This window comes from Nycticebus coucang, chromosome 7, assembly GCF_027406575.1.
Source record: "Nycticebus coucang isolate mNycCou1 chromosome 7, mNycCou1.pri, whole genome shotgun sequence".
NCBI lineage: Eukaryota > Metazoa > Chordata > Mammalia > Primates > Lorisidae > Nycticebus > Nycticebus coucang.
In genome coordinates, this window is record NC_069786.1 from 105,765,316 (window position 1) to 105,837,404 (window position 72,089).

Below are 72,089 nucleotides of genomic sequence, written 5' to 3' on the forward strand. Positions count from 1 at the left end.
TGTCTCATCTTCTGGTTTCAAAGTCACGGGGATGTCTGGGCCTCGAATGAGAGGCTTGTACTCAAGAGCTCTCAGTTGTATATTCAGCTTGTAATGTTGGAACATCCAGCATCTGAGCTAAGGGTGGGGCGGAGGGAGTGATGATCAGGACCTGCACTCTTGCTTGGTGGAGGAATCAGCACTTGCAAACGACATTGCCCTTTCAATCCACCCCTCCTATCCCCTGGCCCGGCATTTACACTGCTTTCTCTGGAGTGTTTTCATCACAGTACTAACAACTCCTGTGAAATTGTTGACGAGGCACTGTTTGTGGAGAACACATTCAGGGGAGCAACGGCTATATACACCACATGTGCCTCTGCAGTTTCTGTTAGTGCTTGTGGAAAGTCACGTAACTTCCCTAAGTCTCAGTCTCCCCATGTATTAAATTGGAATGACAATGAACATAAATGAGATAATGGATTTTAAAGTACATGGTAAGTTGTAAAGTAATACTAATGATTAAACAATCCTATCATATATATTTCTGAAGAAAAAATTATGCTGGGCACAGTGGCAGGTACCTGTAGTCCCAACTACTTGGGAGAATGAGGCAGGAGATGGCTGGAATCCAAGAGTTCTGGGCTATAGTATGCTAAGCTGACTGGGTGTCTGCACTAATTCTGGTATCAATCTGATGACCTCCCAGGAGTGGGGAGTAGGGGAGCAAGCAGGTAATCGAAGGAGGGGTGAACCCAGGTAGGAAACAGAGCAGGCCAAAACTTCCGTGCTGATCAGCAATGGGATCATGCCTGTGACTAGCCACTGAACTCCAGCCTGGGCAGCACAGTAAGACCCCAACTCTAAAAAAAAAAAAAGAAAAGAATACCATTTGTTAGAGATGGCAACACAGACTTTGTTCAAAGGGTGCTGTGTAGGGACCACAGCAAGGGGGTCTTGCAGTGAAAAGATATGGGACTCAACTCTTGACTCCAGCAAAGAAAAGTGGGGATTAATAACCACAGAGCAGAGTGGGGTCAGTGGATGAAAAATTAATGAGAGGAGGCATGAAGGATAAGTATTTTCTGGCAAAAGTGACTGGATAGGTTTATTGTTGAAGGCACTCCAGTATGGTCAGATACTGCGGGTGAGTGATACTCACTAAACTGACTTAGGAGCATTCTTGCTCAAACTGGATTTCACTGGAAAGGGAAGCCCAAGATTTGACATAGTCAAGCAAAGGACTCAGAGGAGCCTATCTGAAGTTTTGGTCATAGGAGAGCGTCTTTGAAAATATTTTAATAAATGCAAAGATTATACAACAATATTAACATTTGATAGATCAATCAATAAGTTTTTCTGGGCTCTGATGTGACAGTGTCTATACTTTTGCTTACAGTACAGAGCAGTGATTTTAACCAATGTTCTGTGAGAGGATCTTACATGTGCCACAAATATTTTTAAAGATCAGTAATTAAATTATTTTCAAAAGAAGTTCAAAGCTCAGTAAGTTGTCGCGACCACAGTAAGTTTATTCTTTTCTTTTCTTTTTTTTTTTTTGATCAACATAATTTAAATGTGCCTTGGAAGTTTAACTGTAGGTTCAAGTGTGCTGTGGGATAAAAAAGGTTGAAAAACACTGGTACAGAGACTAAATATGATCACAGGATACTTTCATATATTGGAACACTTTGGTTCAATTTTGCAAAGATCTTCTGTTTGGTGATTTTGGTATCACAGTCAAATGACGACTAAGGGGAGGATTGACCTAGGTGAAGACTGTGCAGTCAGAGCTGAGGTCCTCCCAAGCTGGTGGTCGATGCACCTGCCCCAGAATGGAACATCCAGCTCTTAACATCTACCTGTACTCACCAAATTGCTGTGGCTGGAGCAGGACTGAAGGTTGGAGTGGTTGCTGCTGCCCTTAAAGGAGGAAATCTGCAATGCAACATGCCAATAGAGAAATGTTCCTGAGAACATGCCATCATGAGCTCTTCTAAACCCACCTCCCTGTGGCCAGTGGATTGTGGATGCAGAATCCAGGGCTGTTCATCAGCTGTGATAGAGGCTTGGGTGTGTGTGTAGGGGTGTGTGTGTGTGTGTGTGTGTGTGTGTGTTTGCATCAGTTCTGTTAGGAGATTATTGCCTGATGTGGCTAACAGTGGAATTTCTCACTGCTTTTCCATATCATTAATCCAATTTCTTTGTATGTTTTAGATTTTGTTCTCTATTATATTATGGCTGTGTATCCTTTCCACAAAAGTGTTTTGGAGGTCTTTGAAGCAGTTGAGAAAGAAAAGCTGATATATTATCTAAAGAACAAGTCAGAAAAAATATCCTCATCATCACTGTTTTCTTGAACTCTTGTGGTTAAGAGAATTAGTGACAGAGGACAAAATTCACCCTGAAAACTGGGAGTACATTTGTTTTAAATTTTGGCAGCCAAGAAGGGCTAAGTAGGGAGATTTTTTTTTTTCTCATTTTGCTTTCTAAACTCAAGGTGTCTGTGATAATCTGTGCCTATGGGAGGGAGGCATTTCCTAAATTTAGAATGCCTTCCCTTCCCCTAATGCTTGCCCAAACCCCCTGAGTCTTCCAGGCTCTTTCTGGGAAGTCTGCTCCCAGCACCAGCCCTCACTCGTCTCTTCCTTCTCCAAACTGTATTTCTTCCTTACTGCTGAGCTTTGCACTTAAGCACTGTCTTTCTTATGTAGACAAATAGAGCTTAAATTTTGTTAGTCACCTATCAGATTTCATTTGGAAGACATATAACTGGTTACCAGAGAACCAGGAAAAGGAGACTTGCTCAAAGTCATGAGCTAAGCCTGCAGCAAAACCAGTCTTGTATATTGAGTATTGATGAGTTACAACTTTTTGATAATAAATTCTTCCTATTTATAATTTATCTCGTGTGCTCCTTCAGTAGGAAGAGAACTTGTTTAAAAAAGAATTTATTAAAGGGTGGAGCCTGTGGCTCAACGGAGTAGGGTGCCAGCCCCGTATGCCAGAGGTGGTGGGTTCAAACCCAGCCCTGGCCAAAAACTGCAAAAAAAAAAAAAAAAAAAAGAATTTATTATTTAGAATACGGTTGATGCATTTAAAAAATAGCTTTACTGAGATATAATTCTCATACCACCATCTATTTAAAATGTATATAAGGGAGGTTTTGGTGGAGGGAGGGTGATGGGTGGGGCCACACCTACGGTGCATCTTAGAATGGGTACAGGCGAAGCTTACTAAATGCAGAATACAAATGCCTACATACAGTAACTAAGAAAAGGCCATGAAGTCTACGTTGAACAGTTTGATGAGAATATTTCAGATTGTATATGAAACCCACACATTGTACCCCTTGATTGCACTAATGTACACAGCTATGATTTAACAATAAATATAAATAAATTAAAAAAATAAAATAAAATGTATATCAATGGCTTTAATATATTCACAGATATGTGCAACCATCACCACAGTTAATTTTAGAACATGTTCATCACCACAGTGGGAAACCCCTGATTCTTTAGCTATCTACTCTCTTATCTGCCTGTCCCTCCAGCCTTGAGCAACCCCTAAGCTACTTACTGTCTCTATAGACTTCCCTCTTCTAGAAATGAATAAAATCACATCACGTATAGTCTTACATGACTGGCTTTTTTCATTTAGCATAAGGTTATCAAGGTTCATTTATGTAGTAGCATGGACCAAAGCATCATTCCTTCTATGGCCAAAGGATATCCCGTTACATGGATATATTATATTTTGTTTATCTATATCGTTTATCTGATAATGTATTGACATTTGGATATTTAGATTGTTTCTACCTTCTGGCTGTTGTGAGTAGTGCTGTTATGTATATTTGTGTATAAGTTTTTGTTTGAAACCTATTTTCAATTCCTTTGATATATACCCAGGAAAGGAATCCCTGAGTCATTAGGTAACTCTATGGTTAACTTTTTTAAGAACTGCCAAACTGTTTTCCACTGAAGCTGCAACATTTTACATTCCCACCAGCAATTTATGAAGGTTCCAATTTCTTCACATCCTCACCAACATTTGTTATTTTCTGTTTGGGGTTTTTAAAGAATATAGCCATCCTACTGGATATTAAGTACTATCCCACTGTGGTTTTGATTTGAATTTCTCTAGTAACTAATGACGGTAAGCATCTTTTCATCTGACTTTTGATCATTTGTATATTTGTTTTTGGAAAAATGTATATTCAAGTTCTTTGCTCATTTTAAAATAAGGTTATTTGTGTTTTTGTTGTTGAGTTGTAAAGGTCCTTTATATATTCTGAATACCAGAACTTTATCATATATATGATTTATAAATATTTTCTCCCATTCTATGTGCTGTCTTCTTATTTTCTTTGTAGTGTCCTTTGATACATAAAAGTTTTAAATTTTGATGAATTTGGCTATTATTTTCTTTTGTTGATTGTGCTTTTTGTATCATATTTAAGAAATTACTGCCTCATAAAAGCTCACAAAGATGTGTATGTATCTTTCTAGGGGTTTTATAGATTGAGTTCTTATATTTAGGTGTTATTCCATTTTGAGCTAATTTTTATACATGGATGAGATAGGGATCCAGCTTTATTTTATTTATTTATTTATTGCATGAAGACATCCTGCAAATGGTCCTAGCATCATTTTTTTTCTGAGACAGAGTCTCACTCTGTCACCCTGTGTAGAGTATCTGTGTGTCATTGTAGCTTATAGCAACCTCAAACTCTTGGGATCATGTGATCCTCCTGCCTCAGCCTCCCAAGTAGCTAGGACTATAGACATGCACCACAACTCCTGGCTGGTTTTTCTATTTGTAGTAGACATAGGGTCTTGCTTTTGCTCAGGCTGGTCTTGAACTCCTGAGCTCAAGCAATCCACCTGTCTCAGCCTCCCAGAGTGCTAGGATTACAGGTATAAGCTAACATGCCCAGCTACTCCTACCATTTATTGAAAAGACTATTTATTCCTATGAGTGGTCATAGCACCTTTGCCAGAAATTAGTTGAATGTAGACTATGGGTTTACATCTGGACTTTCAGTCCTATTCCATTCATCTATATGTCTTTCCTTATTATAGTACCTTACTCTCTTGATTACCACTATTTTGTGATAAGTTTTGATATAGGGAAGTATGAATATTCCTATTTTTTTATTCTTTTTCAAGATTGTTTTGGCTATTTGGGAGTCCCTTGCAGCTCCATATGGATTTTGGAATCATCAATTTTTTTATAAAAAAGTCGACTGAGACAAAGTATTATTTTTGTTTATTTAAATTTATAAAAGAAACTAATATTCTGGGAGATCAGCTCTATGATAGTGGGAAAAATTACAGAGATATACAGGATAGCAAATATTAATACCTTACTTTGCATCATTGAGTCTTAATAAAAATTCATATTGGAAACCACAATAAAGACCATATTGTGATGTTGAATTTGAGAAGAAAATGAGGACTTATTAAGTTCTTACATTTATGTTTATATAATAATTTAAAGGTAACAAAATGTACTTACAATATTTGCCCATCTCTTTATCATGATTATTCTGGGATTTAGTTAGGAGGATATATATCTTTACTTTTAGATTTCAATGAAGCAATTAAGGCACAAAGAAGTGACTTGCTCAAAGAGAACAGCTGGTAAGTAGGCTAACAAACCATCCATATTTTCCTGGAGTGGAAGGGCTTTCTGGTGGAAAACTTTAAGGGCTAATGGAAAGAGGGGCTAAGTTGCTTGCTCTACTTATAAATAGCAAGACAGGAAAGGGAGTTAGACTCCTTAACTGTTAGTTCAACACTTTTCTTTCTTTTTTTTTTTTTATTGTTGGGGATTCATTGAGGGTACAATAATCCAGGTTACACTGGTTGCAATTGTTAGGTAAAGTCCCTCTTGCAATCATGTCTTGCCCCCATAAAGAGTTCAACACTTTTCTTAATATCTGACATAACCAAGCAGGCTTGACCCTCTCTACTTTGGAAATTCTCTTTAAAACTCCTCTTTTGGGTGGCGCCTGTGGCTCAAGGAGTAGGGTACCCACCCCATATACCGGGGGTGGCGGGTTCAAGTCTGGCCCCGGCTAAAAACTGCAAAAAATAAATAAATAAAAAATAAAACTCCTCTCTTCATAATCTTTTATTATTTATTTATTTACTTTTTTGAGTCAGAGTCTCACTCTGTCACCCAGTCTAGAGTGTCATGGCATTAGTCCAGCTCACAGCAACCTCATACCCAGCTAATTTTTCTATTTCTAGTAGAGAGGGGTGTCTTGCTCTTGCTCTGGCTGGGTCTTGAACTCCTGAGCGCAGGGGAGCCTCCTACCTCAGCCTCCCAGAGTGCTAGGATTACAAGGGTGAGCCTTTGTACCAGGTCCACGTATCTTTTCTTGACTAATCTTGTCTGAGACCTCACCTATCCCACCCCCTCTAGCGAGCCCTTGTCCTTGGTGTCCCAGCCATGAGCCATAACAGGTGCTTATTTTCTACTTTTTGTGGGTTCTGATTGTTTTTTTGTTATGTTCATCTTTTCTCTGTCCTTCAGACTGTAGGTCATGGAAGGCAGAAACAGCTGCTTCTTTCTCCTTCCCATGACAAGAATGGACATTTCATAAATACCGTTGCCTGACCAACAGAAAATAAGTGGACTTTTAAAATATCTTTCAGGATCAGGCCTGGGGATGACCTTTTATTAGAATTCAGTTATTATTTAAAGATAAGCAAGAGACACTTGGTGCCAGGAACGCAATTTGTGTGTTTATTGTGTTTCTATGGGGATCATAAAAAGAAAAGCACAGCCTAGTATGAATCAATGACCCTCCTCAAGGAGCCAACTTTGGCATCCATGGCTCCCCAGTCATGGTGCCGCCTGTAGTCCCCGGGCCTCAGCAGGTACTGCCGTCCACGGTAATTGGGCAGCTCATAGAGGACCCAGCAGCCTTCCAGCACTTGGAGGGAGTAGATCTCATGGACACGGAAGCGATCATGGATAGAGGAACAGTCATCAGTGAGCTCAGACACTAGGCCTCGGTAGTTTTCTCTCTCGTACAGCCTTAACCTGTGAGAGCTGGTCTGTTATGACAATAAACGAAAGAAGAGAAATAAACTATGTGCATCCTTGCTGTCAACAAAAGTGACACAATCAGCCCGCATCTTGAAAAAACGTGGTTTCCAAACTATCCTGTAAACTATGTTTTTTCTCTAATCCCACTTTTTATGGTGTTCTATCAAATTAGGAAGAGTATTAAAATAAAGCTGAGCTGATCAGTGAAGTAGAGATCTCATGGAAGAAACAAACAGTGAAGGAAGGGAATAAATGTCATCCTTTGTACCATCTCAACTGTATTAGTGAATCTGCAGAGGATTTCAACTCCCGTTTCCATTGTGAATCCATCTAACTCTTATGAAATGTATTTTCAAGTTACTTTTTGTATTCATACTATACAATGATTTATATTTACACTGAGCCCACATGTCTTTTCAACGACATTTTGTCAAGTCGTTTGTACCAATTTGAATGTCTTGCCCCAAAGAAATGTCTATTTTATTTAAATCTCTTTGTGCATCTGAAAATTTTTCTAGCCTAACCTTGATTTCAATTCAAGAATCTTGCCACAATCACATAATCTGGTGTCATCAGAAAGCATAAACATATTGCACATAATTAATTGAAATTAATTAATTAAAAAACATTCAGCAGTACTTTGGTTAGATCATATTCTATGGAATCCTAATCAATTATCTCTGTTTTGGGAAGAAACTAGTTGATAATGACTCCCAGAAAGTGCAGAGCCATCCAAGCTGAACATACAACACTGCCTGTGTGTGTGTGTTTGTTTTTTTTTTCAGAGACAGAGTCTCACTTTGTTGCCCTTGGTAGAGTTCTGTGGCATCTCAGCTCACAGCAACCTCCAACTCCTAGACTTAGGTGATTCTCTTGCTTCAGCCTCCTGAGTAGCTGGGAATACAGGCGCCTGCCACAAGGCCCAGCTATTTTTTGGTTGCAGTTTGGCTGGGGCAGATTCCAAACAGCCACCCTCAGTATATGGGGCCAGTGCCCTACTCCCTGAGCCACAGGTGCCACCCACTACTCTAGGTTCTGGATTAATATGCTATAGAATGTAGTAAAAAAAGTTACCAATACAGTCAGGATACATTAACCTATATTGTTTTCCACAGTCTTATCTAGACAGACTTTTTTTTTTTTTTACTGAACAATGTGATTTTTACTTAGAAATTAGGGATCACCTAGATGCTACCAAGTTTAAAGACTATGCTGTGATTTCTTGTGCCCTAAAACAATATTGATATTCCTAAGTAAGAAAAGAGATGACTATCACATTTCTTTTTTTAATGTTTGACTGTCACATTTCTTTTTTTAAGGCTTAGGAGTCAGACTTGGTATCTTTAATGCAAACACTGAGTTAGAACAAACTGACTTTTGGAAACAGGAGTTGATGGCCACTGATCGCTGACGCTTTCCCTTCAGGCAGGTTGAAGACGACTCACGTGAGGAATCGTGCGGCAGGAGCGGACCGAGTCGCTGAGGCCCATCCACTGCTGGTAGTCGGGGTACTCGCCACGCCGCACGAAGTACTGGTGGCCCTGGTAGTTGGGGCGCTCGTAGAGCATCCAGCAGCCGCTGTCCACGCGCACCGAGTTGCAGCCGCTCAAGTAGGGCTGTAGGTTGGGACAGTCGCTGGTGCATTCGTGATGGCGGCCCTGGAAGCCCCGGTCCTCGTAGAAGGTGATCTGCAGTGGAAAACAAGGTGACAGCAGACAGTCAGCTGGAAGCTACGTCCCAGTACTCGGAGACACCTGATAGATGTGGTTCGGCACCTCGACCGGCTCACCTTCCTCATGGCTGTTGACCGCGGATGGTCAGCGTCCAAAACGACAGGCACAAAGCGGCAGCTAGTATATATAGCAGGGTGGCTGCTGTGTTGGCAAGAACAACACAAAAGGGACCCACGGGTAGTGCGAAAGGGGATTTTTGTATTCTCTTTTTTTTTTATCTGGGATCATGGGGCAGGGGGCTCTCTCTGGCATTTTCGAGTTGTCCTCATTAGCTCCAGTGAAAGGTATTAAAGTCAGCAGAGCCATTATGACTTTGGAGACAAAGGGCCCACTTCTCATCCTACGCAGCTCTCTAGAAATACATTCCCTGCCCAGCATTCTGCAGTGTTTGCCCTTGGAAACTGCTGAGATGGAGGTTGGTGGCTCCATCTAAGGTAACTTACAAGAAGCATGTGAGTTCCAGAATTCTGGAAGGACTTGAAGTGTGAAGAGGCAATGAGAAAAGTCCCAAAGAAAAAGTCCTCTGACTGAAAGACAATGACATTTCTTAAATTACTTCATCGATGTGATAGGGCTTTGATTTAAAAAATTGCCTATGTTTATGTAGGAAGAAAAAGATCAGAACTGAGTATGCACCAACATGTCAATCACACGGTTATCAATGAAGGGCAAGATAGATCTTAGTTTTCTGTTTTTATCTCTTCTTGATACTTTCTATTTCCTTAATATTTTATTATAGATATACATTTCATATTATGAGATGAAAAGATAATAAAATCAATTTTTATACATATGATTTTGAGTTGCTGGGGAAAAGCAGAAAATTTTGAAAATAAGTATTTTTGTCTTGAGATTAAACCTGTCTTGAGCTAAAAATAGACTTCCCAATAGTCTGTGAGAGGTTCAAAAAAGCAGGAAAATACACCAGATCCTTTCACTTTCTGACCTCCTCTATTGCTGTTCTATTGGTGCATTATGTTTTTAAACTGAGCATGATTTGACTGTGCATTCCCTCCTAAGAGTGCCACTGTTGCCCTGAACCCAGGTGACTGCCTGAAGACCTTTCTCCATTGCTGCCAACCTATTGATCAATATCTATTAATTCATAAGGTCAGCTCAAGACTTGGCGCCTGTGGCTCAAGCTGCTAAGGCGCCAGCCACATACACCTGAGCTGGAGGGTTCGAATCCAGCCCAGGCCCGCCAAACAACAATGACAACTACAACCAAAAAATAGCCCGGTGTTGTGGCGGGCACCTGTAGTCCCAGCTACTTGGGAGGTGGAGGCAGGAGAATCCCTTGAGCCCAGGAGTTGGAGGTTGCTGTGAGCTGTGATGCCCAGGGCAACAGCTTGAGGATCTGTCTCAAAAAAAAAAACAAAAACAGAAGGTCGGCTCAAATGTGCAGAAGCAGAGGATGACTCCAAACCTCAGATCAGCCTTTGTCATTCCCCCAGTATGTAGGAAGAGGAGAGCAAGTTCTTTGCACCTGTGAAGGGACTGTGAAAGGGCATCTGATCACAGCCTGGTAATATGTTCACAGTGTCAGTTGTGAATATCTTTGTACAACATGTACGGCGAATGTGTGGATAATAAAAGGAGAGACAGAAATAACCATGAAGAAGAAAATGTTCCTTATAACCAGCAGAGCTAGCGAGAAGAAAACGGGGCACAGTCCCAGGAAACCAGACACCTGGCAGTGCACGCAGGGACCACAGGCCACTGATCCTCTTCGCTGCCTCCCTCCTACTGATGCAAACCTGGTGGTAAATCTTAGTTTCAACCATAGTCAAATCCAATGTGGAAAATGTAGCACTGGGCTCCCCAGCCACACTCCATAATGGGAATACCCTGCTGTTTTCAGCAGATGTCCACATTTTCCACTGTAGTCTTGTACATGCTGATAAAAAATGTTCTGCAAACAGATGGCACGCCAAACCCTTAAGAAGGGTATAATCCGTACTGACAGTCATCTGATCAAATTGTTATTATGTACATTGACAGGCTACTGAAAGGTTAGAACATTTTTCTCTTCCTTGTGGTCATTATATTCTACTGAAAGAAAGCCACCACCCATTTTTCTTTCAATGCTTTATTAAAATCAGTTACATTTTTTATATGAGCACATTGTAAAGGCAATCAGTGACAGATTCATTTTATTTCAGAATGAATCTTCAGAAAACTGCCTCCTTCTTTGTCACTATATAAACTGGCCTGTTTTGACATAGAAAGACTGTACACTCTGAATTCTCCCAACGATCTTCCAGTCACAATAAAATAGTAGTATATAATCTTTTTTGTTTTTCAACCAAAATGTAGCTGTGCAATATGCTTCTAAGAGAAGAAAGCCAACATCAAAAATAACACTTCAATGCAGTTTGCATCAAAAGCTAGGAGTGAAGAAATAGTGTGCTGGCAGGAGCTGCAGTTTTAAGATGGTGTTTCCTGTCTGCTCCCAGAGACTCTATTACGAAGTTTCGTGGTACACTTCCAAGTTTCTAAGTGACCTACAAAATAAAAGATGGTTTTGGTATCAAGCACATCAATTAAACATGGACACGGGATTAGTTTTCTATCTATAGGAAGTGAAGGTTAAATATTAGACAAAGATTTACTGACAAAGATGGATTAGATAAATGCAGGTACAAAAGAATTTCCATGGAATTCTTTTCATAGACTCGGAAATTGAGTTATCTGAAGTTGATAAGTGTATGTGGTTATTTAGGAGAACAAATTTATTTTTAAGAAATACACACTGAATCCACAATAATTAAAAATAAAAATTTAAAAAGAAATACCTACTGAAGTATATAGGGGTAAAGTGATAGAGTATATAACTTCCAGTGGCTCAGAAAAAAATTACATACAGTAGAACCTCTATAGTTGACCACCTGCCTACATTGACTACCTCCTTATGTTGACCAATTTTTCATAGACTGGACATGGACCACAACTATTCAACGGATATTCCTTATGTTGACCAACTCTGCATGTTAACTGTTTGTTACAGTCCCTCGGGTGGTTAGCTTACAAAGGTTCTACTGTACTTTAATCTATATTCAGAAAAAGAGACAGCGAGAGATATATAATAAAGCTAATAAAAGAAAACTTTGGCAATTTGGTGACTAACTAAAAGAAATATGTGAGTTCTTTGCACTATTTTTGTAACTTTTCTCTAAGCTTGAAATTATTTTTCAAAAATATAAAAAATAAAAGTTATAAATCTTTTGACCAACGCTACCCAAAGCAAATCAGTTTTTGGCCCCTTAGCAGTTAAATATTTAGCTTTAGCATATTATTTTGAATTTCTAATATATTGCTTTGAATTTAAACTTAAATTTACCTCGCTTAATATCTTGTTGCCTTCCACGATATTGTAAATTCTTTAGGAGTTCTGATAAAGGGAGCAATTTTATTTTTGCTTGTTATGGCCCTGGCACTTTTCTAAGGCTTTACACATATATTAACTCATTTAGTCCTTATAACTACTATGGGAAGTAGGTACTATTAGGATTTTCTTTTTCTTTTCTTTTCTTTTTTTTTGGCTATCAGTCATTTAATATTTCATACAAAAGTTAGAGACCAAGGTCACAGTGCTGTTAAACACCCCCTCCAAAACCACCCCAACTCTGCTACAAAAACAAGAGAATACACATAAAAAATACCACAGTTCAGGCTGAACCGGGAACAAAAAGTGGCTCTAAATAAAAATAAGACAGAAACACAAGACATAACATCTTCACATGTTTATATAAAAATGGCCATGACTTATCTATGGTAAAAGTGGTCACAGCCGTGTCAACAAGGTTACTGTGAAACCAGGGCATTTAGAGGTTCAGCCCAGCTGCCACTTCTGGCCTCATCTTCTGGGCTCTGCTGCAGAAACTGAGGATGCTGAGGACCAGGGCTGGGCCCCAAATTCCACTCTGAAGTTTAAGCCAGTGGCTGGATGTGCTTTGGGCTGGGAAGATGCCACGGGCTCCTTCCACCTTTCCAGAAAGAGGGACACAGCAAGAGTACTGGTGGTGGGAGGAGGGCCAAAGCTTCCCAGGCCCAAGATAAGGAAGCCAGCCAAGAGATTCCCTCTCCATTGAATAAAGTTCATGGCCCCTGGGAGCCAGCACATGAGCATTCACATGGCAAAGCCCCACCACAACCATGCCACCAGAAAGCTGAGAGTAATGACCCATCAGAGGAGTGGAGCCTGGGAAAGCACATTGGGCTGGGGCGTCCCTCTGGGAGTCTCCAAGGGGGTGACATCTCGTACCTGCTCACAAAGCCCCTCTGCCTTTAAGGGGGCTCTGGTTCCTGGTGTCCTGAGCCAGCAGCTCCTGCAACCCTTCAAAGAGCTGAACGTTGAGCAGGAACACAGTCTTGGCCTCCTTACCATACTTATTTGAATCAATAGAATAACAGCCAATTAACTTGTGAATAATATATTTCAAATGGTGAAAAGATAATAATGGCTAGGTTTTTTTGTTTTTTTGAGACAGAGTCTCAAGCTGTCACTCTGAGTAGAGTGCCTTGGTGATAGCTCACAGCAACCTCCAACTTGGGCTCAATTGCTCTTGCCTCCGTTTTTCTATTTTTAGTAGAGATGAGGTCTTCCTCTTGCTCAGGCTGGTCTCAAACTCATGAGCTCAAGCAATCCACCTGCCTTGGCCTCCAGGAGGACTAGGATTACAGGCATGAGCCACCATGCCAGACTGCTAGTATTTATTTAGAGCAGCGGTTTTCAACCTTTGGGGGTCGAACAACCCTTTCACAGGGGTCACTTAAAACCATCACATACAACCCATACAAATACAGGTATACGAAAATAATTTTATGGTTGGGGGGTCACCAAAGGGTTGCAGCATTAGGAAGGTTGAGAACCACTGATTTAGAGTTTACTCTGTGTCCAAGCACTGTCCTAACCTTTTTCTTGAGACAGAGTCTCACTTTGTCGCCCTTGGTAGAGTGCTGTGGCATCACAGCTCACAGCAACCTCCAGCTCTTGGGCTTAGACGATTCTCTTGCCTCAGCCTCCCGAGTAGCTGTGACTACAGGCGCCCACCAAAACATCCAGCTATTTTTTGTTGCAGTTTGGCTGGGGCCAGGTTTGAACCTGCCACCCTTAGTATATGGGGCCGGCACCCTACTCACTGAGCCACAGACACCACCCCTGTCCTAACCCTTTAACATGCATAATCTCAGTTAATCATTTCAACAACCTTAGAAGGTAGGTATCATTATTTTTCCCATTTTGCAGAGGGGGAAACTAAGGCATAGAGAGTTTAAGTAGCTTGCCTGAAGTCACACAGCTGGTAAATAGTGGGCTGTAGATTTAAACCTGGAACCTCTGTTTCTGCAGGCTGGCCTTTTAACAATATGAGTAAAGTATTCCCCAAACATCTGATATCAATTTGGTTCAATTTATGTTTTTAGACCTACTTTGTTCCTTGGTTGGGTGTCTGAAAAACTTTTCGATGATTTCCATTCCGTGGCATTTGCTCCCTTGGTCGAGCGGCTGGTGGCATTTTTACTTGTTGCTCCCTTTCTTGACTTGACACCTACAGACACATGTAGTAACCATATCTGTATGTATAATGTTTTTTTGAATGTATCCACCCAGTTTTAAATCCTTCCCTTCTAGAGTGCTTTGCTCCCATCCCTGAGGGGCCTGAGATATAAGCCTTGTTTGATTTCCACAGTGGAAGAAAGTAAGTCATGAAACTGCCTCGTTCTTTTAAATGCACCAGAGAAATCTAATTACCATTACAACTTTGACCTTGGGAGTCCACCTTGTGACTTTACTTACATTTCTCTGAGCAGGTGAAAGGAAACAGACTTACTCTGTCTGCGGGCATACTCTGCTGCCTTGGGTGCTGTTAACATGGCAAAAGGGTGCAAGGAGAGGTGGAGAGAGGACACTCGGGGAACCTGAAAGGCAAACGGTCCCACTTTACAAAGCTGTGCACTGTTGGTGGTAGGAACATCTGCTTGTTTCAGCACTTGGCCTGTTTAGTCAATCCAGAGTTGAGTCTTGCGATATTAACAATGGCCCGTTGATGAGGCAGGTGAAACTGTGTACATATGAACTTTCACACACTGCCTTTTGCTCCTGTCCACAGTCCTGCTGCCTACAGTGATCTTTCCCACACTGACTCTTCACCTGGTTTCCTTTCCCTGGAATAGCCCTTTCCTCCTTATCTGCCCAGAGGCTCCTATTTTTCCATTAAGACATAGCTCAAATATCATCTTTACGAGAAACTTTCCTCCATGTCACCCCACCCCACTCTCCCATGCTGCTCTGCCCCCCTCCCAACCCAGAAGTATTGACCCACTTATCTGTGAACTCAAAGCACAGATTCTCACAGAGCAATGCCAGAATGTTGTAGGTAAGAATAATGGGCTGTTCCTGCATAGCACTGGAAACATCTTCAAGCCTGAGACTGTCCCTTCATTCATTCCCTCAACAAATATTCAAAGAGCACCTTTCTTCAGCCCATGCCCTGTTTTAGGAACTCTAGTGAGTTAGACAGACAAGATTTCTGCCCTCTGGAACTCTGGGAGTGGAGACAAACAATTAGACAAGCAGGATAATTACATGTTGGGATAAGTTTAATAAATAAACTAAAAGTTATGTGCTTAAAGAGTTACTGGGTGCCATTTCTCTTTTTCACTATTACTATGGGTTTTCTGTTATATCACATAGGAAACAAGAATTAAACAATAAATGAGGTTGTGTTCTATTTATTGATAGAACAGTTTAAAGCAATTTTTCTAAAGGCACGACTAAATTTTGACAGTCTTTTATTCAAATGGAAAAAAAAACTTTTCAGAGTTTACTTCATGTCTAGTGTTGTAAAGACTTAAACATAAACATAAATGTGTCCTCTAACCTCAAAAACTACATGGCCGGCTGGGCATAGTGGCTCACGCCTAGCACTCTGGGAGGCCAAGGCGGGTGGATTGCTTGAGCTCAGATTATCCTGAGACCAGCTTGAGCAAGCTCAGATTATTAGAGACCAGCCTGAGCAAGAGCAAGACCCTGTGTCTACTAAAAATAGACAAACTAGCTGGGTGTCATGGCAGGAGCCTGTAGTCCCAGTTACTTAGGAGGCTGAGGCAGCAGGAACCCAAGAGTCTGAGGTTGTTGTGAGCTATGATGCCATCTACCCAAGGCGATGGAATGAGACTCTGTCTTCAAAAAAATACATAAGTAAATATTTTTAAAAAGTAAATGGTCTATTCAAAAAGATAATCCTAAAACGCAGAAAGTAATTAAAACAGAGGCTGTATTTTAGTATGGCCCAATCATAGCTATGATAACGTTCCTTCAGGATAATACATGCCCAGTGTAAGGAAAAGGGAACCAGCTCATGCATTGGTTGTTCTTAATGCAGTTCTGCATTTCATAGTTGTTAGACTGAGCTTTTCCTGCTTGAGCCTCCCTCTCTACTGGAGAAGGCAGAACTCAGAGATTTCAATGTCACTTTTCCAGCCTGACTAGTCTATAAACCTTCCTGAGTCCTAATAATATGATGACTCATGCAAGCAGTCAATTTAGTTTTCTAAACTAACAGTTCATATGAAAGACTTTTAAAAGTAGGATGAAATTTAACTCCTCAGCCTAGAATTAATTACATTCTCTTTTTAACTTTAAAGCTACTGACTACTATCTTCACTTTCTTCACTATACAAGTATTATTCTGATTATTTCTCAATCTGAGCATTCACTGAATGCCAAATTGTGTCTAAAGGACATTCAACAAAAATTTCTTCTATCTGGAAAGCTGAGGAGGTCAAGGAAGTGGGAAGTATAAAGGATAACTTGTCCAAGCAAAGACCTACAAAGGGATAGCTATATCTCATTAAGAGATGAAGGGCATGGACAGAAACCTTGAACCTGCATGAAAGGGCCTGACTTTCAGCCTGAAGCCGTCACTTACTGAAACGTTATGATATCTCTGAGCTAGAAGGTGAAAATTTTTTCCCAGGTGTCAAAGCAATTGAATGAACATACACTTGCAGCAATCAGATGGTTCAAAGTAAGAGCTGGGCATGTCCTCTGGAAAGGCAGTCTCTATCTGTCTAAGACATTTTGCAGCCCTTTGGCTCTGCTTCCAGCTTGGAGGATGCCTGCTTGGCATTTTCCTTGGGAGGAGACTACTGTGCCTTAGAGACACTTCAGTGTCTCGGGTTCCTCCTACAAAGACTCTCTCTCTCTCACATTCTCTCTCATTTCCTCCCACTCTCACTCGCTCTCCCTGGCTAAGACAGCAGCACAGCGGTCTGCGTCTGGACAGTAGATGAGCCGGGCCAGAGACAGGCCAGTCCTGGTGTTTGTGGCTCTGGCAAGTGGTGGCCCAGATGGGACTGTAGACAGCCACCGGCACAACTTCTTTTTTAAAGGAAACTCTGAGTACCTTGGAATATGCTCACAGAGCAAAGAACATAATGAATAAGCCTGAAGTTAACCAGAAACTCACCAAAAAGGCTCTTATTAAGATACTTTACTGAGAAGAATATGTTCCAGCTCAATCCACATAAACATAAAAGAGAATATGTGGAAGAAATAGAGCGCCTGAAGAGAGATCTTACTGCAGCCTATGAGTAAAATGGAGTGTACATTTCTGAAGAAAATTTTAGAGCCATGAATGGAAAATTAACTGTTCAAAAAGAATAGATTGTGGAACTGATTGAAAAACTTGGTGAGGTTGAGGAGGAACTAAGTAGGGTTACAGAGTTGTTTATGACTAATAAAAATGAACTTGACCAGGGATTGGATTAAAGATGGCAACTGAGTAACAGCTTCCCTGTAACTGGGCACGGTGAGTCTGGGGAGATAAGACTCCAGACACCTCTGGCTGGTGATATCTGCCTATAATCATCCCTTTGAGGATACAGGGAGTCAGCAAGGGACTTCTGGACCCCAAGAGGAGGACAAAAGCAGTGGGAAACTGGCAAGAGGTTGTGTGTGTTCGATCGTCCTAACCACGCCAGCAACCGTGAGTACAAGCAGCAGTGAGACTGCAATCTGGAAAGGCCTTACCTGTGAACTGTTTCGGTGTTTTTGGACTTGGCACTCAGGTGAACTGCCTTGGGGAGAGTTAGGCAGGAGTGCGGAGAACTTTGGGCATTATCTGGGGCCCCAGACAGAGCCACTGAGCTGGGCTGCAGGGAGCCATTGGGTGAGAGAACTGCCCCGGCAGGATCGGCCCTCAGGGTCCCAGAGCAAGGAGAGGGGGGGACCTAGTAACCTAGCAACCGAGCAGCCTAAAGGCAGGGACTGAGCTGCCTTATAGCCTTAACCCTTAGGGGCAGAGTGAAATGGTTTTGGCACACTGGAGGCTCGGGCTGTTGCCCTGGGTAGAGTGCCGTGGTGTCACAGCCCATAGCAACCTCCAATTCCTGGGCTGGGTGCTGCCTGGACCTCTGTAAGATCTGTGCCATGACCCCGCACCAACCGGGCCTCCGCATGCCCTGACCAGGAACTGCAGGAGTGTCCTCCCAGCCTCTACACTGGCCCACTCATCTGGTAGCTGCGTGCCCTCTGGAGCCCTCCCTGCCTCTACACAGAGCCCTTCTCCTGGCCAGAGACTGCTGGAGCCTTGGGCCCTTTGTGCCAAAGTCACGGGGTGCCAGGCACTCCCAGAACTGTGTGCACCACCTCCCGCCCTGTTCTGGATCTGAGTGTGTCACACGCTGGAGCTGCTTCCACAACCAGAACTCCCTAGCTGGACCAGCCCCAGAGGAACTGCACAGGGTCACTCTTTACAAAGATAAAGCAACAATAGAGTGATCCCGCTGGGATCTAATCCTGGAGAGACACCCCCCAACTCTGAGGACAGCCAGAGGCAACGGTGAAAAACAATCAGGAGGCGAAATTAACAGAAAAACTCTGGCAATATGAATAATCAGAGTAGATCAACTCCCTCAAGGATCAATGGGGCAGACACAGCACAAGATCCCATGCAGAAACAAATAGCTGAGATGTCAGAAATCAAATTCAGAATCAGGATAGCAAATAAGATTGAATTAGAACTCCAAGCAGTAACCCAAAAGATATCTCAAGAATTCAACAAATTCAAGGACCAAATGACCAAAAATTTTGACACATTGAGACAAGAAGTTGCATCCCTCAAAGATCTGAGAAACACAGTAGAATCCCTCAGTAACAGAATGGAGCAACCAGAAGAAAGGATTTCTGACATTGAAGACAAAGTTTTCGAACGCCCCCAAACTCTCAAAGAGGAAGAGAAATGGAGGGCAAAAACAGATCACTCTCTCAGAGAGCTCTGGGATAATTCGAAGAAAACCAATATTCGTCTTATAGGGATCCCCGAAAGCGATTAAGTGGCTTCATAAGGCACAGAGTCTCTTCTCCATGAGATTATGAAGTAGAAATTTCCAGACATGCCAAGAGATTCTGGAATTCAGATAGCAGACAGTTTCAGAACTCCAGCATGACTCAACCTGAATAAGACATCCCCCAGACACATCATAATCAATTTCACTAAAGTTAATATGAAGGAGAAAATTCTGAAAGCTGCCAGACGAAAGAAAACAATCACCTACAAGGGCAAGAATATTAGAATAACTGCAGATCTCTCTGCTGAGACCTTTCATGCTAGAAGAGGATGGTCATTGACTTTTAATCTCTTAAAACAAAATAACTTTCAACCCAGGATCCTATACCCAGCTAAACTGAGTTTCATTTATGACGGAGAAATTAAATACTTCAGTGACATTCACATGTTGAAGAAATTTGCGATAACTAAACCAGTTCTCCAGGATATTCTCAGACCTATCCTCCATAAAGACCAGCGTAATCCTCCACCACAAAAGTAAACTCACCCAAAAAATTTTGATCAAATTCCAACTTCCACAGTCACAAAAGGATTAAAAATGTCCACTGGACTCTCAAAAGGCTTATCAATATTCTCAATTAATGTGAATGGTTTAAACTGTCCTCTAAAGAGGCACAGGTTGGTTGACTGGATACAAAAACTCAAGCCAGATATCTGTCGCATACAAGAATCACATCTTACATTAAAAGGCAAATATAGACTCAAGGTGAAGGGATGGTCATCTATATTCCAGGCAAATGGAAAGCAGAAAAAAGCAGGCGTTGCAATCCTGTTTGCAGATGCAATAGGCTTTAAACCAACCAAAATAATTAAGGATAAGGATGGACACTTCATATTTGTTAAAGGTAATACTCAATATGATGAGATCTCTATTATTAATATTTATGCACCCAACCACAACACACCTCAATTTATAAGAGAAACTCTAACAGACATGACCAACTCAATTTCCTCCACTTCCATAGTAGTTGGAGATTTTAACACCCCTTTAGCAGTGCTGGATAGATTCTCCAAAAAGAAGCTAAGCAAAGAAATTTCAGATTTAAACTCAACCATTCAACAACTGGACTTAATGGACATTTACAGAACATTTCATCCCAACAAAACTGAATACACATTCTTCTCACCAGCCCATGGAACATACTCCAAAATCGACCACATCCTAGGCACAAAGCTAACCTCAGCAAATTTAAAAAAATAGAAATTATTCCTTACATCTTCTCAGACCATCATGGAATAAAAGTTGAACTCAATAACAACAGGAACCTGCATACCCATATGAGAACATGGAAGCTAAACAACCTTATGATGAAGGATACATGGGTTATAGACGAGATTAAGAAGGAAATTACCAAACTAAACAACAATCAAGACACAATTACCAGAACATCTGGGATACTGCAAAAGCAGTCCAAAGAGGGAAATTTATAACACTGCAAGCCTTCCTCAAGAAAACAGAAAGAGAGGAAGTTAATAACTTAATGGGACATCTCAAGCAACTGGAGAAGGAAGAACACTCCAACCCCAAACCCAGCAGAAGAAAAGAAATAACCAAAATCAGAGCAGAATTAAATGAAATTGAAAACAAAAGAATTATACAACAGATCAATAAATCCAAAAGTTGGTTTTTTGAAAAGATCAATGAAATAGATAAACCTTTGGCTAACTTAACCAGGAAAAAAAAGAGTAAAATCTCTAATTTCATCAATTAGAAATGGTAATGATGAAATAACAACAGACCCCTCAGAAATTAAAAAAATCCTTAATGAATACTACAAGAAACTCTACTCTCAGAAATATGAAAATCTGAAAGAAATAGACCAATACCTGGAAGTACGCCACCTACCAAGACTTAGCCAGAATGACGTGGAAATGTTGAACAGGCCTATATCAAGTTCTGAAACAGCATCAACTATACAAAATCTCCCTAAAAAGAAAAGCCCAGGACCAGATGGCTTTACATCAGAATTCTACCAAACCTCTAAAGAAGAACTAGCACCTATATTACTAAACCTCTTCCAAAATATAGAAAAAGAAGGAATATTACCCAACACATTCTACGAAGCAAACATCACCTTGATCCCAAAACCAGGGAAAGACCCAACAAGAAAAGAAAATTATAGACCAATATCACTAATGAATATTGATGCTAAAATACTCAATAAGATCCTAACAAACAGAATCCAACAACACATCAAAAAAATTATACACCACGACCAAGTGGGATTTATCCCAGGGTCTCAAGGCTGGTTCAATATACGTAAATCTATAAATGTAATTCAACACATAAACAAACTAAAAAATAAGGAATATATGATTCTTTCAATCGATGCAGAAAAAGCTTTTGATAATATCCAGCATCCCTTCATGATCAGAACACCTAAGCAAATTGGTATAGAAGGGACATTTCTTAAACTAATAGAGGCCATCTACAGCAAACCCACAGCCAATATCGTATTGAATGGAGTTAAATTGAAATCATTTCCACTTAGATCAGGAACCAGGCAAGGTTGCCCATTGTCTCCATTGCTCTTTAACATTGTAATGGAAGTTTTAGCCATTGCAATTAGGGAAGAAAAGGCGGTCAATGGTATCCACATAGAGTCAGAAGAGATCAAACTTTCACTCTTCGCAGATGATATGATCATATATCTGGAAAACATTCGGGATTCTACTACAAAAGTTTTAGAAGTGATCAAGGAATACAGCAATGTCTCAGGCTACAAAATCAATATCCATAAATCTGTATAGTCTTTATATATACCAACAATAACCAAGCTGAAAAAACAGTCAAAGACTCTATTCCTTTCACAGTAGTGACAAAGAAGATGAAATATTTGGGAGTAAACCTAACAAAGGATGTGAAATATCTCTACAAAGAAAACTATGACACTTTAAGAAAAGAAATAGCTGAAGATGTTAACAGATGGAAAAACATACCATGCTCATGGCTGGGAAGAATCAACATTGTTAAAATGTCCATACTACCCAAAGCAATATACAATTTTAATGCAATTTCTATAAATGCTCCATTGTCATATTTTAAAGATCTTGAAAAAATAATACTTTGTTTTATATGGAATCAGAAAAAACCTCGAATACCCAAAACATTACTCAGCAATAAAAACAAAGCAGGAGGAATCACACTACCAGACCTGAGACTGTACTATAAATCGATAGTGATCAAAACAGCATGGTACTGGCACAAAAGAAGAGAAGTAGATGTCTGGAACAGAATAGAGAACCAAGAGATGAATCCAGCTACTTACTGTTATTTGATCTTGAAAAGCCAATTAAAAACATTCAGTGGGGATAAGATTCCCTATTTAACAAATGGTGCTGGGTAAACTGGCTGGCAACCTGTAGAAGATTGAAATTGGACCCACACCTTTCACCATTAACTAAGATAGACTCTCACTGGATAAAAGATTTAAACTTAAGACATGAAACTATAAAAATACTTGAAGAAAGTGCAGGGAAAACTCTTGAAGGAATCGGCCTGGGTGAATATTTTATGAGGAGGACTCCCCAGGCAATTGAAGCAGCGTCAAAAATACACTACTGGGACCTGATCAAACTAAAAAGCTTCTGCACAGCCAAGAACATAGTAAGTAAAGCAAGCAGACAGCCCTCAGAATGGGAGAAAATATTTGCAGGTTATACCTCTGATAAAGGTCTTATAACCAGAATCCACAGAGAACTCAAATGTATGAGCAAGAAAAGAACACGTGACCCCATCTCAGGGTAGGCAAGGGACTTGGAGAAACTTCTCTAAAGAAGACAGACGCACAATCTACAAACACATGAAAAAAAGCTCATCATCCTTAATCATCAGAGAAATGCAAATCAAAACTACTTTGAGATACCACCTAACCCCAGTAAGGGTAGCCCACATAACAAAGTCCCCAAACCAGAGATGTTGGCGTGGATGTGGAGAAAAGGGCACACTTCTACACTGCTGGTGGGAATGCACACTAATACGTTCCTTCTAGAAGGATGTTTGGCGAATACTTAGAGACCTAAAAATAGACCTGCCATTCGATCCTATAATTCCTTTACTAGGTTTACACCCCAAAGACCAAAAGTCACAATATAACAAAGACATCTGTACCAGAATGTTTATTGCAGCCCAATTCATAATCATGGAAGAAGTCATGGAAGAAGCCCAAGCGTCCATCGACCCAAGAATGGCCTAGCAAATTGTGGTACATGTATACCATGGAATATTATGCAGCCTTAAAGAAAGATGGAGACTTTACCTCTTTCATGTTTACATGGATGGAGCTGGAACATATTCTTCTTAGCACAGTATCCCAGGAATGGAAGAAAAAGTATCCTATGTACTCAGCTCTGCTATGAAGCTAAATTATACCTTTCACATAAAGGCTATAACCCAACTATAGCACAAGACTATGGGGAAAGGGCCAAGGAAGGGGAAGGGAGGCGGGAGGTTTTGGTGGATGGAGGGTAATGGGTGGGGCCACATCTACGGTGCATCTTAGAATGGGTACAGGCGAAACTTACTAAATGCAGAATACAAATGCTTATATACAGTAACTAAGAAAATGCCACGAAGGCTATGTTGAACAGTTTGATGAGAATATTTCAGATTGTATATGAAACCCACACATTCTACCTCTTGATTGCACTAATGTACACAGCTATGATTTAACAACAAAAAAAAAATTGATGTACACAGCTATGATTTAACAAAAAAAAAAAAAAAATTGATAAAAAAAATGAACTTGAGGGCTGCGCCTGTGGCTCAGTCGGTAAGGCCCGGCCCCATATGTGGTGGGTTCAAGCCCGGCCCCGGCCAAACTGCAACCAAGAAATAGCCGGGCGTTGTGGCGGGCGCCTGTAGTCCCAGCTACTCGGGAGGCTGAGGCAAGAGAATCGTTTAAGCCCAGGAGTTGGAGGTTGTTGTGAGCTGTGTGAGGCCACGGCACTCTACTGAGGGACATAGAGTGAGACTCTGTCTCTACAAAAAAAAAAAAAAACAAAAAAATGAACTTGACTAGTGTAAATATGACCTGCAAAATAAGACACAGAACTTGAAAGCACTCAAAACATTTGTAAGAAACTAATTACAACTTGTTAAAGAAGAATACATCACATCAGTTTTGGAAAGTACTGAAGAGAAACTTCCTAATGCTGCTAGCAAGAAAAAACTAGTCCTGGAGTCTTGAAAATAAAACATGATGGGAGGAGCTGCGCCAGGACCCGCAATCGCCGCCTGCCCGGACCTCCATAAGAGCTGGCTGCCCAGACCTCGGTAAGAGCTGCGCTGCAATCTGTGACCCGCTCCTGCCGTGCCTCCACATGCCCTGACCAGGAACTCTGGGAGCCACACAACCCCGCGTCCTCCCTCCTGTAACAACCCTGCCTCCACAACAGCCCACTCGTCTGGCCAGGGACTCTGGTAGCCGTGGCCCCCGGAGCCCTCCCTGCCTCTGTGTGGAGCCCTTCTCCTGGCCAGAGACAGCTGGAGCCTTGGGCTTTCTGTGCCAAAGTCACCGGGCACCAGGCACTCCCATAACTGTGTGCACCACCCCTACCCTGTTGCTGGATCCAGGTGTGTCACACTATGGAGCTGCTCCCATAACTAGAACTCCCTGGTCTCTCCCTACAAAGATCTAGCAACAATAGACTGATCCTGCTGGGGTCTAATCTTGGAGAGACACCTCCCCAACTCTGAGGACGGCCAGAGCCAATGGTGAAAAACAAACATGAGGCGAAATCAACAGAAAAACTCTGGCATATGAATAATCAGAGTAGATCAACTCCTCCAAGGGTCAATGGGGCAGACACAGCACAAGATCCCATGCACAAACAAATAGCTGAGATGTCAGAAATCGAATTCAGAATCGGGATAGCAAATAAGATCGAATTAGAATTCCAAGCAGTATCACAAAAGATATCTCAAGAATTCAATGAATTCAAAGAACAAATGACCAAAGACTTTGACACATTGAGACAAGAAGTTGCATCCCTCAAAGATCTGAGAAACAGAGTAGAATCCCTCAGTAACAGAATGGAGCAAGCAGAAGAAAGGATTTCTGATATTGAAGGCAAAGCTTTAGAATGCTCCCAAACTCTCAAAGAGGATGAGAAATGGAGGGCAAAAAACAGATCACTCTCTCAGAGAGCTCTGGGATAATTCAAAGAAAACCAAAATTCTAATTATAGGGATCCCCAAAAGTGAAGAAGTGGCTTCACAAGGCACAGAGTCTCTTCTCCATGAGATTATGAAAGGGAACTTTCCAGACATGCCAAGAGATTCTGAAATTCAGATAGTAGACGGTTCCAGAATGCCAGCACGACTCAACCCAAATAAGACATCCCCCAGACACATCATAATCAATTTCACTAAAGTTAATATGAAGGAGAAAATTCTGAAAGCTGCCAGACGAAAGAAAACAATCACCTACAAGGGCGAGAATATTAGAATAACTGCGGGTCTCTCTGCTGAAACCTGCTACAAGAGATTGGTCATTGACTTTTAATCTCCTAAAACAAAATAACTTTCGACCTGGGATCCTGTACCCAACTAAACTGAGTTTCATTTATGACAGAGAAATTAAATACTTTAATGACATTCACATGTTGAAGAAATTTGCCATAACTACACCAGCTCTCCAGGATATTCTGAGACCTATCCTCCATAAAGACCAGTGTAATCCTCCACCACAAAAGTAAACTCACCCAGAAAATTTTGATGAAATTCCAACTTCCACAGTCACAAAAGGATTAAAAATGCCCACCGGACTCTCAAAAGGCTTATCAATATTCTCAATTAATGTGAATGGTTTAAATTGTCCACTAAAGAGGCACAGGTTGGCTGACTAGATATAAAAACTCAATCCAGATATCTGCTGCATACAAGAATCTTAGGCTATGTTAACCATTGTGATGAAAATGTGTCAAATGGTCTATGAAGCGAATGTATGATGCCCCATGATCATATCAATGTATACAGTTATGATTTAATAAAAAAAAAAGAATTGAAAAAAAAAAAGAATCTCATCTTACATTAAAAGACAAATATAGACTCAAGGTGAAGGGATGGTCATCTTACTCCAGGCAAATGGAAAGCAGAAAAAAGCAGACGTTGCAATCCTATCTGCAGATGCAATAGGCTTTAAACCAACTAAAATAAGGAAGGATAAGGATGGACACTTCATATTTGTTACAGGTAATACTCAATATGATGAGATTTCAATTATTAATATTTATGCACCCAACCAGAATGCATCTCAATTTATAAGAGAAACTCTAACAGACATGAGCAACTTGATTTCCTCCAGTTCCATAGTAGTTGGAGATTTTAACACCCCCTTAAGAGTGCTGGATAGATCCTCCAAAAAGAAGCTAAGCAAAGAAATTTCAGATTTAAACCCAACCATTCAACAACTGGACTTAATGGACATCTACAGAACATTTCATCCCAACAAAACTGAATACACATTCTTCTCACCAGCCCATGGAACATACTCCAAAATCAACCACATCCTAGGCCACAAAGCTAACCTCAGCAAATTTAAAAAAATAGAAATTATTCCTTGCATCTTCTCAGACCATCATGGAATAAAAGTTGAACTCAATAACAACGGGAACCTGCATACCCATACAAAAACATGGAAGCTAAACAACCTTATACTAAAGATACATGGGTTATAGATGAGATTAAGAAGGAAATCACCAAATTTTTGGACCAAAACAACAATGAAGACATGAATTATCAGAACCTCTGGGATACTGCAAAGGCAGTCCTAAGAGGGAAATTTATAGCACTGCAATCCTTCCTCAAGAAAACGGAAAGAGAGGAAGTTAATAACTTAATGGGACATCTCAAGCAACTGGAGAAGGAAGAACATTCCAACCCCAAACACAGCAGAAGAAAAGAAATAACCAAAATCAGAGCAGAATTAAATGAATTATATAACAGATCAATAAATCCAAAAGTTGGTTTTTTGAAAAGATCAATAAAATAGATAAACCTTTGGCCAACCTAACCAGGAAAAAAAAGAGTAAAATCTCTAATCTCATCAATCAGAAATGACAAAAACAGAATAACAACAGACCCCTCTGAAATTCACAAAATTCTTTTTTTTTTTTTTTGTAGAGACAGAGTCTCACTTTATGGCCCTCGGTGGAGTGCCATGGCATCACAGAGCTCACAGCAACCTCCAACTCCTGGGCTTAAGCGATTCTTTTGCCTCAGCCTCCCGAGTAGCTGGGACAACAGGCACCCGCTACAACACTGGCTATTTTTTTTTTTTTTTTGGTTGCAGTTCAGCCGGGGCCGGGTTTGAACCCGCCACCCTCGGTATATGGGGCCGGCGCCTTACCCACTGAGCCACAGGCGCCCCCCAATTTTTATTTATTTATTTTTGTTGTTGTTGTTGTTGCAGTTTGGCTGGGGCTGGGCTTGAACCCGTTATCCTTGGTATATGGGGCCAGCACCCTACTCACTGAGCCACAGGTTCTGCGAAATTCAAAAAATTCTTAATGAATATTATAAGAAAGTTTACTCTCAGAAATATGAAAATCTGAAAGAAATCGACCAATACTTGGAAGTATGCCATCTACCAAGACTTAGCCAGAACGAAGTGAAAATGTTGAACAGGCCTCTATCAAGTTCTGAAATAGCATCAACTATACAAAATCTCCCTAAAAAGAAAAGCCCAGGACCAGATGGCTTTACATCAGAATTCTACCAAACCTTTAAAGAAGAATTAGTACCTATATTACTAAACCTCTTCCAAAATATAGAAAAAGAAGGAATATTACCCAACACATTCTATGAAGCAAACATCACCCAACAAGAAAAGAAAATTATAGACCAATATTACTAATGAATATTGATGCAAAAATACTCAATAAGATCCTAACAAACAGAATCCAACAACACATCAAAAGAATTATATACCATGACCAAGTGGGATTTATCCCAGGGTCTCAAGGCTGGTTCAATATAAGTAAATCTATAAATGTAATTCAGCCCGTAAACAAACTAAAAAATAAAGACCATATGATTCTCTCAATTGCCACAGAAAAAGTTTTTGATAATATCCAGCATCCCTTCATGATCAGAACACTTAAGCAAATTGGTATAGAAGGGACATTTCTTATAGTAATAGAGGCCATCTACAGCAAACCCACAGCCAACATCATATATTTTTAAAATTTATTTATTTTTATTGTTAAATCATAGCTGTGTACATTAAGATGCACCGTAGATGTGGCCCCACCCATTACCCTCCCCCTCCCTTCCCCTTCCTTGGCCCTTTCTCCACAGTCTTGTGCTATAGTTGGGTTATAGCCTTCATGTGAGAGCTATAATTTAGCTTCATAGTAGAGCTGAGTACATTGGATACTTTTTCTTCCACTCCTGAGATACTTTGCAGAGAAGAGTATGTTCCAGCTCCATCCATGTAAACATGAAAGAGGTAAAGTCTCCATTTTTCTTTAAGGCTGCATAATATTCCATGGTATACATGTACCACAATTTGCTAGGCCATTCGTGGGTCGATGGGCACTTGAGCTTCTTCCATGACTTAGCAATTATGAATTAGGCTGCAATAAACATTCTGGTACAGATGTCTTTGTTATATTATGACTTTTGGTCTTCTGGGTATAAAGCTAGTAAAGGAATTATAGGATCGAATGGCAGGTCTATTTTTAGGTCTCTAAGTATTCTCCAAACATCCTTCCAGAAGGAACGTATTAGTGTGCATTCCCACCAGCAGTGTAGAAGTGTGCCCATTCCTCCACATCCACACCAACATCTCTGGTTTGGGGATTTTGTTATGTGGGCTACTCTTACTGGGGTTAGGTGATATCTCAAAGTAGTTTTGATTTGCATTTCTCTGATGATTAAGGATAATGAGCTTTTTTTCATGTGTTTGTAGATTGTGCATCTGTCTTCTTTAGAGAAGTTTCTCTTCAAGTCCCTTGCCTGCCCTGAGATGGGGTCACGTGTTCTTTTCTTGCTCATACGTTTGAGTTCTCTGTGGATTCTGGTTATAAGACCTTTATCGGAGGTATAACCTGCAAATATTTTCTCCCATTCTGAGGGCTGTCTGCTTGCTTTACTTACTATGTTCTTGGCTGTGCAGAAGCTTTTTAGTTTGATCAAGTCCCAGTAGTGTATTTTTGATGCTGCTTCAATTGCCTGGGGAGTCCTTCTCATAAAATATTCACCCAGGCCGATTCCTTCAAGAGTTTTCCCTGCACTTTCTTCAAGTATTTTTATAGTTTCATGTCTTAAGTTTAAATCTTTTATCCAGTGAGAGTCTATCTTAGTTAATGGTGAAAGGTGTGGGTCCAGTTTCAATCTTCTACGGGTTGCCAGCCAGTTCACTCAGCACCATTTGTTAAATAGGGAATCTTATCCCCACTGAATGTTTTTAATTGGCTTTTCAAAGATCAAATAACGGTAACTATCTGGATTCATCTCTTGGTTCTCTATTCTGTTCCAGACATCTACTTCTCTTCTTTTGTGCCAGTACCATGCTGTTTTGATCACTATCGATTTATAGTACAGTCTCAAGTCTGGTAGCGTGATTCCTCCTGCTTTGTTTTTATTGTTGAATAATGTTTTGGCTATTTGAGGTTTTTCTGATTCCATATAAAATGAAGTATTATTTTTTCAAGATCAAATAACATTCAGTGGGGGAAAAATTTCCTATTTAACAAATGTTGCTGGGTGAACTGGCTGGCGATCTGTACAAGACTGAAACTAGACCCACACCTTTCACCATTAACTAAGATAGATTCTCACTGGGTAAAAGATTTAAATTTCAGACATGAAAGTATAAAAATGAAAACTCTTGAAGGAATTGGCCTGGGTGAACATTTTATGAAGAGAACTCCCCAGGCAATTGAAGCAGTATCAAAAATACATCACTGGGACCTGATCAAACTGAAAAGCTCCCTCAGAATGGAAGAAAATATTTGCAGGTTATACCTCCGATAAAGGTTTAATAACCAGAATCCACAGAGAACTCAAACGTATGAGCAAGAAAAGGACACGTGACCCCATCTCAGGGTGGGCAAGGGACTTGAAGAGAAACTTCTCTAAAGAAGACAGATGTATGATCTACAAACACATGAAAAAAAGCTCATCATCCTTAATCATCAGAGAAATGCAAATCAAAACTACTTTGAGATATCACCTAACTCCAGTAAGAGTAGCCCACATAACAAAATCCCCAAACCAGAGATGTTGGTGTGGATGTGAAGAAAAGGCCACACTTCTACACTACTGGCGGGAATGCACACTAATACGTTCCTTTTGGAAGGATGTTTGGAGAACACTTAGAGATCTAAAAATAGACCTGCCACTCAACCCCATAATTCCTTTACTAGGTTTATACCCAGAAGACCAAAAATTACAATATAACAAAGACATCTGTACCAGATTATTTATTGCAGCCCAATTTATAATTGCTAAGTCATGGAAGAAGCCCAAGTGCCCATCGACCCACTAACAGCCTAGCAAATTGTGGTATATGTATACCATGGAATATTATGCAGACTTAAAGAAAGATGGAGACTTTACCTCTTTCATGTTTACATGGATGGAGCTGGAACATATTCTTCTTAGCAACGTATCTCAGGAATGGAAGAAAAAGTATCCAATGTAGTCAACCCTACTATGAAGCTAATTTATAGCTTACACATGAAGGCTATAACCCAACTACAGCACAAGAATATGCCAAAAGGGCCAAGGGAGAGTAAGAGAGTGGGGAGGTTAGGGTGGAGGGAGGGTAATGGGTGGGCCACACCTATGGGGCATCTTAGAATGGGTACAGGCGAAACTTACTAAATGCAGAATACAAATATCTACATACAACAACTAAGAAAATGCCTTGAAGGCTACGTTGAACAGTTTGATGAGAATATATCAGATTGTATATGAAACCAGAACATTGTACCCCTTAATTGCACTAATGTACACAACTACGATTTAACAATTAAAAAAAAGAAAGAAAATAGAACATGACTTTGTAATATATTTTGTGGATTTGTAGAATAATAATGCTATGGTGTTTTTTTGGGGGTTTTTTTGTGGTGATGATTGAACCTAAGGAGTCCCGAAAAATTTAGTACTTTCTAATAATGGAAGATTTTTGAGAGTCTGTAATTTCTTATGAAGTGTACTTTTGCGGAAGTGGCAAAACATAATAGGGAAAAAATTTTCAGGAAGCATAATTATTGTAATAAATTGGCAAAATCACTTTTCCTTGCTTGCATAAATGGCTAGCAGAGGGAAATAAACATTCCTGGGCATCTAAATAAGAAAAAAAGACATTTTGCAAATGTGGTCGGGATATTAGAAATGTATATGTTCTGGACATTTACATGTTTATGAAGAAAAGGGCAAATTTCAAATGGGAAATGTACTGAAAATTCTAGGACTTGAGTAATTCTATCCCATAGAAGTTTTTCTAAAAACTAAGATGTTATAGTAAGAAAAAAGGAGAAAACAAATAACCCAACCAAAAACTGCCAAGAGACATTAACAAGTGCTTTACAAGTCCATTGATAATCAGGGGAATGCAAATTAAATTAAATATCATAGTACACTCAACAGACTGACAAAAACCTAAAAAAGCCTGAAAATTTCAGTGTAGATAACCTACACTGCTGGTAAAAGTGTAATTGGTAGGACAGTTTCGGAAAACAATTAGGCTTTACCTAGTGTGCTGAAGGTGCTCATACCCTGGGCTTAGCAATTTCAGTCTTTGGCGTACACCATTCAGAAACTCTTGTTGTGCAACAAAAGACTTACAAAAGAAATAACTCATATGTAAAAATAGAAGAATACATAAATGCATTGAGATATTGCATATTTCTAGAGTAGAATACTATATGCAGAGAAAATAAACTATAGCTCCATGCATGGGTAAGTTTCTGAAACATAATGTTGAGTGAAAAAAGAAAGCCACAGAGCCACACATTTGCTAATACTCTACTCATGTAAATCTCAAAAAAGTACAAAATTAAGCTATTATTGATGAGAGGTGTTTGTGATAAAACTATAAAGAAGCAAAAGAGACTAATAAACACATAATTCAAGACAGTGGTAACCCAGGGTGAAAGGAAGGGTATGAGACCGGAAGTGTCCATAGATAACTTCAAAACTCCTGACACGGCTCTATTTCATACACTTGGAATGGTCTGTTTCCTTGGTCTTTGTACTTTAAATATACATTGTAAGTATTCATTTGGACATAGTTAATATTAAAAGTATATGTTTAATACCTCATTATCAAGCTCTATTAATAATGCTTACAACATAGTTCCCTCCTCTTATTGTGGACATATTTTTTAATTTCTGCACAATTCAGTCTGAGTCAGCATCCTGGAAGAACAGAAGACGCTCTGCCAATTACTGGAACTGTGAGAGGGTGGAAGCCAGGCCTATCACAGAGACCAAGCTGCTCTCAGGAGGAAGGAGGCTGGCCAGGGAGGGAGGTGGACTTGGAAACATACTAATATGGAAAGTCGCCCTTGTGACACCACACGCGCTGTCTCCAGGCCAAAGAGCAACCAACCAAATGTGTGTGGGTCAGTGCAATCACGTCTACCCAGGGATGCCTGTTTACTTGTAAGAAAATTGGGCATCAAAAGAAGTTAAATAACTTGTGCAAGGACACACAGCTAGCATGTGACAAAGATGAGAGTGGTATGTTTGCCCCTGAAAGCCGGGCTCTGGATTCTGGATGTCAGCTGGGAAGGACTCAAATGACTGCTGGTAGGAGGTTGGGGTACAACTTCAGGAAGAAGGAAGTGAAGCGAAGGTTTGGGTGTTTCTGTTCTCTTGCCCTGGTCTCCTTCCTCTCTCTGACGATTTCATTTTTACTCTCTGCCTCCCTTGGTGTTTCTCTTTTTCTCCATCAAATAAAACTGAAAAATATTTTTAGCACTTGCTTGATTTTTTTTTTTTACTATTTTTTTAATTATTAAATCATGGGCGATGCCTGTGGCTCAGTCGGTAAGGCGCCGGCCCCATATACGGAGGGTGGCGGGTTCGAAGCCGGCCCCGGCTGAACTGCAACAAAAAAATAGCTGGGCGTTGTGGCGGGCGCCTGTAGTCCCAGCTACTCCGGAGGCTGAGGCAAGAGAATCGCTTAAGCCCAGGAGTTGGAGATTGCTGTGAGCTGTGTGATGCCATGGCCCTCTACCGAGGGCCATAAAGTGAGACTCTGTCTCTACAAAAAAAAAAAAAAAAAAAATTATTAAATCATAGCTGTGTACATTAATGCGATCATGGGGCACCATACACTGGTTTTATAGACCGTTTGACACATTTTCATCACACTGGTTAACATAGCCTTCCTGGCATTTTCTTAGTTACTGTGTTAAGACATTTATATTCTACATTTAGTAAGTTTCACATGTACCCTTGTAAGATGCACCGCAGGTGTAATCCCACCAATCACCCTCCCTCCGCCCATCCTCCCCCAACTTGCTCGGTTTTTGAAGGAAAGTATATGCTCTGATTTCTTCCGTTTAAAATTGAGCAAGACCTTTTATATTAATCTGAAGCTATTTGTAAACAAACCTTGCTTTCGTGAGGCCCTGGATGATTTTTTTCGGTGGGTCCAAGGTCCTCCGCAGAAAAAACTTCCTATCAGGAAAATCCAGCTCCCTCGCAGGAAGCAGAACCTGAGGCAGACATTCTCCGTGATGGTTTCTGAAAAATACTGTGCCTATAATGCCTTGCTGCCGCCAGGTGGCAGCAAATAGTTCTGAAGAAAACCATCCAGCCTTAGTATAGTACCCACGTTGTATCAAGTGGTCAATTCCAGTTGCCAGAAATTCTATATAATTCGATTAGTATTCAACAGGGTCTTAAGCTTTTGCCTGGGAAGGATTTTAGCTGTTGCTTAGGAGACATTTTATTGGAAGGAATCAAACATTATTTAGATAAATGCAGCAATTAATGAAGAATATTTAACAATATCTATTATTTTATGATTCTATCTCCTTCTAATTAAAAACACCTCTTGAGGCTCCGCGCCCGTAGAACAGTGGTTACGGCATCAGCCACATACACCGAAGGTGGCGGGTTTAGCCCAGCCCAGCCGTCTAAACAACAAGACAATTGCAACAACAACAACAACAAAAATAGCTGGGTGTTGTGGCAGACACCTGCAGTCCCAGCTACTTGGGAGGCTGACGCAAGAGAATCACCTAAGCCCAGCAGTTGAAGGTTGCTGTGAGCTGTGACGCTAGAGCACTCTACCCAGGGCGACATAGTGTCTCAAAAAAAAAAAAAAACATGTCTTGAAATTTTATTAAATTTTGAAATATTTTTACTGTTCAATCTTAAATTTAAATGGTACGTTTCCGTTGAGAAGTCCTGCTAATTCTGAGAAGGAACTGGATTTTGCCGATAGGAAGTTTTTATCTGCGGAGGACCCTGGACCCAATGAAAAAAATCATCTAGGGCCTCATGAAAGTAAGGTTTGTTTACAAATAGCTTCAGATTAATATAAAAAGTCCTGCTCAATTTTAAAAGGAAGAAAGCAGAGCATGAAAGGCCCCTGAGTGACGCTGACAAACATCCAAAGCTAAGGCCTGGGCCCATTCTTGAGGTGGAGGGGAGCTGGTGAGGCTCAGGGGAGTAGATCCTCGGATTCTTGCCTTGGTAGCTTAAATCATACTTTTTGTGATTAATTCTTGTCCAAAACAGATAAATCTTACATCACATTAATAATACACATAGGTGATGTTGATTACCTATTAAATTTTTAAATTTTTAGAGAAGTGGTTCTCAAACTAATGTGATTTTTGCCTCCTACAGGACATTTGGCAAAGTCTGGAGACATTTTAAAGTGTCACAACTGAAGAGAAACTACTTGCATCTAGTGGGTAGAGGCCAAGGATGCCACTAAACGTACCTCCGTGCACAGGACAGCCCCCAACCCTCACCCTTTATACACACAACAAAGAATCATCTGGCCCACAATGTTGAGAAATCCTGATTTAGGGAACTTAGAAGAAATCAAGTACCCAACCTCTGAGTACTAGAAACTGTACAGCTATTATGTGAGGTTAGGCCTTTATTGGTACTAATTCACTCCCTTCCCACAACAACCCCATCTTTCTTTCCCTGCTTTTACATATAATTGAGGCATGTGGAGGTTAGAAAATTTGCCCAGGATTACTCTGCTTTTGACTGCAGGCAGCCAGTCTTTAGAATCCAAGCACTTAAGATTATACAATCGGCCTTTCACGTACACACCAATGAATGAGCCAACAGTCACATCCCACAGCAATCAGTAAGTGCAGACCTATAAAGAAAGGTCTCCCTGTGTGATGATAGTATCTGTTTCTGTTCAGAGCTGGCCATTATATAGTCTGTGCACACTCCTGGGTTCTTCATCATTGGTCACTGATTATGAGGATGGGGCCATGCCACTGAACAGAGAAGGTGCTGAATAAGGACTCTTGAATGAACTAATGAGTGATCTGATGGATAGGTAGAGACTGGACAGCCCACAGCTGAACAGCATTTCTTTCCATTCTAGTCCTTTAAATGAACCTGCTCAGACACCCATGTTTGCAGACCTTCTTGTTGATGATATAGCCAAGACTGGAGTGGTTCACACAGGGCTAGCTTCCATGTGAGTTGATGTGCCTGACACCTGCCCTAGACCGAGGCTCCAGAAATGAGGAGAAAACAATTACTGGGCAGGATGTGGTGGCTCACGCTTGTAATCTTAGTCTGGGAGGCTGAGGTAGGAGGATCAATTGAACTCTGGAGTTAGAGACCAGCCTGAGCAAGAGATAAACCCTGTCTCTACTAAAAGCAGAAAAAAATTAGCCAGGCATTGTGATATGCATCTGTAGTCCCGGCCACTCAGGAAGCTGAGGCAGGAGGATCCCTTGAACCTGGGAGTCTGAGGTTGCTGTGAGCTAGGCTGATGCCATGGCACTCTAGCCTGGGTGATGGAGCAAGACTATCTAAAACAGAAAAGAAAGAAAAAAGAAAATAGGGACTGAAACAGGGGTGTGTGGGGCTCGAGATTTTATGTACATGTTTTAGGGGATGGGGGAAGAAAAGAGGAGAACCACCTGGAAAGGAGAAAGCTGCAGAAACAGACAGACAGGATAGAAGCAGTATAGTTTAGTCAGCTCTCCAAGTAACACAGAGAGCTTGGTCGTGGAGGACCCTCTGGCCTGGGGTGGTTTTTATCTCAGTGAAGGTAAGCCCCAGTATATGACACCAGGTCTGTAGGAAAAGTAATTTTGTGTGACTTGCTTCCCATTGTATCCCCTGCACTTATGACTATACTGAATGAATGAATGAAAGGAGCAAGTTGAAACTGGGATGATCAGAGAGAAGGTTCTGATGCCTGCAGCAATGGTGGGAATTTGAGTCTTAGGACCACAGTCAGGTGACGTACAGATTAAGGTGACAGAAAGTTGGTTTCAAAGTTACAGCACTCAGTAAATACTTGATTCCTAAGGACGATCTGATCTGGTGGGCTCTGGAACTTTGCATGACCCTGCTGCTTGCTGTATCTTCTGCAGCAAAAGAAAAAGGGAGGCAGGTGCTCCTGTAGCCACAACCCTGCCCTGGCCTCCCTTCCCAGTCTGGGTGGAGCATGAAAGCCAGCAGGCCTGAGCATGAGGGTGTTTTGCTCTCCCTCCACCAAGTGTGTCCTTCCCCCACCTCACTTTCCCTTTCCTCTTCCCTCTTCCGGGATATCTGAAGGTAAATAGCTCTAAATAGCAATCCATATTTAAATGTTTTCTGAATGTTCATACATTCATAAATGGCAAGAACCCAACTGGCTTTGAAGATTATTCAGAACACTAGGTTTTTTTGTTGTTGTTGTTGTTTGTTTGTTTTTTAAGAATCAGTAATTTAAAGGCCCAAGCAGGGTGAGGGTTCTGTTTAGGGCTCCATAGTAACAGAGTCAAAACTCAAACCCAGGTCTCTGGACTCCCAGGTTGTTGCTACTTCTACCGTTAGTGATTTTTAAAGTATTCTCCTGGGAGGAGCTGGGCATGGTGACACCTACCAATAGTCCCACCTACACTTTTTGTAACATAGATCTGGGAGACCCAGACTTTTGTAGGATGTAATATATCTTCTAGAACAAAAATGAGATCTACAAGGCACATTTTCATCATAAATTACCTAGTCTGCTGCTGTTGCATTTTTCTTTCTTTCATGAAACCTTTTTTTTAGGAGATGGGGTCTGGCTATGTTGCCTAGCCTGGCCTGGAACTCCTAGGCTTAAGTGATCATCCTGCCTCAGCTTCCCTAGTAGCTGGGACCCAAGATACATTTGTTATTACTATGTGGTTCTCTACCTACCAAAGGCATTTTACAAACATAAGGCTACCCAAGTAAGACATGGCTAAGTCTGGCTTTTGTACATACTGATATAAATTTCTGTGCATTTTGATATAAAACTACTATTTTCATCATTGATGCCTGAAAATACAACATTATAAATTTATACACTAAATATATTCTCTCTAAAAATCCCTTACATTGACCATCCCAGGTCACACTTACCTTAGTAGTACCAGAATTTGCAGAAGAATCAGCCCCATAAATTTTAAAGATTTCCTCAATCGAGATACTGTTCTGTTAAACAACAATAACAACAAAATATTATTTTATCCTGACTTGTCTTTTTTTAGGAAACAAAGATATTATAGCTCACTATGTCTACAACTGCTCTTGGATAGTGTGGGTACTAAATACAGTAATTAACTTCTGAGTAAATGGATGAATCAGCTCTTCAAAGATCAATTAGTTATGTCTCTCATTCCTGTGTATTTTTTGCCCCTTAAATAAATGTTTTCACACTACAGTATAAGTCGGTCTTTATTATTTTAAATAATGAAACATTTACCATTAGCAACTCCTAAACATATAGAAACATTAGTTTAAAAATAATACAAATACACATTAATATCAAAATTTAGGTCAGGTGTCGTGGCACATGCCTGCAATCTTATCTGTGCAGGAGGCTGAGGCAGGAGGATTGTTTGAGCCCAGGAGTTTGAGGCTACAGTGAGCTCTGACTATACCACTGTACTCCAACCTGAGTGAGACATTTTCTCTAAAACAAAATAAGACAAACAAAAAAACACAAAATACATACAGTAGATATGAAATATCCATGTATGCAAGCTTCTTTTCCTTACCATTAAGATTCCAGCATAAGATGATAAAATCATAGCTTCTCGTTCTCTGCGGTTTGGATATGTGGGTCCGCCATGGAATGGCATTTTCCTAATGGGGAATATGGATAAAGAATGGGGAAGGATTTATTCGTGTTCTTCTTGACACCTGCCAAGGTAGTCATGATCTGTGAGTGATCTGCAATGGCTGTGTGCTATCTGCTTATTTATAAAATTGATGTGACTGTCCCTCCATCAGTGAAACACACTTTGAATATTTATCTTCCAATTATGATGATGAATTTGCCCTCATCTATTCATGTTTCACAGATACATCAAACATCAGCAGACTGGCCACCGTGATGGATATTTATGGCTTTGCCAGCCACTATGCTTTCCCTTTCCTATGGCAATTTGGTTACGGGAAACTGCCCAACCCCACTATAAATCTACATGTTTCAGGGCAGCCAAGAACACTCCTAGATTCCAAGAATGGAAAATATACTGTAGACTAAGCTAGTCAGTATATTCCTTTCTTCCCTTTCCATTCCCAGGCATCAGGGCAAATAAGCTGTTGAAACACAATTCTTCGATTTTTTTTAAAAAAATCCATCTTCCCCTGGACTAAACATTACAATGAGGTAGGCTGAAACGAACACTGGTGTCCACCTGGAGGAAATAGAGTTAAGATAAAGATTCTGGCTGGGCACTGTGGTTCACACCTGTAATTCTAGCATTCTGGGTGACCAAGGCCAGAGGATCACTTGTGGCCAGGAGTTCGACCCCATCTCTACAGAAATAGAAAAATTAGCTGGGGGTGTTGTGTGGACGCTTATAGTCCCAGATTCCTTTGCTCATGAAGCTGAGGCAGGAAGATCACTTGAGCCCAGGAGTTTGAGGTTGCAGTGAGCTATGATGATGCCATGGCCCTCTACCTGGGGCAACAGAGGGTCTCAAAAAGAAAAAAAAAAGGTACATTCTAGTGACATTGTTTGAGTTTTGAATTAAACCATGCCTGCCTAACACAGACCTACCCACTAACCTTTCAGATATAGATGCAGTGAAATCCCCTTCCCCATTTTTTTTCCTTTAGACTGTTCAAATTGGATTTTCTGCTTATTATAACTAAGCCCTAACTGCTTTCTCTATCCAAGATCTGGTGTTTAATCTAAGGGTGTTGAACAGAAGAAAATAACTGTCCTCTGGGATAAGTTATTTAAACCTGGCCTCCTTAGTTCCATGTTCTTACCAACTGAGTGAGTCTGCCTGCAAACTATACATGGGAGAACATGCCAATAATCCTGGAAAGAAATTTTTTCTATGATTCAAACAGCTCAACTCTGTTTAAATGCTTAGAAATTGTATTTGCTAGTAGTTAGGACAAGCTTGCAATCTTTATGCACAGAATTGATCATGGCAAATCCACAAGATACAGCATCCTGTATAAGAAGGTGTTTCATTTTACAGAAACCAACTAGCAGAGATGCAAAATATGTAAACAGGGGCATAATTTCCTCCAGGTGGCAAGGGCGGGGTTTCTTCAGGTGCCTCACTGAAGAGGGCTGTTCACACCTGCAGTGTTTTCACATCAGAATGCCTCAAGATGGAAGACACAGGCTAGGGCTGGGACTTCCTCTATCATCAATCACAGTCACACATCAAGGAGAACAACAGACCTGTGGCAACTTACACTTCCTCCCAGTCCAGCCATGTTAAGTCTTCTGAGTGATTCAGCCATTGCAAAGCAATACTGATGGCCAAGTCATAGTGAGCCTGGAGGTGGGAAGCGCAGAGAGCTAAAGAACAGGTTTATTTTTATTTTTTTATTTTTTGTGGTTTTTGGCTGGGGCTGGATTTGAACCCGCCACCTCCAGCATATGGGACTGGCGCCCTACTCCTTGAGCCACAGGCGCCGCCCCCTAAAGAACAGGTTTAGACACTGGCTGCATACTCCCCGGCCCCACTGACAATGGCACCACAGTTTTGTCATGTCTAAAATGGGAAGGACCACCAGCTATGCCTGACAACCTGATGCCCAGCCAGAAATATTTAGAGCTCGTCAGGCATAAATGTATCTCCCACTAGAACAATCATCTGATTTACATGGTTGGGAAAAGAAAGCGCAAACCTAGGTATTGCCAACAACCCACATCTATCCTTAGGTAAGTGGTGACGCTCTCTGGGTCTCAGTTTCCCCAAATTTTAAAATAGAAAAAGGTGGGGGTGGGGGAAGAGGGTGACCGAGAACAATTCCTTATTCTGTGAGTAGAATGTCAAAAATGCGCTCCATCTCCAGACCCAGAAAAGGGAAAGCTGGGTTTGTTTCTATTTATTTAAGATGTATTCTAATATTTTAACATTCTTTAAACAATAGAGTTATTTCTTCCAGGGACCCGACCAAACTAAAAAATAAACTTAAATAAACAAATAAGACAAATTGGATCATGACCAATCATTGAAACCTAATCGAACATTTGATGTCTGGACCAGCAGCTGTGGCATCACCTCATTAGATGAGGCTTATCAGATATGCAAATCCCAAGCCTCACCCCAGAGCTCCTGAATCAAAACATCTTGTAATAAGATTAAGTAAGTGGGGTGAAGGCTATGTCAACCAGTTTGATGTAAGCATTCCAAATTGTACATAAAATCAGCACATTGTACCCCATAAATGCATTAATGGACACAATTATGATTTAATAACATATATATATAAAAGATAAAGTTTGAGAAGCACTGCTCTAAACTATCTAATTTCTCCATTTAATATGTGGACAGGGAGAATAAGGCTTAACTACTTAGCTACAGGGAAGGTTAGGAAGTCAGTGAACCTTGCTTTACTTTCAACAGAGAGGAAGGGGAGAGAAGGAGGGGAAGACCTTTCCTTTTTTATTAGTGTAACAATAGTAAATGGGCAGTGTAAAAAGCCAAGTGTTTATTAATTTCCTTTGAATTCAATCTTTATGTCGTTTCTGTGAAGTAAACGTTCAGAACCTAACATAAGTCTGGGTTTGAACATGAATAATGCCAGGGGTTTTAGGATTATTCATTTGTTTGGTTTTTTCCCCCTCCTAATGCAAATGGAAAAGAAATTATTATAAGAACTACACGATAGCTAATTTTGTCCAAAAATATTTTAATATCATGCCCATAACACCTGTCCTTGCCTGTCTTTGGCTTTTAATCTTCTCTCCTAATGGTAAATAATTCTCATAATTTTTTTCACCTCCTTCTCTTTTTCCTTCCTGTTTAGTGGTTGAAATGACCATTTGGACAATCTTAGGATGAGGACATGATGAGAAAGGAACTTTGGTAGAGTGAGTGTCAACATTAGCCTTGTTTATTACAAAAATTAATTCTTGTTCTGTCCCCTTAATGCACACATAACACAAATGTGACTTGCATCAGCATGCCTTTCTTTACCATATCATCTAGAAAGGTCAGTTGCCGTCTTCCTTTTGGGTCAAATTCATTTTCCCGAAGTCTGGTGCCAATATAATCTCCCCTTAAAAGCAAGAGAGCAGCATTGAACCATTGAGGTTACATGGAGCCCAGTCTGCAGAAGGAGGTTTTCTTTCCAAGCCTTTATCTAAAAAGTAAACTTGCATAGCTAGTAGTAGAAATTATAAGAAAGCAAGAAGTATACCAAATACCCACACACAGAAAGGGTTTTGTGAGACCCACTGTTTAAAACAAAGAATCCCTTGCTGCCAACGCTACCTTCAGACAGAAGGTCCAAAGTTGATAAATTCCAGATATGTAAAATTCTGTACAAGATATATTATTTTGCCTGAAGACATTTTCTTTTTAGAATGCAAATACCCTTACGAGGAGATGTGCGTAAAACGTTACTAGTGTGTCCTTATCAAATCCCTTTCCTGACAGTGAGTTTCAGTAAGTGGAGATAGAATAGGGGCTGCCCTGGAGAAGTTGGAGAGAGGGAGGGGCTGGACTTTGGGGAAAACCTGTGGGATCTCTGGATTTCAGCACATCTCACAATTTTACACAAACTCTGTTCTGTTTGTCCGTGTATCACACTACAACACTTTGGGCTAGTTACTGTGTGGAAAATAAGTTTGTTTCTGGCTTCTAAAAGCTTTTCTGTCAGGTCATTAAGTTTATCTAGATTGATAAAAATTCTTGGATTTTTGCTATGCAGTTCCAAGATACACATACTTTAAAGTATGTGTACTTCATATGTGTACAATTTTATAGCCAAAGCTCAAATGTACTCTTTGGATGTAAAATTGTATTTATATCCATTTGAAATTCTAATTCTTTGGATGAGATTTGGAGGAGCTGGCATTCCTGATCACAGTTTGTTCTTTATTATCACATTGGCCCCCAAACACATACATGTATACATACGTGAATTCATATAGAGTTTATAATTTATTCCAGCATTTCTAAGAACTTATTAAAATGTAATTTTCTTTCTTTCTTCTTCTTTTTTTTTTGGAGACAGAGGCTAGCCTGTTGTGCAGGCTAGCATGCTGTGGTGTCAGCCTAGCTCACAGAACCTCAAACTGCTGGGCTCAAACAATCTTCCTGCCTCTGCCTCCCAAGTAGCTGGGACTACAGACACCTCCCGCCGTGCCTGGCTAAGTTTTCTATTTTTAGTAGAGACAGGGTCTCGCTCTTGCTCAGGCAGGTCTCTAATTCTTGGCCTCAAGCAATCTTCCCGCTCAGCCTTCCAGAGTGCTAGGATTATAGGCATGAGCCACAGTGCCTGGCCTTATAATTTTCTTAGTAGGTGGAAAAAAGACATTTGATGGGGACAATGATACGATCTTTGATGACAAGGGCATTACTGTTGTGTGTGTAATATGTATGAGAGAGAACATAACCTTTCTTTTCCTTTTTATATGGTTTGTAATCTTTTCACCAGTAGTTGTTTAGTAATGACTCAAAGAAAAACTACCATGCACGGAAAAAGAATGTCCATGGTAAACATGATGTTTTCTGTGTTAGTTTAAAAAAAAGTTCAGACGTCAAGAAAAAGGAGATGAATTATCCAGTCAATGCAACTGGCAATGAAAGAGGCAGCGGCACCTGGCTTATTGTACCCTCAATGAATCCCCAACAATAAAAAAAAAAAAAAAAAAAAGAAAGAGGCAGCGGCTGCAATGTAAACGCTGGGTGCGTGGGTATATTTTTTAGGAATCCCTCTTCCTATATCTTTTCAGCAGGGCCATCCCTGTTGTCAGTGGCACATCCTGCCCAAGCAGCCTGGCTAGAACATAGACTCAGCTCTCAGCCTCAGATGTGCAGGCTGCCAGCAGAAACATCCTCCCCAGAGTTTCAGCATCTTGCCTTGCACCACATGTGAGGCCTCCCTGGCGGGAGGCAGAGGAGGACAGAGCATCTTCTGGCTTTCTCTGTAGTACAGACATAGAATATTCTTTAGATTTTTACACCTTGCTAATACTCAGACCATCCGAGACATGAAACCCACCAAATGCCAAGTGTTATAAAGGACCGTTGTTCTCAGTCATACTTACAGGAGCTTTTTCACTTCCTTCTTTATAAGCCTCCTTTCCATGGTGAAAGGCGTGTCAGCTGAGCAGGTATCTGCAGTTTACACTTGCTATCCTTTGGGTGTCCAGCCTCTCTGAGCCTACAGGCTACAGCAGCAAATCAGAGAATTTGAATTAGGGATGTTATCACTTCAAATACCAGTCATGGAGTCCTAAGCTCTGGAAGGGATCCGAAGGAACAGTGTGCAGGCCTTTAATTCAGCAGGCTAGGGGTCAGAAAGCGGTCTGGAGGCTAGTGCACTGTACTTTGCATTTATTTAACAAATTGTATTTCTTCCAAGTTTCTCCAATCCTTAACCTTGCTATAACCTAGCAAATAAAACTGAAATGGTTTGGGTAATAGCGGATGAGACTGTTTGGGCAAAAACATCCAAATAGATGAACTGTGATCTGATATATCTGAGATTTTCCACAGGTATTCCACATGGTGGTTCCCAAGATGCAATGGAGTTTTTAATAGAACCCATCTATAATCTCCAATGGCCCAGAATCCTTGAAAGAACTTGTGTTCGTAGCAAACAGGTCTTCGATTCCTACCCCCATCCCCACCATTAAACCAGAAATTGGAAATCAGGTGATGGGGTAAAAAGGAGTCTGAGGTCACAAAAAAGGAGTTTTTAAAAAAGGAGATCCTGATAAGTAAAGTCTGTTGTGATTCTGAATATCTTATTAATTTTATCCTATTATAATTAATAAAGTTTCCATCTCACACACACAAGAAGTATCACTCTGGGGCTAGGCACAGTGGCTCATTCCTATAATTCCAGCAGTTGGGAGGCCGAGGATGGGTGGATTGCCTGAGTTCACAGGTTCGAGACCAGGCTTAGCAAGAGCAAGACCCCCTCTCTAAAAAATAGCTGGGCCTTGTGGCGGGCACTTGTAGTCCCAGCTACTTGGGAGGCTGAGGCAAGAGGATTACTTGAACCCAAGAGTTTGAGGTTGCTGTGAACTAAGATGCCACGGCACACTACCAAGGGTGACCAGGTGAGTCTTTGTCTCAAAAAAAAAAAAAATCACTCCTGGGGCGGCACCTGTGGCTCAGTCCGTAAGGCGCCGGTCCCATATACCGAGGGTGGCGGGTTCAAACCCGGCCCCGGCCAAACTGCAACCAAAAATAGCCGGGCATTGTGGCGGGCACCTGTAGTCCCAGCTACTTGGGAGGCTGAGGCAAGAGAATCGCTTAAGCCCAGGAGTTGGAGGTTGCTGTGAGCTGTGTGAGGCCACGGCACGCTACCGAGGGCCATAAAGTGAGACTCTGTCTCTACAAAAAAAACAATATCATTCCTGAATGGAGTGCTCAGGTAGTGTTTCGCTCACCAACCGGAGGTATAAATGGGATATCAATTCCATTTGCAATGTTTTATGTCTTTAAAAAGATTCAAAGCAAGTTGCGATGATTACTTTCATGTGTCAACTTGGCTGGGCCACTATGCCCAGATAGAGGGTCAAATGTTATTCCAGATATTCCTGTGAAGGTGTTTTTCAGATGAGATTAATGTTGAAATAGGTGGACTTGGAGTAAAGCAGATTACCTTCCAACTGAGTGGGCCTTACTCAATCAGTTGAAGACTTTCGTAGAACAGAGGCTGGCCTTCCCCACATAAGAACAAGAAGGAATTCTGCCAGCAGACAGTCCGTGGATTCAGACTGCCAACCTCCCACATCTGATTTTGGACTGGCTAAGCCTCCACAATCATGCAAACCAATTCCTTAAAATCGATCTCTCTCTCCATATACGTATGTTTATATAGATAGATAGCTATACACACATATGTACATATGTAAGCTGAGATTAACAGGCATTGCAGTTTACACTGCACCTGTCACATGTATATATGCGGTTTTATTTCTCTGGAAAACTCTCACTAATACACAAATAAAACAAAAATGTTAATAGCTGTTGCCTCTGGAACAATGAGCCCATGGATGTGTATTATATTATCTTTTGTACTTTTTATATTGGGTGTATGTTTTTCAATCACTACTCTAAAGACAGCTGGAAAACAAACTTTCGAAACTTAAAATAATGTAGACTGTCAATGCTAAGCTTCATTTGATTCAGTTCTCTGACAATAAGCAAAGAGCAAAAGGATGCCATTGCGATAGCAGAATTCTTCCTCAGGCCAACTTAATGATTTGGGATCACTCTTGCTGCTGCTACATCTACTTCAGCCTTTTGGAAGCGGATGGGACATGCATAAGGAGAAAGAGGGGAGGAAAGTGAGAGCATTCCACTGGAAATGGACGGGTTAGAAGACAGTAATGCTTCCCTGCAGGACAGTCAACCAGGAGAAGGCTGCAAGCCAGAGAGGTGCCCTGTCCCCTGGAGAAGGAAAAGCACCGGCCCCAGGTGAGCTCACTGCCGGGCCAAGCTACCTGGTTCTCTTCAAGCATTACCTAAAAAATTCTGGACCGGATTAACACTCCAAAAGCACTTTTTTCTCTAATGTGCTGTAACTAAAGTCTGGCATGTATATCTGTTTTTTTTTTTTTTTTTGACAACATGGTCTACATTGACCTTATTTTCTTTTTCATTTTGGACAAATCTAGCATGTATTAAAAATTCTTCTGATTCAGTAATTTGGAAAAACATTCATTAATAGACCATTTGTCTTGTCTCAATTCCTTGACGGAGCATATGCTCACTTAGCATTTACTTTAACCCATTCTTGCATCCTTGTCTTCTAATTCTGAGCAAACCCTTTGAATTTCAGACTTCCAAGTTATACAACTGGCATTTCTTGGCTGTTGTGACAGCTTTCCCTGAGGCCCTCCCATTTAACGTGGCATAATCTGTAAAAGTTTGCATTGTAAAAATATGAGCATCTCCCATTCCTAAACCACTAGACTATGTGAGGCCAGGGTGTCCTTGGACAAGTGAATTTTCCTCTCCATGTTTTTGCATTTCTTCCTTTGTAAAATAAGCACTGACTGATTGGAGAGATTCCTTTCAGCTGTAGAATTTAGTAATATACATACATTTAGTAGCTAGCCTGGTTGCACAGACTCTGTTCAGTTAGATTTGAATTCTGACAGTTACTCCTTTTTTTCTGTCTATAGAGTTTTAAAGAAAACAAGACCGATGGCTAGGAACACACACAAAAGAGGTCCTGCAAAGATGTCAGCTGTCTCAGGCTTTAGCTGTTTTATAGAACCCACCCACCTGGAAGTCACAGCCCCCATCTTGTACAGGAGTACCACGCACTGAAGAGCCCCTGCACGCTCACCAGGTTCCCCTGTACACTTACAGCTGAGATTGGGCCCTCTCGGGCTGCTCTACTGGGTGCCAGCTCGGAATAAATTCCCCCTTGAGCATCACTCACCAACCGAGAGCAATGCGCTGCTTTTGTTCTTTCTCTGCCTCTTGAGCACAGGCTCTGCTCGGCTGCTCGGCTGCTCACAACAGGAGGAAGACGGATGCTATTTCCTGGTTGCTGGGATACCAGGATTGAATGAAATAATTTCTTTTTTTATTTTTTTTGGCCCGGGGCTGGGTTTGAACCTGCCACCTCCGGCATATGGGGCTGGCACCCTACTCCTTTGAGCCACAGGCGCCACCCAAAATAATTTCTTTTTAAAACACGCCCCCAAGTCAGAGGGGGTAAAAAAAAAATTACATATTTGAAACAGGATTGTGACCTTGACCTGAAGTTCACGTATCTTTTTACCTGGATAGGCTTAGGTTTCCCATCTAAATGATTAATTGGAAAGTCAAGAGGATGCAAGGAGTGTGTCTTTCTGTCAGGGCTGTTTTGTTTTGTTTTTTTGCATCTTGCTGCAGATGTAGGAATTGATGCACAAGGTGAGAACTGCTGTGGAGCCAGTGAAACCCTGGGTCCTACATACATGGGGCGCCCCAAAGCACTTAGAATGATTCTGCTTTGTTTTTGTGGGTTTTTTTTTTTTTGGCCGGGGCTGGGTTTGAACCTGCCACCTCTGGCATATGGGACAGGCGCCCTACTCCTTGAGCCACAGGCGCTGCCCATGATTCTGCTTTGTGACTGCAGCACAGAACAGTGGGAATCCTAAGGAACCATCCCTGGGCCCAAGCCACCACCATCTCTCTGCTGCTAAGGCATTTCTCAGCTCATGTACCTGCTTCCTTAACACATGCTTTAAACTCCTCACCAAGGCTGTAAGTGTCTCTTCATGTCACTAAATAGACAGAATTTTTTATTCTGGCTGATCTAGGGCCGGGTGTCTGTTATCAGCCTCTCTTAGTCTTCATTTCCATTCCTTTCTACATGCCAAGTACATCTCTTGGCCACTATACTCACACTCAGGTTTAAATGTGCCTGCACATATCTGAGCAGTTCTGGAGGACCAGGGCTGTGGAGTTACTAGGGTTCTAATTGCATTTGTGTTTCTCAACATTGACTACAATTAAAAATCATTTGAGGAACTTTTAAAACTCCCCAGAACAATTAACTCAGAATCTCAGAGACTCTTGCTTAGGATATGTAAAAAAAAAAAAAAAAAGAAGAATCTCAGAGAGCAAGATGCAGGCATCCCCAGTCTTTAAATTTCTCCTGGGGCTCCAATATGCAAATGAGGTTGAAGCCAGTGACATGTGAAAGACGAGGGACCTTCTAGGTAAACCTTTATAACTGCAGTTACACTAACTGTTAGCTTGGGGGGAAGTTTTCTGCACTTTCTAAAAAAGTCATGAGGAAGAGATGGATACTTTTTTCCTCTGGTCATTGTCACACTAGATAGTATGCCCAGCACTGTGGAGGACAGTTTATCATCAGTCTAAAGATGAAGCTGCTGGCGGCACCTGTGGCTCAAAGGAGTAGGGTGCCAACCCCATATGCCGGAGGTGGTGGGTTCAAACCCAGCCTGGGCCAAAAACTGCAAAATACATAAATGAATAAATAAAAAATAAAGATGAAGCTGCTATGTGGAGGAGGACTGAGATAGAGACTATTTGCAGGTATGTGTTTGTATTAATTTTATTAATTAAAAAAATTCTTATCTTGGAATCTAGTTGTAGCTGGAGATTGATGGTAACTCTAACCAAAGGCACCCTAAGGCATACATTTCTCTAAATTCAGCCTTAAAACTCAGGTCAATATTCTTGGTACAAGGGACTGCTATGGAAGGGTGAATAAAGTCAAAAAAGCATCTTTTCTAGCCGGGCATTGTGGCGGGCGCCTATAGTCCCAGCTGCTCGGGAGGCTGAGGCAAGAGAATCGCAGAAGCCCAAGAGCTACAGGTTGCTGTGAGTCCTGTGACATCATGGCACTCTACCGGGGGCAGTAAAGTGAGACTCTGTCTCTACAAAAAAAAAAAAAGCATCTTTTCCCTGTGATCACCGAGGGACTCTGAGTGGACAAGTTGGCAGCCGCAGCCCTTCCATAGCTTCTTGCATGATAACAGGTGACACCACGGCTGTGGCAGCAGAAGAAGAAGGCACCCTAATTTTAGACCCCAGCAGCTTGGCACTAGGCATCACCAGCAGGTGTGATGAAGACCTTGCCAAGTGTCAGGGGAAACTGACATTCTACAACTACTCTGCCAATCCCTTGTTGTCCTCTCTTTAAACAGACACCTCAGAAATTAGGGAAAGAAGGCAGTGTAATTATATGCTTATAAACTTCCAAGTATGGGCTAAAGTGAACTAAAAAATGAAAAGATCCAGCTGCCATCTTCCCTTGGGGCAGGTTGCAACAAGAAACATTATTATAGGGCATTGGGCTGTAACAACCCGAGCTAACTTACATAAAAAGGGAGTTTATTGTGTGAACTAAAAATTCTAAACCTCTAGATGATTGAATGGATCCCTTCTTGCCCAAAGGGATCCCAGAAATACTTAAAGCTGAGTTGCCGGCCATACAATCGTAGTTCAGACATTCCTTGTCATGCCCCCTTCACTTCTTGGAGATGTTATTTGTAACTTATTAACGGGCCTAAGGCTGTAGAAGACAAAGCTTAAATGATTAACAGATTTCCTTATCTTAATTAAAAACATTCCAAGCCTTTAGACAAAGCTTCATTCCTTTAACCAATTACAAATCAAAGAATCTTTAAATTCACCTATAACTTGTAATGCCCCCCCCACCTTTGAGATATCTGCCTTTTCAGTCAAAACCACTGTTTGCCTTCCGTGTATTGATTTACGACATCCATGTATGATTATATAACGTCTGTCTCCCTAAAACGTGTAAAATCAAACTGTAGCACAGCTGGGAGAGACTGCTTCCTCCAGGCTTCTTGGGCAGGGCTCTCTGGGCCTTGGTTGCACATATTCGACTGAGAATAAATTTCGTTAAATTATTTTACAGGGTTTGGGTTCTTTTCCGTTGACAATTGAAAGGGAGCTAAAAGATATCACAGATTCCAAGGGCAGCAAGATATTACAGCCGGCTGGTCTTGGGGGCAGAAGCCAGACGTCCTTGCTCATCTCTCCTCCCTGCTCTCCTCCCTATGTCTGCTTCCTTCCTCTCTCCCTAGGTCTGCACACCAGTGGCTCTGTTGTCCGGTGCCCACGCTGGGAAATGGCAGCCAGCCTTGCATGCTCCCGAGTTTGCACGCTCTCATTCTTTCTGTCTCCTTGGCTCTGTTCCTGTTCCAAAAGCTCTCCAGATGATACTGTATGGACCTGCTTAGGTCTGCTACTGGCCCCATCAACTGAATGCAGGGGGCAGGGTCTTGCTTCAGGAACACCGAGGCTCAGTGCAGCCACATAGATAAAAAGAAAGGAGGGTCATTCCTAGACAAGGGGTCCTGGACAAGAAATCAGTAAGTCCCCCCATGCCCCCAGGCCCCACAAAGAGCTGTGACAGGAAAGGAAACTAATGATGACTGGTGCTTGATAACCTAGAGACTGAATTTGCAGATCACACCCATGACATCCATTAGAAACTCCCAAAACCACCTGGGAGGAATTCAAGGATTCCAAAGCTGTTATGAGAGCCTGAGAAACACGGACTCAGACTGATGCTACAACTTTATTCTTACTCTCTGCCTTGTGTATGTCAGGGCAAGTGTCCATCGTTATAATTAATAGATTTAATAGCCAAGCACTTCACCATTTAAACATTCTACAACTACTCTGCCAATCAATCCCTTGTTGTCCTCTCTTTAAACAGATGTCTCAGAAATTAGGGCAAGAAGGCAGCGTAATTATATGCTTATAAACTTCCAAGTATGGGCTAAAGTGAACTGAAAAATGAAAATAGGGTAGAAGATTTCATGAGCCTTGAAATCAGGAAATGGTGCCAACCTTATTTCATAAACTTTGAGCAGTATTTATTTCCAAGTACAGCTTGACCCAAATGAAAGAAAACATCTATCATGAATTTTAACACCCTGTTCTCGGGCCTTGATAAAACTTAACAAGGGGCTTCCCAGCTACCCAGAGAGGGGGCCACACTATGTTGCTCTGGATTCCTGTTTTAACTTAAAAGGAAACTTTCACAATGTCTGAGTCCCTGATGTCCTGCACATGAAGGAGGAGGACGGCTTTAAATTCCTCACAGCACTTAGGTGGCACGGATCTCAACTTCCACATGGGACAGATATCTCCAGAAGGAAAAGGGATGGTATCCACCCCGTCACTCTGAAGAGCACCTGGAAGAAGCTCCTTCTGGCAACCTGCTGATGTCAGTGTCATAGCCTCCATGAACACTGGCCATCGAGTTATGCTGAAGTTTGAGGCTGCCACCACAGTCACTCCTATTGGTGGTGGGTTTTCTCAGGGACCCTTCACTAATCAGCTCCAGGCAGCCCAAGGGCAGCCATGCCTTCTAGTGTTAACTGACCCTAGAGATGATCACCAGCCTCTCAGAGGTGTCTTATGTCAACCTGCCTATCACTGCTCGATGCAAGAGATTTTCTCCTGTGCTATGCAGACGTCACCATCTCATGTAACAGCAAGGGAGCTTGCTCAGTGGGTCTGATGTGGTGAGTGCTGGCCCAGGAAGCTCCACGCATGTGTGGCACCATCCCTTGGAAACACCTGTGGGAGGTCATGCTTGATCTCTGCTTCTACAGAGATTCTGAATATAGCAGAACTTCCATAGTTGACCGCCTCCTTACACTCACCACCTCCTTAAGTTGACCTACTTTTCATAGACCAGACATGCATTGCATGTACGTATCAGTACAGAAGGTCCAGTTTTTTAGGTTGACCACCTCCATATGTTGACCAGTTTGTTACAGTCCCTGGGGTAGTCAACTTACAGAGGTTCTACTGTATTTTGAAAAGTAAGAGCAGGCTGCTTCGGAAAAAGCTGTGACCAAGGAAGAATTTCAGGTGAATGGACTGACCCAGTGCCTGAGTTCATTGTTACTCGGCCTGAGGTTGCAGCCTGGTCTGAAAGCTGCAGGTGTCCTCTGTGCCTGCTCAGCAGATCCCTACTGGAGGCTGGTGTGCTCTGCCTACCACGGAAGCCCGGTCTGTGGCTCCCACTGCTTAGGCCACTGCATGGGAGGAAGCAGCCACTGAGTGGTCTAAGCTGCTTTTCCACAGGCTCCTAAGCAAGGTGGAAATAAGGTTGATGGAAAGTGAACACCAGTTTGTCAAGAAAACAAAAAGTTAACAAAGACTACAAAAGGATCTGAGTAATAAAATAATTTTATTTGTTTATTGCTTGCATAATTTTAAAAATCATCCTCTATTTTGGTAAACTCAACCCTCCTATCTTCCTTAAATATGTATATTATGGAAACAAAAAGATTAATATTGCTTCTCCAAATAAAACTGATATAAAGTAGAATATGCTTGTATCAAAGAACTCATCTCACTGGTCTCTCCCTGCCTCCGTGTTCCCCTTACCCTGTACCTTTACCTGTATCGAGAATCACAGATCTAATTAACAGTTGAATGTGGAACCCTGCAAGCAGAGGGCACACCTTCTTCACCAGCTTCCTGGAACATTTCACAAAATTAATCTCAGAATCATGAAATCAGGCTGGGTGCAGAAGCTTACGTCCATATCCTAAAACTCATGGAGACCAAGGCAGGAGGATCCCTTGAGCTCAGGAGTTCAAGACCAGCCTGAGCAAGAGAAGACCCCATTTCTACTAAAAATAGCAAAATTAGCAGAGTGTGGTGGTGGCAGCGGGCACCTGTAGCAGCCTCAGCAACTCAGGAGGCGGAGGCAGGAGGATTGCTTGAGTCCAGGAGTTTGAAGTTGCTATGAGCTAGGTTCATGCTATGGCACTCTAACCTGGGCAATAGAGTGAGACTCTGTATCCAAAAAGAAAAGAGAAAAGAAGAACTTTACAGATAAATAAACAAGACTTTGAGGGAATATTCAAAGTGTTAGTTTAGTTCTTTTTATACTTATTTTTTTAAAGTAATTAATTAAAATAGTGTAAATAATGCTGGAGTACATGCTTGTTAAAAACTGAAATGTTTGGCCATATATTAAGTGTTATCACCTCCTTCCATTTCCACAGCAAACTGTTTTATTTACTTACAAGCATTATTAACACTTAAGTACATATTACTTATGATATTCTACCTAAGCTTTTACATAAAAATATAAGTATGTAAACAGTTGTGGAGTTTATTTCTTTTAACATAATAGGATTATAGTGACATTCTGTGCTGTCCCCCACCCTCTGAAAAAAAAAGTTTAGGAAACTATTCTTATTGGGAGGTATACATCTACCTCCTTCTTTTTTTTTAATTTTTTTTAATTTTTAATTTCAACTTCCTTGTTCATTCTTCTTCGTTTGAAGTACTCTTTTTTGTTGTTCATTTTCTTCTTCCTCTGGCGATGTTAGTAGAGACAGGGTCTTGCTCTGGCTCACTGCTGTTCATACTGGTCTCGAACCTCTGAGCTCAGGCAATCCACTGCCTGGACCTCCCACAGCCCTGGGACTACAGGCGTGAGCCACCACGCCCAGCCTACCTCCTTCTTTTTAACATCTGTGAATATCCCATTGTAGGCATATACCATGATATATTTAACTGTTCTTCTATCAAGGGACATTTAAATTACTTTTAATTATTTGCCACAATAAGCAATTCTGCAGTGACATTTTTGCATACAAATGTGAATAAACATGTCCTTCAGATAGATTTCCTGCAGTGGAATTGCTGAATCCAGGGATGGATGCGTTTAAATATTGAGAGAAATTGCTAGAACAGCTATATTAATTTACCCTCACACTAACAGTGAGCGTAGTTGTTAGAGTTGAATGACTGAGGGATCACCGAGATGTTGATGAGCAGCCGAGGGGAAATTTTGGCAAATTTTTCGGAATATATTGGGCCCTTCTGTTATTGGAAGCCATCCTTCCAATCTGGGTTGCAGCTTCTGACTAAGAAGGAGATGAAATACAGGTTGTGTGTACTTGTGGTGTCAGAGGCAAGCATTTTCTTTTATGTCTGTGGAGTGTCTTTCACAACGCTCTGTGTTATTGGTAATACTTTCAAGGCACATTTCCTCTGTAGGAGTTAGTGTTCTGTTGACAGTATGGTTACAGCTATTGGTAGGTGACATGAATGGTACCAGATAAACTCCTTCCTTCCTCACTAAAGGTTCAGGTAAGAGAAACCTAAACCATTTTTTTTAACCCTAAAAATCCTTCCCTTTGCCCTTTCCAGAGAGTATGTAAGAAGAGAGACCTGTTATAGTTTATTTTATCTCCAGTAAATAGCTTCATTATTGCTCAGTGTTTAAAGAATAAACTGACAGTTGGTGTTCTGGGGCCGCTAACTTCCTCTAATTATACCCTGTTCTTTTTATGCCTGTAATAACCCCAGCGCTCAACTTTGAAGGACGCGTCCTGACTTTCTGGAACTGGAGAATTAAAATGCTATAGTCTTTATGACATTTTATGACACTAAATTGTCTGTAGTGGGAGAAAAGCCACAGAAAATTAAGATTTGTTCTCTGTTTTATGTAGAGTGAAGTGGGGCTGTGGTCTGAATGCTTAGGCCCTCTCAAATTCATATGCTGAAATCTCATCACTAATGTAATGGTATTAGGAGGTGGGTCCTTAGAGAGATGGCCAGTGGGATTGGTGCGCTTGTACCAGAGGCCCCAGAAAGTTAACTAGCCCCTCCTATGGAAAGAGAACACAGCCGAAGGCACCATCTATGAATCAGGGAGAGAGTCCTCCCCAGACATTGAATCTGCTGATGCCCTGGGACCTCCCAGACTCCAGGACTGTGAGGAAAAATTTTCTGTTGTTTACAAGCTACCCAGTTTGTGGCATTTTATTATAGCAGCCTGAAAAGACTAAGGTAAGTAATGGAAATAGAGGAGGAGGCTGTAAAAATAGTTGGAGTTTTGGAGATATTTTGGACGGAGAAGCAGAAGGGTGGAGCAGCAAACAGTGCAAGAATGTAAGAGAATTGACCAGAAGACATCACCTCACAGAGCGCTTGTTGGTGCTCAATATGCTTATTTCTAATCCCCACAACAACGCTATGAAGGAATGCCATTTCTTCATCTTAAGATGAGGAGACTGGTGGCCCCCGTAGTTCAGTGGGTAGGGCATTGGCCACGTACACCCAGGCTGGCGGGTTCGAACCCTGCCCAGGCCAGCTAAACAACAATGACAACTGCAACAAAAAAATCAGCCAAGTATTGTGGTGGGTGCCTGCAGTCCAAGCTACTTGGGAGGCTGAGACAAGAGAATCACTTAAGCCTAGGAGTCTGAGGTTGCTGTGAGCTGTGACACCACGATACTCTACTGAGGGCAATGTAGTGAGACTCTGTCTCAAAAAAAGTAAAATAAAATAAAATTATGTAGAGACTAAGATTTAAAGAGACCACATGACATGCACAGAACCTCATGACTAATAAATAATTGTGCAGAATTCTTCTTTTTTTTTTTTCTGAAACAGAGTCTCACTTTGTCACAATGGGTAGAGTGCCATGGCGTTATAGCTCACAGAAACCTCAAATTCTTGGGCTCAAGAGATTCTCTTGTCTCAGCCTCATAAGTAGCTGGGACTACAGGAGCCTGCTATAAGGCCCTGATAGTTTTCTAAGTTTTAGTAGAGACTGGGCTCTGGCTCTTGCTCAGGCTGGTCATGAGCTCCTGACCTCAAGCAATCCACCTGCCTGGGTCTCCCAGAGTGCTAGGATTACAGGTACAAACCACCACACCCAGCAATCATGCAGAATTCAAATCTATTTTTGTTTTATTTCAAAATGTTTCTGTTCTCACCATAGCTCAATGTGTGCCAATCAAATTTGAATTTCACTGGCATGGATGTGGAGAGAAGGGAATACTTGTACATTGCTGGTGGGAATGTAAGCTAACATGACCTTTTTGGAAAGAAGTTTGGAGAATACTCAAGGAACTAAAAGTAGACCTACCATTCGATCCTGCAATTCCTCTACTAGGTATATACCCAGATGATCAAAAATCATTTTACATCAAAGACATTTGAACTAGAATGTTTATTGCAGCCAAATTAATCATTGCCAAGACATGGAAGCAGCCCCAGTGCCCATCAACTCATGAATGGATTAATAAATTGTGGTATATGGAGGGGGGGAGACAAGATGGCGGACTGAAGCCAGCTTTCAACAAAGGCTCCCGTCCAGAAGGAGAGTTAAGGGACAGGAATTTAGTAAGTATCCTGGTGGACTTGAGCCTCACCAAGAGAGAAGGCTGAAGAACGCACATCAACACCGCTGAGGCAAGTTGTGATCACAAGGACGCAAACAAAAGGTACAAAATCCACCACCAAGCGGACGGGAGTCCCCCTCCCCCATGAGACCGGCTCTGGAGCCCCACAATTGAACAAGCGGGCAGAAATTAAAGGCCCTCCCACTACACTCCACGGGAGAGACCTTCTAAAAACTGGACCTACCTCCCCTACTGGGGTGCCGTGGCGTTCTCCTGCCGGACATAGGGCTGAATAAAACTTTGGGAATCCTTTGCCGGCAACCCTGAATCCCCGGCGCTCCCCTCCCGCCCACTGAGGTCTGGAGGTCTGTCCCCCAGGACTTCGGATCCTTGGGTGATTTCTCAAGGGGAGTGGACAGTCCCCGAGTTGCGACTGGTCAGCATTGACTCTGAGGCGCGCCGAGTGAGGAGAGGGCACCGGGCTGAGGGGGAGTCACGCCTCGCAGCACTTCCCTGTGGTGCAGTGCACCAACCCTCCCCGGGCATAGGGGGCCCAAGACTGAATCAGACTCTGGCCTCCCCGCTGAGAGCTGAGAGCCCCTACTCTCACTCGGGGTCTGAGGGCCTATCCCCCAGGAGTTCGGCTCCTTGGGTGATTTCTCGAGGGGAGTGCACAGTGCCTGAGCTGCGTCAGGTCAGCGCTGACTCTGGGACACGTGAGCGAGGAGAGGGCACTCCGCTGAGGGGAAATCAAGCCTTGGCGGCACTTCCCTGCAGTGCAGTGCAGGAGCCCTCCCCGGACCGTAGTATTGCGTGAAACTGAATGAAACTCTAGCTTCCCCCCGCCCCACTCCCAATCCGGGTCTGGGGGCCCATCCCCCAAGAGTTCTGATTCTTGGGGGATCTCTTAAGGGGTGTGGACCCAGCACAAACTGCGGCCGCTCAGTGCTGACTCTGGGGCGCGGGACAGAGGAGAAAAGGGTCACCTGAGTGCCCACACCAGAGCAGCAGTTCCCTGGAGGTAGATCAACAGCCGTTTTTTCTTTAACGGCAGAACGCTCACTTCTGGATATTCTGAGGCCACACCCCCTGTCTCCCTGGGCAACCAGAGGAGGCCACCGGTGACACGGCTCACAAACCCGGAAGCCTCCAGGGCGGGGCCGACCCAGAGAGGTGTTCAGACGCAATTCTCCAGCAGCAAAGACGTTTGAACTCAAAACAGCCCGTCTCCTGTAGGCGACGACAGGAACAGAGACAGAACCTCACAAAGTTGTCTGTTCTGTTCTGTTCTGTTAGCAGCATCCATCAGGGACGGGGCTAAGCCTGAGTGAACACCTCCTTCCCATCACCTGCATCAAACACTCAAAGATGTCAGGCCCCATCTCCTCCTGCTAGATAGCGGCAGTCTGCGGGGGCCTGGCAGACTTCCTCGCGATTCAGGCAGGTGCAAACCCCTGGAGTGTCTGTTCACTGCAGGCAACTGGGTTAGCCATCTGCAGAGATACCAGTGACTGGGTCCGACGGAGGGGCAAAGTGGGGAAGGAGACGTCAACCTTCCCAGACTGCTCTGTTTGCGGGGTGGCTCCTCCTGACTCCACGCTGCACTGGGGTGAGCTGTCTCAGAGGAGTCACCAGGCCCCTGTGATCCAGTTCCCAGAGACCTCTTGAACCCTTCCACCTGAGACAAGTGCCGATTGAGACAGTTGATTCGGACCTTTTGAACTGGGCTAATAGACTGAGGACTTTTCAGGTGGTGCCCTGGGTGTGCGATTGTAGGAAGGTTTGATTCTCCTTTTCCAACTGGGGCCAGAGGTGGGCAGGCGGGGTGACTTAATTGCTGATTTTTCCACACAGCTGAGACTTCAAGCCAGAGTAGAAGTTGCAATAGGATCGAACAGAAACCAGCTGAAAACAAGACAGAACCACTTTGCTCCACCACACCAGACAGGGCCCCAGTTTCTCAGGCCACAACACTGTACGGGCCCTCGATAAAACCCCAGGGGAAAAACCAAAGGGAGTAAACCATGGGGCGGAATCAGCGGAAAAACTCTGGTAACATGAATAACCAGAATAGATCAACCCCCCCCAAGAAAAGATACGGCAGATGTGATTGAAGATCCCATTCATAAACAACTGGCTGAGATGTCAGAAGTCGAATTCAGAATTTGGTTTGCAGACAAGATTAATAAAATGGAATTAGGAATTCGAGGAGAAATTCAAAAACTGTCTCAAGAATTTAACGAATTTAAAGACAAAACCACCAAAGACTTAGACACACTGAAACAAGAACTTACAGCCCTCAAAGATATGAAAAATACAGTAGAATCCCTCAGTAACAGAATGGAGCAAGCAGAAGAAAGGATTTCTGACATTGAAGATAAAGTCTTCGAACGCTCCCAATCTCTCAAAGAGGAAGAGAAATGGAGAGCAAAAACGGATCACTCACTCAGAGAGCTCTCAGATAATTCGAAAAAAAATAACATAAGGGTTATAGGAATTTTGGAGACTGATGACGTGGCAGCCAAGGGCACAGAGGCCCTTCTACATGAAATTATGAAAGAAAATTTTCCAGACATGCCTAGAGAATCTGAAATTCAGATAGCAGACAGCTTCAGAACCCCAGCACGATTCAACCCCAATAAGCCATCTCCCAGACATATCATAATTAGCTTCACTAAAGTTAACATGAAAGAGAAGATTCTCAAAGCAGCCCGGCGAAAGAAAACTATAACGTACAAAGGTAAGAATATTAGAATAACTGCAGATCTCTCTGCTGAAACTTTTCAAGCAAGAAGAGGCTGGTCATCAACTTTTAATCTCCTAAAGCAAAAAAACTTTCAACCCAAGATCTTGTATCCAGCTAAACTGAGTTTCATCTATGATGGAGAAATTAAATACTTCAATGACATTCATATGTTGAAAAAATTTGCCATAAGTAAACCAGCTCTTCAGGATGTTCTCAGACCTATCCTCCACAATGACCAACCCAATCCTATACCACAAAAGTAAACTCACTCAGAAACTTCGGATCAAACTCCAACTTCCACACTGGCGAAAGGATTAAAAATGTCCACTGGACCTTTGAAAAACTCGATACCCAAAATTCCACCAGACTTATCCTTACTCTCCATCAATGTGAATGGCTTAAACTGTCCTCTAAAGAGGCATAGGTTAGCTGACTGGATACAAAAACTTAAGCCAGATATTTGTTGCATACAAGAGTCACATCTCAACTTAAAAGACAAATACAGACTCAGGGTGAAAGGATGGTCATCCATATTTCAGGCAAATGGTAATCAGAAAAAAGCAGGTGTTGCAATTTTATTTGCAGATACAGTAGGCTTTAAACCATCAAAAGTAAGGAAGGACAAGAAAGGTCACTTCATATTTGTTAAGGGTAATACTCAATATGACGAGATCTCAATTATTAATATCTATGCACCCAACCAGAATGCACCTCAATTTATAAGAGAAACTCTAACAGACATGAGTAACTTGATTTCCTCCAGCTCCATAATCGTTGGAGATTTCAACACTCCCTTGGCAGTGTTGGATCGATCCTCCAGAAAGAAGCTGAGCAAAGAAATCTTAGATTTAAACCTAACCATCCAATATTTAGATTTAGCAGACATCTACAGAACATTTCATCCCAACAAAACTGAATACACATACTTCTCATCAGCCCACGGAACCTACTCCAAAATTGATCACATTTTAGGTCACAAGTCTAACCTCAGTAAATTTAAAGGAATAGAAATTATTCCATGCATCTTCTCGGACCATCATGGAATAAAACTTGAATTGAGTAACAACAGGAATCTGCATACCCATACAAAAACATGGAAGTTAAATAACCTTATGCTGAATAATAGCTGGGTCAGAGATGAGATTAAGAAAGAAATCACCAATTTTTTGGAACAAAATGACAATGAAGACACAAGCTATCAGAACCTCTGGGACACTGCAAAGGCAGTTCTAAGAGGGAAATTTATAGCACTGCAAGCCTTCCTCAAGAGAACGGAAAGAGAGGAAGTTAACAACTTAATGGGACATCTCACGCAACTGGAAAAGGAAGAACATTCCAACCCCAAACCCAGTAGAAGAAAAGAAATAACCAAAATTAGAGCAGAATTAAATGAAATTGAAAACAAAAGAATAATACAACAGATCAATAAATCAAAAAGCTGGTTTTTTGAAAAGGTCAATAAAATAGATAAACCTCTGGCCAACCTAATCAGGAAAAAAAGAGTAAAATCTCTAATATCATCAATCAGAAACAACAAAGACAAAATAACCACAGACTCATCAGAAATCCAAAAAATCCTTAATGAATATTACAAGAAACTTTATTCTCAGAAATATGAAAATCTGAAGGAAATAGACCGATACTTGGAAGCGCGCCACCTTCCAAGACTTAACCAGAATCAAGTGGAAATGTTGAACAGACCCATATCAAGTTCAGAAATAGCATCAACTATACAAAACCTCCCTAAAAAGAAAAGCCCGGGACCAGATGGTTTCACGTCAGAATTCTACCAAACCTTTAAAGAGGAATTAGTACCTATATTACTCAACCTGTTCCAAAATGTAGAAAAAGAAGGAAGACTACCCAACACGTTCTATGAAGCAAATATCCTGATCCCCAAACCAGGAAAAGACCCAACAAGAAAAGAAAATTATAGACCAATATCACTAATGAATATAGATGCAAAAATATTCAACAAGATCCTAACAAACAGAATCCAGCAACACATCAAACAAATTATACATCATGACCAAGTTGGTTTTATCCCAGGGTCTCAAGGCTGGTTCAATATATGTAAATCTATAAATGTAATTCAGCACATAAACAAATTAAAAAACAAAGACCATATGATTCTCTCAATTGATGCAGAAAAAGCTTTTGATAATATCCAGCATCCTTTCATGATCAGAACACTCAAGAAAATTGGTCTAGAAGGGACTTTTCTTAAACTGATAGAGGCTATCTACAGCAAACCCACAGCCAATATCATATTGAATGGAGTTAAATTGGAATCATTTCCACTCAGATCAGGAACCAGACAAGGCTGCCCATTGTCTCCATTGCTTTTCAACATTGTAATGGAAGTTTTAGCCACCGCAATTAGGGAAGAAAAGGCGATCAAGGGTATCCATATAGGGTCAGAAGAGATCAAACTCTCGCTCTTCGCAGATGATATGATTGTGTATCTGGAAAACACTAGGGACTCTACTACAAAACTCCTAGAAGTGATCAAGGAATACAGCAGCGTCTCAGGTTACAAAATCAACATTCATAAATCGGTAGCCTTTATATACACCAACAACAGTCAAATTGAAAAAGCAGTTAAGGACTCTATCCCATTCACAGTAGTGCCAAAGAAGATGAAATATTTGGGAATTTACCTAACAAAAGACGTGAAAGATCTCTATAAAGAGAACTATGAAACTCTAAGAAAAGAAATAGCTGAAAATGTTAACAAATGGAAAAACATACCATGCTCATGGCTAGGAAGAATCAACATCATCAAAATGTCCATACTACCCAAAGCAATATATAATTTCAACGCACTCCCTATTAAAGCTCCACTGTCATATTTTAAAGATCTTGAAAAAACATTACTTCGTTTTATATGGAATCAGAAAAAACCTCGAATAGCCAAGACATTACTCAGAAATAAAAACAAAACAGGAGGAATCACACTACCAGACCTCAGACTTTACTACAAATCGATAGTGATCAAAACAGCATGGTATTGGCACAAAAACAGAGAAGTAGATATCTGGAATAGAATAGAGAACCAAGAGATGAATCCAGCTACTTACCGCTATTTGATTTTTGACAAGCCAATTAAAAACATTCAGTGGGGAAAAGATTCCCTATTTAACAAATGGTGCTGGGTGAACTGGCTGGCAACCTGCAGAAGACTGAAATTGGACCCACACCTTTCACCATTAACTAAGATAGATTCTCATTGGATTAAAGATTTAAACTTAAGACATGAAACTATAAAAATACTAGAGGAGAATGCAGGGAAAACCCTTGAAGAAATTGGTCTGGGTGAGTATTTCATGAGGAGAACCCCCCGGGCAATTGAAGCAGCTTCAAAAATACACTACTGGGACTTGATCAAACTAAAAAGCTTCTGCACAGCTAAGAACACAGTAAGCAGAGCAAGCAGACAGCCCTCAGAATGGGAGAAGATATTTGCAGGGTATAACTCTGACAAAGGTTTAATAACCAGAATCCACAGAGAACTCAAACGCATCAGCAAGAAAAAAACAAGGGATCCCATCGCAGGCTGGGCAAGGGATTTGAAGAGAAACTTCTCTGAAGAAGACAGGCGCACGGCCTTCAGACATATGAAAAAATGCTCATCATCTTTAATCATCAGAGAAATGCAAATCAAAACTACTTTGAGATATCATCTAACTCCAATGAGACTAGCCTATATCACAAAATCTCAAGACCAGAGATGTTGGCGTGGATGCGGAGAAAAGGGAACACTTCTGCACAGCTGGTGGGAATGCAAATTAATACATTCCTTTTGGAAAGATATATGGAGAACACTCAGAGATCTAAAAATAGATCTGCCATTCAATCCTGTAATTCCTCTGCTGGGCATATACCCAGAAGACCAAAAATCACAACATAACAAAGATATTTGTACCAGAATGTTTATTGCAGCCCAATTCATAATTGCTAAGTCATGGAAAAAGCCGAAGTGCCCATCGATCCATGAATGGATTAATAAATTGTGGTATATGTATACCATGGAATACTATGCAGCCTTAAAGAAAGATGGAGACTTTACCTCTTTCATGTTTACATGGATGGAGCTGGAACATATTCTTCTTAGTAAAGTATCCCAAGAATGGAAGAAAAAATACCCAATGTACACAGCCCTACTATGAAACTAATTTGAGACTCTCACATGAAAGCTATAACCCAGCTACAACTTAACAATAGGGGGAAGTGGGAAAGGGGGGGGTGGGTAGAGGGAGGGGAATCGGTGGGATCACACCTGTGGTGCATATTACAGGGGTATTTGCGAAACTTGGTAAATGTAGAATATAAATGTTTTGGCACAGTAACTGAGATAACGCCAGAAAGGCTATGTTAACCACTGGGATAAAAATATGTCAAATGGTTTATGAAGTGAGTGTATGATGCCCCATAATCATATCATTGTATACAGTTATGATTTAATAAAAAATTAAAAAAAAAATAAATAAATAAATTGTGGTATATGTACATTATGGAATACTATGCAGCCATAAAAAGATGGAGACTTCACATCTTTTATGTTTGCCTGGATGGAGCTGGAACATATTCTTCTTAGCAAAGTATCTCAAGAATGAGAAAAAAATATCCAATGTACTCAATACTACTATGAAATCAATATATAAGCTCCTACACATTCATACGAATGGTAAAACATAACCATAGTCCAGAAAATAGAAGGGAAGAGGGAAAGGGAAGGGAGGGGAAAGTTGGGGGAGGGAGGGCATTTGGGGGACCTCACCTAATGTGCATGATGCAATGGTACATTTCAAAACTATTAAGAAGAAAACATAATTGTGGTGGATGTGTTAATCAGTTTAATGTAAGCATTTCACATGGTATATCAAAGCAGTACACTGAACCCCATAAATGCGAAAAAATAAAAAATAAATTTTAATTTCACATAAACAGCAAATAATTTATAAGTATGTCTCAAATATTCCAAGGGAGTCTACTTATACTGGACATTATGCATTGTTTATTTTAAGTTAAAACGTAACTGGATGTTCTATGTTTTTGTGTGTTCATCAGGCAACCCCAGCCTCCCCGACCTGTTAAGGTTAGAACTGTTTTGGGTCAGGGGAGGGGAGACATCTCCTTTTCTCCTCTCCTGTCTTTCCATGCCCTTTTTGTTTCTCTTCTCTTGCTTTCCCCAAGATATGACCACACCTGTGATATTCTCATCTACATCTAGATTTTGATAACAATTTCTAGAGAAAATGAGGCTGTTCTCATTAACCTGTGTCCAAATCAACTGACCTAATGAGAGCTTTTTTTTTTTTTTGAGACCGAGCCTCAAGCTGTTGCCCTGGGTAGAGTGCTATGGCATCACAGCTCACAGCAACCTCAAACTCCTGGACTCAAGCAATTCTCCTGCCTCAGCCTCCCAAGCAGCTGCGACCACAGGCACCCACCACAACGCCCAGCTATTTTTTGGTTGCAGCCATCATTGTTGTTTGGCGGGCCCTGGCTGGATTCGAACCCGCCAGGTCAGGTGTATGTGGCTGGCACCTTAGCTGCTTGAGCCACAGGTGCTGAGCCAGTGAGAGCTATTTTAATACCCGCTTATCTCTGCTTCGGATATCCAGGTTTAAGATTGCCACTCTGTTTTATAAAACACAGAGGAGATGTCCTTTAGGAGTAAGGTTGTCAGATTATACCTTGGATGATAAAAAAAAGGTTATCTGAAGAGAACATATACAGAAGAGGGCGATTACATCCAACCTGGATTGTATTCAGAACTGCTGCCAGGGTCGAAAAACAGCCAGTTCCCCAACCTCTTGACAAGTTCTGTTTGGTTCTCAGCAGGATGCAAAGATACCGTCCTACCCTTGAGACATTTACAAAAGATAAAGATGCTAAAAGACAGAGAAAGGTATGAGGAAATGGTGTATTACAAAGTTTGAGGACATCTGTGAACAACAAGCTGTACCCCCTGGCATACTCTCAAGATTGGGACATTCTTAAATGGTGGCTGTGGATGTTTAAGAAGTGGTGAAATGATGTCATAGACCTATGTAGGATGGCCATGAATGTAATATGTGTGTCAAGCAAAGTTGTTGGTGAAGTTCTGCCTGTTTAGCATTAACTCAGCAATAAAGAAATCGTTGTGATTGCCTGGCCAGTTGTGTTTCTGGCTGCTCTTACTGTGGTAGCAGCCAAGGCCAGGGAGGGCCCACGGGCTCTGTGTCTACTTGCTGTACCTTCCAGATGATTGGCAGCGTTGATGTCATTCTGTTTGGTGCAATGGACTGCAGGAGTTAGTGTCCCACCACTTCGCCAGAACTTACAGGCAACCTTTAGCAAACCTTGTGAAACAGAAAGCTGGTCTTTGGCATTTTCCTCTCATGCTACACCTTTCTCTCTCCTGTGGCCCAGAGTAATTTTAACATCTCTATTTACCTCCTTCCAGGTAGTAAGCTAGATGACGGCTTATAGAGGCGATGATATTTTGCCATTTTGTCAGGGATCCTTGGGAGCCTAAGAGTCTTCACAATCCACAGGGAGCCTTCTTCAGTGGTAGAATTTTAAATCCTACTGCCAAGATTGACAGCCTGTGTGTCATCCCTCAGAGGTAGAATTCCAAATCACTTCTGCTGACACTGAACTCAACTGTCCTAATCCTAGGGCTTAAATGCAGCTGGGTCTTTCACAAAGACATTTTTGTCTTCCTCTCAATATTCCTGCCAGAGATGGCAATTAAATTTTCCACCAATATACGTGGTATTAGAGTTTTCAACAACACCATCTTGGACATGCTTCAGGAGTTCTAAAAGGCATTAAAAGAAACTTGGTGCCTGGGTGCGGTGGCTCACTAGCACTCCGGGAGGTAATCCTAGCACTCTGGGAGGCCTAGGTGGGTAGATTGCTTAAGCTCAGGAGTTCAAGACCAGCCTGAGCCAGAGTGAGATCCCATCTCTAAAAATAGCTAGGCATTGCAGTGGGCACCTGTAGTCCCAGCTACTTGAGAGGCTGAGACAAGAGATCTGCTAGAGCCCAAGAGTTTGAGGTTGCCATCAGCTATGACACTATGGCACTCTACCCAGGGTGACAAAGTGAGACACCATCTCAAAAAACAAAACAAAATAAAACACATACTAACAAACAATCCCCCCACCTCAGAAACTTGGCATTCTGATTTGAAAGTGTGCTGTTGAATAAAATGACTATAAATTAATCTCTTTAGTTTTTGAGTCTGTGTATCTCTGCTGTCTGAAAAAACTATCAATAGAAGGGATGTTTCCTAAGTTATAATATATGTAGACTGGTGACTATGCTTTGGTATGTGGGACTACTATTAGGGGAATCTTGAAATGACATGAAAAATGATTTTCCAATCTTGCAGTAGATTGGTAATAGCAATCTTGGTTTTACTAGCTTATTTTCTAGCTACAGAATTAGTGCACATTCGTTGAAATGTGTAAATTACAAAAGTGGTATACAATAGAAAAGTTTTTGTTTTTTAAAACTTTCTTTATAGGGCCAGGTGTGATGGCTCAATCCCAGCACTCTGGGAGGCCGAGACAGGTGGATTGGTTGAGCTCACAGCTTTGAGACCAGCCTGAGCAAGAGTGAGACCCCGCCTCTAAAAATAGCTGGGCATTGTGGCGGGTGCCTGTAGTCCCAGCTACTGAGGAGGTTGAGGAAAGAGAATCGCTTGAGCCTAAGAATTTGAGGTTGTTGTGAGCTATGACACCATAGCACTCAACCAAGGACAACAAAGTGAGATTCTGTCATAAAAAATAAATAAATAAAATAAAACTTTCTTTCTTTGGAAAAATAAGGGCATTGTCCAAATGGTTTTATACCTGTATAAACTCAACCTAGTTAATGATACAGAATAATAAAGGACAAAATAAAATATGTAGGGGCTAGAACAACCTTCTAAATAAATGGAGAGTTTGATTACTTTTTGAAAAATGGAGTGAATGGACTTTGACCAACAAAATGTTTTTATTTTATCATTTGGACAAGGGAGAATGTTGTCTTTGAAACTTGACAGTCTGAAAAGATAAAATTTAGACTTTGTCTTTGGCATATGAGGTAACTTTGACCCTAGACCTCTGAAGAGGTATTGTTTTCTTCAAACGAATAACTTTGCCACTAGTAACAATCTCATGGCCAGTAAATCTCTGTTCTTTGGAGGTATTGATTCAGGAAACAAAGTTGAGACTATACTCTGATACCCCTTTCACCATTCTTTCACCAAATTTTCTTGTGTGTTTTTCTTCCAAACAGACTTATATTGATTTTTTTCCAAATTTTCTGTCCAATTTCATTTGAATTCTGATTGAAAATGCATTAAACTTTGCTGTTTTTTTAGTGACAGACGTTGTCTGGCTATGTTGCCCCGACTGGCGTGCAGTCAGTCTATTCATAGGTAAAATTTCACTACTGATCAGCAGGGGAGTTTTGACCTGCTCCATTTCTTTTTTTTTTAATTTTTAATTTTTTTAATTTATTTTATTTTTTTATTAAATCATAGCTGTGTACATTAATGCGATCATGGGGCACCATACACTGGTTTTATAGACCATTGACACATTTTCATCACACTGGTTAACATAGCCTTCCTGGCATTTTCTTAGTTATTGTGTTAAGACATTTATATTCCACATTTACTAAGTTTCACATGTACCCTTGTAAGATGCACTGAAGGTGTAATCCATTTCTGACCTCAACCGGTTCACCACTCCTTGGGCAACCTGGGGTCCCAGCTTCCCAGGAGATCATCATATTGACGTTGAATTCAGTGTGGACACCCAATCAGCATAGTGCTCCTGGGCTCAAGCAATCCTCCAGCCTCAGCCTCCAGAGTAGCTGATACTATAGGTGCTCGCCACCACATCTGGTAAAAGTGCATTAAACTTTTTTTTTTTTTCTGAGACAGAGTCTCATTATGTTGCCCTTGGTACAGTGCCATGGTGTCACAGCTCACAGCAATCTCTAACACTTGGGCTTAAGCGATCCTCTTGTCACAGCCTCCCAAGTAGCTGAGACCACAGGCACCCATCACAACACCCGGCTATGTTTTGTTGCAGTTGTCATTGTTGTTTAGCAGGCCCCGGCCGGGTTCGGACCCACTTGTCTTGGTAAATGTGGCCGGCGCCCTACCACTGAGCTATGGGCGCTGAGCCACATTAAACTTTTAAATCTGTGAATACTTGGTACATTTAGTGACTCCTTATCTGCACATATGCTACATTTCTCCATTTTTTTTTAAAATCTTCTTTTATCGCCTTGTGCATTAAAAAAATGAATTCCTAATCTTAGTTGTAATATTAATAGCACTAAAATGACTCAAATTAATTTTAATCTATAAGAAATTAATAAATTTAGTATTAAAAGTCTGGAGTCTTAGGCACTGGTTTCAGTTCTACCACACATTATGTGGCTTTTAGGATGCAGTCCCAGGGTGATCAGAGTCCAGACTACCTAGTTCATTATCAAGAGCTGGAGGGAGTGTGGAGAGGTGGAGCAGGGTGTGCTGCAGCATTTGCATATGTGCTAGGTAATCATTATCTTCTCCAAGAAGAGATAAAATATTATCTGCACATCTGTAATTATTCTTCAGCAATTTTAAAATCTGAAAAGTTCTGAAAACTAATAGTTGTTTTTGTGTTTTTTTTTCAAATGACCTTATCTGAACTGACACAAGGCTATAATCTGCATTTATCCGTTCAGTGAAAAGACTTATGTTTGACTATAAAAATTAAAGTGTTCAAACATAGGGAACTGCTCCAGCCCCTTCTGAAAGTGATTTGTAACAGGCAGAATATATACCTTGTTACTGTTCGACCATCTGAAATCTGACCCAACATTCAGATAAAGTATTACAAACCAATAGATAACTAGATTGCCATGTCCTAAATCTTCAGGATATATTTTTTTAAAGCATACTTTCTGAAGAAGGATGTTCCTTACTTATAAAATGAAAAATTTTGTAAAATGAATGTCCTTCAATATGGGTTTCAGGAGAATAAATAAACTAAACGATTTTCTGAATACAGGCTCTGATTTTTGAGCACTGATAGTAGCTTAAAACCAGTCTTTTCATGTAATAGTAAATACCATTTCAGCCTATTTATGCCTCCTGCATTTCTTTTAGCATTTATGCTCCATTTTAAAGCCTTGTACTATGCTGGACAATCCTTTAAAAGTGGAGTCCTACAAAGAACGTCATTCAGAAAGAGATGATAAAAATCTCTTCATCATAGAATTTAGAATAAATGAACTCACTATTTTAACTGGTATGACATAGAAGTATACAGATATTGACAAAGAAGTATATTATCTCCTCAGATATCTGAGGAGAAATTCAAAGAATTTAAAATGATATTTTTTTCTCTAATTTCCTTTTACTTTCATGAGTTTCTAAGGAGATAGAGACCCTTAGAAATAAGTTAGAACTTATTTCTCTAACTTATCATTATTTGCTTACTTAAATCCAACCTTTTCATTACCACTTGAGGGTTTATTCTCATTCCTGACCAGGTTCTAACTTAGAGTGAAAGGCTAGTGCATTCTATAGATTATTTTTTAAAGTACTTTTTTTTTTTTTTTTTTTGGTGACAGAGTCCCACTCTGCTGCCCAGGCTAGAGTCCCATGTCATCAATCAGCCTAGCTCACAGCAACCTCAACCTCCTAAATCTCCTGGGTTCATGCAATCGTCCTGCGTCAGCCTCCTGAATAGCTGGGACGACAGGCGCCTGCCACCATGCCCAGCTAATTTTTCTAATTTTTAGTAGATGGGGTCTCACTTTTGCTCAGGCTGGTCTTGAACTCCTGAGCTCAAGGGATCCTCCCACCTCAGCTTCCCAGAGTGCTAGGATTGCAGGCATGAGCCAGCACACTCTACCTTAAAAGTACTTTTGATTGGTCTTTTGGAGAGAGAAACTGATGCAGCTTATAATGAACATGAGCCCTGGAATAATAGAAACTTGAATTTGCAGCCTAGGCCCACTCTTTACAACCACAGGGAGAGCAAGCACGGTGCAACTGATTGTTGCATTTATTCAACGCACTGAAGAGCTAGCAGAGAAAAACATTCCACTGTTTTAAAGTAACTACTTGAGACCTTCAGATAGGCAGGTGGTCTATCCTCTTTGTACCTGTTCTTTATCCATAAATTAAAGATAATAATAGTATGAAATTGGTCTTGCCTAACTTTTCAAATGATTAATGCACGTGTATTTGATGGACAAAGCACTGCACTTAGTGAAAAAAGACAATCACGAAATGTTTCATGCTGAATGTTTCCATTTTTATAACATTCCAGAAATGACAAAATAACAGAAATGTACAGAAAAATCAAGATGGCAGGACATAAGTGTGGGGGTGGGGAGAAGTGGGTGGGACTCTAAAAGGATAACACGGGAGATTCCCTTTGTGGGACACACAAGCACATGCAAATGAGCCCATGAAAAAACTGGCAAAACAGAGTAAGTTCAGTAGTCTAGTGAAGGGTATCGTGTGAATATCAATTTCTTGGTTCTGATGCTGTTCTCCAGTTATAGAGAATCTCACCATTATGGGAAGCTGACTGAAGGAGGCATCAGTCTCTATTACTATATTTGCAACTGCTTGTTAGGCTATAATTAATTCAAAATAAAAAATATATTTTTAAACAACACAACTTTTACTTGTCCTCGTGAGTTGCTTGCTTTTGGAGCCTAGCTTCAATGTTATGGGGCACTCGTGGTCACCCGGGAAGGCTGTGTGTGAGATTCCAGATGACAGCCTCATCTGGGGTCCCAGACAGCAGGCACATGCAGGAAAGAAACATTCAAGATGACTCAAGTCACAACCACAGCCACCACCTTACAGAGACTCCATGGAGTATCACTCATGAGACCAGCCTGCCTGAGCCCAGACCTCCAGAACTATTGTACCCTCAATGAATCCCCAACAATAAAAAAAAAAAAAAAAAGTAACAATACAGTGATTAGTGTTGTTTTAAGCCAGTAAGGGTTGAGATAATTTATTATACCACAAAAGAGGACCAGATACTCCCCAATGTAAACCTGAAAACCTCTATGCCTCAGTTTCTTTATTTATGTGAAATGAAGTACCTGAACTAAAGGGTTACTGCAAACATAAAATGATCAAAAATCTAGGGTAGTTCTTAGATGAGGTCAATAAATGTTAGCATCAGTTATTATTACTGTGTATCCAAACCGCAATGAAGAGGCAAGAAGGAAGGGCCCCACATAACTCCAGGGCAATTCCAAAATGACCCTGAAGAACTTTTGGTTTCTTATCCCTAGAGACTGAGACCAAGCTACAAGAACTTGACAATAGAACGGCTTCTATCTTAGGCACATCCTAAGGACAAGCTATTTCCTGATTTGCCTGTGGAGTAAACATACATTCTAAACATAAGTGATGTCTCTACATGCCATCTGATAATTGATAAACCAAACAAAAGCATACAGTGGGGAAAAGAATCCCTATTCAACAAATGGTGCTAGGAGAACTGGATAGCCACATGTAAAAGATCGAAACTCAACCCACATCTTCCATCACTTCAAAAATTGACTCAAGATGGATAAAAGATTTATGTCTAAGACATCAAACAATACAAATCTTAGAAGAAAGTGTGGGGAAAACTCTTGATGATGTTGGACTGGGGAAAGCTTTTATGACAAAGACTTCAGTAGCCATTGCAACAACAACAAAAAATTAACAAATGGGATTTAATTAAGCTGAAAAGCTTCTGCACAGCTAAGGACAGAAGTAAAGCAAAAAGGCAACCTTTGGAATGGGAAAAGATATTTTTAGGGTGTGCATCTGACAAAGAGTTGATAAATAGAATCCACAGAGAGCTCAAATTAATAAACAAAAAAAGAGCTAACAATCCCATCTGCCACTGGACAAGAGACACGAACAGAACCTTCTCTGATGAAGACAGACGAATGGCTAACAAACATTTGA

The 72,089-nt window shown here is 41.2% G+C and overlaps 2 protein-coding genes across 2 annotated transcripts; both read right to left on the reverse strand.

Moving 5' to 3' along the window:
* Positions 1 to 6,776: 6,776 nt before the first annotated feature.
* Positions 6,777 to 8,839, reverse strand: LOC128589769 (gamma-crystallin A-like). The gene is made up of 3 exons (XM_053596473.1): positions 8,831 to 8,839; positions 8,487 to 8,771; positions 6,777 to 7,049 (listed from the first exon to the last, which is right to left on the reverse strand). Exons 1-3 carry the CDS (start codon positions 8,837 to 8,839, stop codon positions 6,777 to 6,779), a joined length of 567 nt encoding a protein of 188 aa, XP_053452448.1.
* Positions 8,840 to 10,866: 2,027 nt separating this feature from the next.
* Positions 10,867 to 47,206, reverse strand: C7H2orf80 (chromosome 7 C2orf80 homolog). The gene is made up of 9 exons (XM_053597664.1): positions 47,076 to 47,206; positions 43,792 to 43,914; positions 41,714 to 41,795; positions 39,981 to 40,063; positions 38,315 to 38,402; positions 37,677 to 37,748; positions 14,606 to 14,693; positions 14,205 to 14,323; positions 10,867 to 11,278 (listed from the first exon to the last, which is right to left on the reverse strand). The coding sequence occupies exons 2-9, from the start codon at positions 43,830 to 43,832 to the stop codon at positions 11,270 to 11,272; spliced, it is 582 nt and encodes a 193-aa protein (XP_053453639.1). The 5' UTR covers positions 43,833 to 43,914; positions 47,076 to 47,206; the 3' UTR covers positions 10,867 to 11,269.
* Between the last annotated feature and the right edge of the window lie 24,883 nt (positions 47,207 to 72,089).

Bases quoted from the DNA above. Each gene is read 5' to 3' on its own strand.
- LOC128589769 (XM_053596473.1), bottom strand. The intron at 7,050-8,486 runs GTGAGTCGTCTT...TTGTCATAACAG, and splicing joins CCTGCCGCACGATTCCTCAC to ACCAGCTCTCACAGGTTAAG.
- C7H2orf80 (XM_053597664.1), bottom strand. From the start codon at position 43,832: ATGGAAAGGAGGCTTATAAAGAAGGAAGTGAAAAAGCTCCT. The intron at 37,749-38,314 runs GTAAGGAAAAGA...GTTGTTTAACAG, and splicing joins CTTATGCTGGAATCTTAATG to AACAGTATCTCGATTGAGGA. The intron at 14,694-37,676 runs GTAAGTGTGACC...TTTGCCTTTCAG, and splicing joins CAAATTCTGGTACTACTAAG to GTTCCCCGAGTGTCCTCTCT.